The sequence below is a fragment of the Capsicum annuum genome, chromosome 4 (genome assembly GCF_002878395.1).
Source record: "Capsicum annuum cultivar UCD-10X-F1 chromosome 4, UCD10Xv1.1, whole genome shotgun sequence".
NCBI classification, from domain to species: domain Eukaryota; kingdom Viridiplantae; phylum Streptophyta; class Magnoliopsida; order Solanales; family Solanaceae; genus Capsicum; species Capsicum annuum.
The window spans coordinates 13196762-13268850 of NC_061114.1; the positions used below are offsets into that span (position 1 = coordinate 13196762).

General features: G+C 38.2%; 3 protein-coding genes and 1 long non-coding RNA gene across 8 annotated transcripts; 1 reads left to right on the plus strand and 3 right to left on the minus strand.

The window, feature by feature from the left end:
- Nucleotides 1-7062: 7062 nt before the first annotated feature.
- LOC107869100 (LRR receptor-like serine/threonine-protein kinase HSL2) lies at nucleotides 7063-14652 on the minus strand. The gene is made up of 7 exons (XM_047411535.1): nucleotides 14451-14652; nucleotides 10211-10367; nucleotides 9204-9811; nucleotides 8763-9104; nucleotides 8365-8443; nucleotides 7223-7336; nucleotides 7063-7132 (listed from the first exon to the last, which is right to left on the minus strand). Exons 1-7 carry the CDS (start codon nucleotides 14650-14652, stop codon nucleotides 7063-7065), a joined length of 1572 nt encoding a protein of 523 aa, XP_047267491.1.
- A 20581-nt stretch (nucleotides 14653-35233) lies between these two features.
- Nucleotides 35234-36582, plus strand: LOC124897646. The gene is made up of 2 exons (XR_007054423.1): nucleotides 35234-35366; nucleotides 35934-36582. It is a non-coding gene; the product is annotated as an uncharacterized LOC124897646 (long non-coding RNA).
- Nucleotides 36583-39149: 2567 nt separating this feature from the next.
- Nucleotides 39150-43100, minus strand: LOC107868248 (RING-H2 finger protein ATL80). 3 transcript variants are annotated; one of them, XM_016714888.2, is made up of 2 exons: nucleotides 42384-43077; nucleotides 39150-39406 (listed from the first exon to the last, which is right to left on the minus strand). In XM_016714888.2, the coding sequence occupies exon 1, from the start codon at nucleotides 42948-42950 to the stop codon at nucleotides 42396-42398; it is 555 nt and encodes a 184-aa protein (XP_016570374.1). In that variant the 5' UTR covers nucleotides 42951-43077; the 3' UTR covers nucleotides 39150-39406; nucleotides 42384-42395. The 3 variants fall into 3 exon arrangements, with proteins under 3 accessions (XP_016570374.1, XP_016570373.1, XP_016570372.1); XM_016714887.2 differs by lacking the exon at nucleotides 39150-39406 and adding an exon at nucleotides 41568-41921 and having other exon boundaries at nucleotides 42384-43100; XM_016714886.2 differs by lacking the exon at nucleotides 39150-39406 and adding an exon at nucleotides 41568-41935 and having other exon boundaries at nucleotides 42384-43072.
- A 7323-nt stretch (nucleotides 43101-50423) lies between these two features.
- On the minus strand, nucleotides 50424-57845 carry LOC107868247 (ruvB-like 2). 3 transcript variants are annotated; one of them, XM_047410752.1, is made up of 4 exons: nucleotides 57473-57845; nucleotides 54028-54544; nucleotides 52193-52873; nucleotides 50424-50747 (listed from the first exon to the last, which is right to left on the minus strand). In XM_047410752.1, exons 1-3 carry the CDS (start codon nucleotides 57708-57710, stop codon nucleotides 52219-52221), a joined length of 1410 nt encoding a protein of 469 aa, XP_047266708.1. In that variant the 5' UTR covers nucleotides 57711-57845; the 3' UTR covers nucleotides 50424-50747; nucleotides 52193-52218. The 3 variants fall into 3 exon arrangements, with proteins under 3 accessions (XP_047266708.1, XP_016570371.1, XP_047266709.1); XM_016714885.2 differs by lacking the exon at nucleotides 50424-50747 and having other exon boundaries at nucleotides 52024-52873; XM_047410753.1 differs by lacking the exons at nucleotides 50424-50747; nucleotides 57473-57845 and adding an exon at nucleotides 56619-56679 and having other exon boundaries at nucleotides 52024-52873.
- Nucleotides 57846-72089: the final 14244 nt, after the last annotated feature.

Here is a 72089-nt window from a genome sequence, read left to right on the forward strand (position 1 = left end):
CCATGATTGATGCCACAACATCTAGATCCTTCTGTAAGCGATTGCCAGTTGATGTTAGCAAGTTGGCATCTACGACGTCCATTACTGCCTCTAGAAGTGAATAACTCACCCATTGCTTCAAGATAAGATCTCCGTCAAACTCATTAGGCTTTCTCCTAGTAAACGTTTCTAGCAACATGATCCCGTAAATATATTCATCACATTTTATTGAGAACAATCCATCCAGTCTATACTCTACTGTCAAAAATTAATATAAAGATGCAATGTACATTCTAGGTGGGAAAAAAGAGAGAGAAAAAATCAGCAAAACCAAGAGACGTACCCGGTGAAATATACCCCAATGTGGCTAAGGTTTTAGTGTATAAATCAATCTCATCATCACCAAGCAGTTTTGAAATACCAAAGTCGCTTAGGTGAGCAACCATATCCTCATCCAGCAAGACATTACTAGGCTTCAGAACGCACATGCCACATCTATCATAATGCTTAGTCTCTGTGTGATGTCTAAGAAGTAGTTGTGTGAATACAAATACTTCTCAAGACTCCCATTAGGCATATACTCAATCACTAAAGCCATAAAATCAAGATTGGAACAACTAGTAATGACTTTTATGAGATTCCTATGGTGAATGTTCCGCAAAGCTTCACATTCTATATCAAAACTCTTGAATCTCGCATCCAGTTGCAGACTGACACTTTAACTACAATGACAGCTCCACTTCAGAGAACGCCTTTGTAAACAGTGCCAAAACTTCCAGAACCAATCAGATTACTCTCGCTAAGCTCATCAGTTGCTAGGAGCAATTCATAGTATGAAATTCTTTCTCTTGTAATGGTAGACAATGAATCAACTTGTTGAGGAGCTCTTTTACCTTGCCTATACCTTATCCATGCAAACATAAAAGAGATGGGAACAAATAAAAGTGCAAGACCTAGCAGAAGAAATAGAACAAGCAATTTTTTCCTATTTGATCTGTGCTTTGATGAAGTGGGCCATGGCGGGACACTAAATCTAGAAGAACCGCACAATGCTTCATTGTAGATGAAAAACTGACTCAAGTGGTTCTTAAAAGGAACCCCCATGGGTATTTACCCATACAATTTGTTGACAGAAACATTGAAATACTTCAAGTTTTGAAGTTTCTCCAAAGACTTAGGAATGATTCCAGATATATTGTTATGAGAAAGGTCTGGGAATTCCAAACCTACGATGTTGCTCATTGAGTCAGGCCCAATTTCTCTAGGGATTTCATTTGAGAATCCATACATTGATAGATCTATTTGTACCAAAGCCTTTAGATTTCCAATTTTTGGAGGTAAAGAACCAACCATGTTGTTTGACGATAAGTCAACGTCCAGTAGATCTTTAAGATTCCCCAAACATGTTGGTATATTGGAACCCAGACATATCTGCCTAATGAAAGTTATTGTAATACCCCGTATCATTTTGGAATTGATTCCACTCTTAGTTGCATGCATAGGGAATGTAGAGCATGAAAAATTTTGTAAGTGTTGAGAGACTTAGGCATAGTTTGAGCCTCCTAACTTTGAAGATTTTAATTTGATCTTCCCGACCCTGAGACGCTGATTCTTGAGTCAATTCATGTTCAGGGGTGTAAAGGGAATGTCTCGGAGAAGTTTTGGATTTTTCAGATAAGGATTGGGCCGTGCTTGGATCACAAAAATAGTAGATCACCACGAATGTACTGCGTCGCGGTGCCTATAGCGGTGGGGCACCTACCGCATCGCAATGAGCCACCAAAACGCAACTCAGTTGTGGGTTTAAGTGACTGAGGGGCAGTTACGTCTTTTCCCATTAGTTATATTCATCTAATCACGATTAATAATGTAGTCAGGGCATGAAATTCGCCCATTCTCTCCAAATTACTCTCAAACAAAACTCTTCCCTCTTCCCCAATAATCAAGAATTTAATCCTTTTAAGTTCAACATTCTCAAGAAAGTGTCAAGATTAGGGTTTCAATCTTAAAACTAAGGAACCTAAGGTATGTGGGGCTATCCTAAATCTTATGGGGATGTGTTTTTATGATCTTGAACAAGCTTTAAAGTTACATAAGTTTATATAAATGTAATAAGTTTGGAAATTCATTTTAAAAGCATGCATTGTGAAAATAGTTTGATGAAAGTACTTAATGATCATGGAGTTTCTTTTCATCACGTTGGTTTATGATTTCGTGTATATGTGACTTGAACTTGAAGGATGATTGCAAATGTGATTTGTGAACCTTTTTTTATCCCATGATAATATTTATGAACTTTGTATGGCATAAATTGTAAATTGTTGAGAGCATGATTTAATAGCCCTCTTTTGATCATGATAATTATGTTTAACCAATGTTGAGGGTTAGTTTACTAATGATGACAATTCTTTGAGTATTAAAGTTTTAAATAACCATTATACATGTGTTGAATGAATGAAATTCTTTTGACGGTCATATAGATGGTCTGAATGAGAAGGGTTGTGGGAAGATACGATATGAATGACTTGCAAGTCAGGGTTTGACGATACCTCATTGTGAATTGCCCTTATTAGGATAAGAAAATAATGGTTTTGTATGCATAAAGCATGTTTTCTCATAAGAGTTTAAAACTGGGCTTAAAGAGGGTTAGATGGTTACCCGAAGAAAGCACGAGTTGAAAGACTCTATGCTGAAATCGTGATTTGACGACACGGGGTTATAGTACCATACTTTGTGATCTTGTATACCTTGAATTCATGTCATCCTTAATTGGGACTATGGTTAGGAACCCTGCTTTGTGATCTTGTGCCCTACCAAGGCATGTGTTTGATTAGGGATCTTAACACCTTGCTTTGTGATCTTATGTGTTTCCCTCTTTTTGACACTCCAATCCTGGCGGCAAACCTTGATTGGGGGCTTGGCCGCCGAGTCATGGGTGAATTCCATATAGCCCATGGAATTACATATTATAGGGCGTACCATCTAGCTCAGCAGTACAGAAATGAATTGTATCACAATTGAAAGAAATGTTTTGAAGCTCATCAAGTTATACCCATGTGTTTTCAAATGTTTTATACCAATATGTTTTATGAAATGCTCTCACCTATATTGTATAAAGTATATTTTGTTTTTGGGTTGTTCTGCATACCAATACATTTATATTGTTCCCGCTATATCCCGCTAAGCAGTTGATCACTGTCAGATGTTTAGAGTTGGTGAGCCTCCCTTATTTTGGAAGGCCTTGTTTCATGTGATGTTTTCATTTGGTTTATAGTTCATGGTCCGACAGGGGGCCTTGTCCCGGTTTCAGAAAGATGTTGTTTCCAGTATTGATAGATATTTCGCAGACTGGTGTTAGATGTTTTTGAATCTTTATGAACTCATTTCCGTATTAATTAGTTTGAAATAAGAAGATGACCATATTTTCATTTTTTTTACGGCATTTATATAGTGTATGAATTGTGCTTGTGATTGCCAGTTAGAAGGGGTTCTCGGGCCTCTATGGTTCGGGATACCCATTGCGGCCAGGGCACCGTCTCGAATCATGACAGTTATGTTCCCTAAACAATTAGGAAGAGATCCTGAAAGTTGATTATTTATCAACTCTATGACACCCAAGCGCTGCAATTTACATACATTATATCCAATAGTTTCTGTAAGTTTGTTATCGCTCAGGAATAAGCCCTGCAGGATTCTCAAGTTGCCAATTGATATGGGAACTGATCCAACCAAGTTGTTCTCATTAATGTTGAAGTTTATTAAGTTGCTTAAATTCCCAACTTCATATGGAATTCACCCTTTGATTTTGCACCTGTCGGCATAAAACTTTCTAAGAGACGCTGTTTATTTAAAGATTCCCTGTCGATGCTGGAAGCATGCCATTTAGAGGGTTCCGAGATAAAGAAAGAAGTGTCAAATTTCTGCAGTTGGTTAATGATGAGTCACTGGTTAAATTGTTTGCTCCCAAGCTTAGGAACTGTAAATAAGTCGAATATCCAAGAGAATGGGTAATCAATCCACTGAGTTTGTTGCCTGAAAGCTCTAGAATTGTAAGTTTTGAACAATTGGAAATAGAATGAGGAATAGTCGCAACAAGATTGGTCAAGTTCCTCAGATAAAAACCATGAATGTTGGGTAAGATAGAACCTATGTTTAGTGGGAGGCTTCCTGATAGATTGTTGTTTGTAAGTGCAATCTTTCTCAGCTGATATGTTGAAGATCTACATATTAAGCCGACCACTAAAACTATTAGGGAAAAGCAATAGCGGACCCAGGATTTAAGGATAGTGGGTGCTTAAAAAATTTTAAAAAGAAAATCACCTCAATCAGGTTCAAACCGAGGACTTTCTTCCAATAAAGCACCTTAAGATCAACCTAAATGCCAATGCACCCAACTAACTTTTTGTTATAGTGGGTGCTTTTATATATTTTATACCTATTTTAATATATTTTCTATGTAATTATACTTATTCCACATCGAGTTTAGTGGGTGCGAAGGACCCCAAAATACAACGTAGGTCCGCCCCTTGGGAAAAGGCTCAAATATGCCATTGAACTACCAGAAATGGCTCATTTATACCATCAGTTAAAAGTTTGGCTCATTCATACCATCGCCGTTACAAAACCAGCTCATCCATGCCATTACTTTTTAATGGTGGTTTTCGAAAATAGCTTTTCCACGTGGTCTTTTATTAAAGGTCCTTGTCATTATTTAAAATAAGAAAAAAGGCTCAAATATGCCATTGAACTATCAAAAATGGCTCATTTATGTGATCAGTTAAAAGTTTAGCTCATTCGTGCCATCATCATTATAAAACCAACTCATCTATGTGATCACTTTTTAACGGTGGATTTTCAAAAACAGTTTTGTCACGTGGACTTTTATTAGAGGTCCACCTCATTAATTAAAATAAATCTATGTTAATTTCAAAATATCTGAGATTAATTAGTATCAAAATTATTTTTCACACCATTTATACTATATTGATGGAATAATTTATCCCATATAAATGACAGAATAATTGGGATAGCGGATTTCTTTTAAGCCGTTATTTGGAAATAATTTTTCAAAAATGTATGCTCCCCTAATTCGTGATGGAGAATGGAGAAGTTCTATTGGTACGCCTCCTTCTTTTCCTTGCTTGCCCTAATCCTTAATTGCCTTATTTTCTTGCATCTTTGGAGTATAGTAGTCACTAGAATTACAACTAATCAGTTACTGTAGGATAAAAAAAAGTTACAATATTTGAGGCTTTCGTTAAGCATAACATTTATAATGATTCAGAATCAACAAGAAACAGCCAAAGGATATACACTAATCACTATTTTTTATGATTAAAAAAATAGTTGTTGTTGTAGAAAAAAATACTTTAATGGGTGTGGATCGGGTTATGTTAAATGAACCGGTTCTTTTTAATGGATCTAAGATATTTTGAAATTAATATTGATTTATTTTAATTAATAACATGTACCTCTAATAAAAGGCCACGTGGCAAAACTGTTTTTGAAAACCCACCATTAAAAAAGTAATCGCATGGATGAGCTAGTTTTATAACGGCGATGGCACGAATGAGCCGAACTTTTAACTGATGGCATAAATGATCCATTTCTGATTGTTCAATGGCATATTTGAGCATTTTTTCTTTAAAAAATTTTAGCTCATTTAATTAATGACGTGGACGAATCAATATTGTTGACGGCGTGTACAAAATATTTTTGCCAAAAACCACCAAACTAGACTGTTAAAAGTAGCATGAATGAGCCAAAATTTAAATGGATGGCGTAGATGAGCCTTTTATCAAAGTTCAATGGCATATTGGAGCCTTTTCCCAAACTATTATTCTGGAGATTAAGTACCTCCAACTCAACGAGATTGCTTATATCTTTGGGTATTTCACCGTCAACGCATGAAGAAACAAGGAACATTAATGAGTTTAAATATTTTGTTCAATCTAGATACAAGTACGACCACGAAGATGGACGCATGTGAGAATGTAATGAACCCGCGGCTTGGAGTGTGTGAGTGAAGGACTTAAAACACTCCAAACCCACCCTAATCTCACACTTGGAGTGTAAAGAGGAGCCTTGGAACACAAGAAGGCAGCCCCTAAATACACTTGAAGGGAGCCTAGCTCTTAAAAGGGCATTTTGGATATTTTGTATTTTATTTGTAACCTAGTATAAATAGAACATTGTAGGGCTTTTAGACTTGGACTATTCATGATGTTGTAAGTCTTGAAACACAAAGAAACACAATTCCTCTCTCCTTGAGGCACCAAAACTGAAATTAGGCTTATAGAGTGTGGAATCACTCTTGTTGATCTCATGGCTTGGAAACGTGATGCTTGGGAGGTGGATTCCGACCTTGTGTCTTCGTAAGAGATAGGTGAACGTTGTGTGTAGTGTTAAGGGTCCAAGAGTGGAATATTCTCTTGGGTTCTTAAGATTATACCTTCATTAAGTCTATCTAACTATCCTTTTACTTTTATTGTAATCTTGTAGTAGTTTGTGTTCTTGTAACCGTTTCTATCTCTTGTTAGTAAAACCGTGTGTTGTTCCTATCTTGTTATTGTTGTCCATCTCTCCATATTGTTGTTGTTTTGGTGTATTTACACCTTCAATATCTTGTTGTTATTGTATTTTCGTTGTTGTTGAAGTGAATCCGAGAGTGGTCGCCAAAGGGGTCCTCGGTTCTTCAAACTTGTGGACTGTTTTGTTGTTTGTTTAGTGTTCCCGTGGTCATTCTCATATCAAATCTAGCATAAGTTGTATTTTTTGCTACCACTTCTAATGCATACCAGTAAACCTATTTTCGTCAAGATATAAAGATTGCATCTTGGTTAAGTTGCTGATTGCCGACTTCCAATCACTTCTGGGATTTGACCCCCAATGGAATTGAAATTCAGATTCAAAGTCTCAAATGTGGATATATTAGAAAATGAAGAAGGTATGGAACCAATGAAACTATTATTTGTAATTTTAAAAACTTGAAGCCGGTGTAAAAACCCAAACCAAGAAGAAACATCGCCTTTGAAGTTGTTGAAACTTAAGCCGACGCAAGTGTGTCATTTCGTGAGGCAAATTTCAATGGAAATTGTTGCTTCCCAAGTCGAGAGAAACAAGAAATGAGAGGTTTCCAAATTCACGGGGAATCCTGCATGTAAGAGCCATGTTAGAAAGATTCAAGAATTTTACCCTTTGGTGGCAAGAGCCACAAATGACTCCAATCCAATGGCAAACGGACATAGCAGGAGACCAACTTTCATCCACGAAATGAAAGGGATCTGAAACAATTTGGGATTTCAGAGAAAAAAGAGCCAATTGATCAGTGGTAATGTTGGTTTGGATCTTGGCTGAACTAGCCATAAGCAACAAGAGTGTTAAGAGAAAAAATGTGAAGGCTTTCTTCATTATTGCAAAAATTAGTAGCTATGCTCTATAACATGTGGTTTGAGAATTTAAATAGAAATGAGGTCACCCTTTCGTTCATATCAATACTAATACCACTAAATCAACCAAGCCTTTCACATCTCAATCAGAATTACAAATATGGTGGCAAAAAGTCCTCTATTCAGCCAAAGACTTGGCAAGTCAACCAAGCCTTTGCAAATTGCCTTGCTTTCATATTCTGTAGAATTGTGTGGTGAAGAGTAGTGTCATCTCAATATTAATCATGTTAACTCAACCTAACACTAGTGGATTTATCCCAGGCAATTAGAGCCTTCCTAGAGAGAGTCAAATTTTTTCCAATGAATTACTTTCTATAAAGATGAATAATTTCATTCTAAAAAAGATTTTATTAATTATAATGTGCATGAAGAAATGCCCTATTATCACGCACTTAGGCTATGCTAATGATACTATTATTTTTTTTTTCTCAGGTAATAGCAAGTCTCTAGCTCTTATGCTATTTGGTGGCTCCAAAAACTAATGCTGACAGACTTGAGGAATTAAACCAACTCATTAGCGTAACTGGTAAAGGTTCTTCCATATGACCACGAGGTTGCGGGTTCGAGCCGTGGAAACAATATCTTACAGATATGCAAGGTATGGCTATGTACGATAGACCCTTTCCTAGAACTTTGTGCACCAGGCTGCCCTTTTATTGGCTTCAACAACAATTACTTTCCTCATGAATCTATTATAGTTCTATGATTTCATGCCTTTTCCATCATGAATCTGTTATAGTTGTAAACTGTAATGATTTTCTGTTATAATCGCATATTGTATAGTCTCTTCTGCTTAAATTATCCTGAGCTAGACTTGAGCCTCATTTACTTCAAGATAATTATGATGATCAAACTTCCCAAAATTTCACAATTAGTAAGGCAACTCATTTCATAAGAATATTGCTGACACGTAAAAGGTAAGAAAACATAAACTCACTCTGCCTCTGCATCAGTAAAAAGCACCCGGTTTGCTATCGCTGCAAGGCCAGGGTGGCTTATGGAAATACAGGGAAGGACTAAACAAAGGATAGAAGCAGAACAAGAACAACTGCCTTTTTTGCTGAAAAAAAAGAGGTTTTTCTACTAATGGTCTTCTTTGATGTTTGAAAACTTGATGAAGAAAGAGGCACATTGTTTGGATAGTATTGGACCACTTAAATAAGGTACCCAGGATTTAAATTCAGTTAAAAGGCAGTAGTGAGATTCATTGCAATCACCTAGAACTCCTGAAACAGAATTATGCACAAATCAAGTGCTAAAACCATAAAATAAAAAATAAAAATTAGAACCAACAATTTAGCAAAAATTTGCAACAAACAAGTCATTTGGAACTACATGATCCACATTCAAGAAGTTGAATCTTGGTCATCTGTAGCATTCCTACAACATCTTTCATGTTAGTCCTTCTCGCCGGAGATTCAGCACAACAATCAAATGCCACTTTCATAATGGATGCCAAAACATCTAGCTCCTTCCGTAAGCGATTACCAGTCGAAGTTAGCAAGTTGGCATCTACGACATACATTACTGCCTCTGGAAGTGAGTAACTCACCCATTGCTTCAAGTTAACATCTCCCTCAAAATCATTAGGCTTTCTCCTGGTAAACGTTTCCAACAACATGATCCCGTAACTATAGATATCACATTTTGTTGACACCAATCCATCCAGTCCATATTCTACAGTCAAACAATTAATTTAAAGATGTAATATTTCCTTGGTGGAGAAAAAGAGGAGGAAAAATCAATGTAAATAACTAGCAAAACAAAGAGACGTACCCGGTGCAATATATCCCAATGTTGCTAAGGTTTTTGTGTATAAATCACTCTCATCTTCACCAAGAAGTTTTGAGATACCAAAGTCGCTTAGGTGGGAAACCATATCCTCATCCAGCAAGACGTTACTAGGTTTCAGATAACAGTGAATCACTGGCAATGAGCACCCATGGTGGAGATATTCCAATGCACAAGCCACATCTATCATTATGCTTAGTCTCTGCATGATGTCTAAGAAGTAGTTGTGCGAATACAAATACTTCTCAAGACTCCCATTAGGCATATACTCGAGCACTATAGCCTTAGAATCAAGATTGGAACAACTAGTAATGACTTTTACGAGATTCCTATGGCGAAGGCTCCGAAAAACTTCACATTCTGTATCAAAACTCTTAAATCCCGCATCTAGTTGTAGAATGAACACTTTAACTGCAATGACAACTCCACTTCTGAGAATGCCTTTGTAAACAGTGCCAAAACTTCCCGAACCAATCAGATTACTCTCGCTAAGCTCATCAGTTACTTGGAGCAATTCATAGAATGAAATTCTTTCTCTTGTTATGGTAGACACTGAATCAGCTTGTTGAGGAGCTATTTTACCTCGCCTACACCTTATCCATACGAACAAAAAAGAGATGGGAACAAATAGAAGTGCAAGTCCCAGAAAAAGAAATATAACAAGCAATTTTTACCTATTTGATCAGTGCTTTGATGAAGTGGGGCATGGCGGGACACTAAATCTTGAAGAACCGCATAATGCTTCATTGTAGATGAAAAACTAACTCGAGAGGTTCTTAAAGGGAGCCCCCGAGGGTATTTCACCATACAATTTGTTCACAGAAACATTGAAATACTTCAAGTTTTGAAGTTTCTCCAATGACTTAGGAATGATTCCAGATATATTGTTATGAGAAAGGTCTAGGAATTTCAAACCTACGATTGTACTCATTGAGTCAGGTATAGCTCCATGCAACATGTTGTGTCTCAAGGAGAGGTACTCCAAGTTTTACAATCCCCCGATTTCTCTAGGGATTTCATTTGAGAATCCATTCATTGATAGATCTAGTTGTACCAAAACCTTTAGATTTCCAATTTCTGGAGGTAAAGAACCAACCATGTTGTTTGACGATAAGTCAAGGTCCAGTAGATCTTTAAGATTCCCCAGACCTGTAGGTATATTGGAACTGAATTTATTGGAACCCAGATATATCTCCCTAATGAAAGTAATGTTCCCTAAACAATTAGGAAGAGATCCTGAAAGTAGATTATTTATCAACTCTATGACACCCGAGCGCTACAATTTACATAGATTATATCCGATAGTTCCTGTAAGTTTGTTACCGCTTAGGAACAAGCCCTGCAGGATTCTCAGGTTGCCAATTGATGTGGGAATTGATCCAACCAAGTTTTTTTCATGAAGGTCGAAGTCTATTAAGTTGCTTAAGTTCCCAACTTCATATGGAATTCGCCCTTTGATTTTGCACCTGTCAGCGTAAAACTTTCTAAGATACGCTGAAAGATTCCCGACCGATACTGGAAGCATGCCATTTAGAGGGTTCCGAGAAAGAGAAAGAAGTGTTAAATTTCTGCAGTTGGTTAATTTCACCACCCGAACTAGGGCCTGGACGTGACGGACATCCCGAACCATAAAGGCCCGGAACGCCCTTCTCTATCTGGTAATCATGCACAACATTCATCTAATAAAAGAAGATGCGGAAACATAATCTACGGAAACATGGTCAATTCTAAATTCAACATAATTATGGAAACTGCAATTCAACAACATCTAAATAACATCTGACTCAGTCTACGAAATCTCTACTACATGAAAATCTGACAACTATCTGAAACTGGGACAAGACCCCCAGTAGACCAAATCTGAAATAAGTGACATAATCTGAAAATACAGGCCTTCTGGAATAGAGAAGGCTCACTACTGCACAATTTGATCAGATGTCTAAATTATCTACTACTTATCTGGACCCCTAGACTGTGCCTCAGAACCTGAGAGGTTGGAGGGGGAGGGGGTCAATACAGATGTACTAGTACGCAGAGTTAATCCAAAATAGTCATTTATAATCAACATATATAAGAGCAGTTTAAACCAATTCATAACCATATCATACAGTAAGAAATCACATGGGCATTTTTTAAAGACTCTGTAAAATCATCTGAACTCTGTGACTCTTTGTTTTACTTCTGCACTAGGTGGTATACCCTACAACTCTATTATTCCACGGGCTATATGGAATTTGCCATTAACTCGGCAGCCAAGCCCCCAACCCAAGTTTGTCGCAAAGGTCGGAGTCTCTGCTCTGTACGCCACAGGGCACTAGGCCAGCGTAAAAATCCCTCATGGGAAATAATGTACTCGTATCGGCAAAACACGGTTTTAGGCTAAGAGTTACTTGAACTCAAACCTTCTTCGAGTAACTACCTAGCCCTCTTTAAGCCTATTTTTAAATCTTTCAAAACATGCATTCTCTGAAAACGTAGTCTGAAATCATACTCTGAAAACATACTCTGTTATGGCATACATACTTATGGTATCGTCATACCATGGACTTGCAAGTCACATCTCTGAGCCATCTACAGCATATTATCTCTCTTCTTTCAATACATAAATTTTGGACCACCATGTTATTAAGCAATAGTCAAGTAAAATCATACTTCAAAACATAAGTCAAAATATGCAAAGACCCTCTCTCTTTATCATTTCAACAAACATGTGGTGGTCATGTCAAATCCTCAAATCACATGCAATTCTTCCTCCTTAAACAAGAACATAATTATTTCAAGAAACTCTCTCTCATCATTATCAAAATCATGATAAATATTTATTATTGAAAATATCACTTTCAAAACATTACATATGCATCTCAAATCCTTCTCAACAAGTTCACAAACTCTAAATTATCAAAGAGAGGGATTTCAATAATAATGCTCTCAATCAAATCTTCGATATCATACATATACACATAGGTGTAAATCAATTTAAGGAGAAGGCCTAAAGTCCAAAACAATATCATTATCAAAACATCCATAATGCGGAATTTAAAGCATAAGTTCTAAAACCCCTTTAAAAATTCATGCTTGATAATCTTTAAATCATGTTCTAGAGTTTAATAGCCCATGTAGTTTTTTAGGATGAACTCCACGTATCTCTATTTCAGAAAGTAATGGATGATTCTTGAAGCCTACAATGCGAGGATTCCAAATCTCCGATTATCTTCTAAAACACACGGTTGAATCTTGAGTTACGAGGATTTTTAGTTTGAAACCCTAATGGAGTTTCTTAAGAGATTTTGATGAAAATCATCTTACTTTGGCGTTCTTGGGATTAAATCCCGTGTTAGAGATGATAAGAGGTTGGAGAAGTACCATTTTACCCTTAATGAGACAGAGTAAAAATATAATCGGTGCCCGATTTTATGGCCCACCGCAACGCGCCACTGTCACGGTGGCTCACTGGAAATTGACGAATGCGAAATTGGGATCCTCCGCGACACGCCACTATCTTGAGGTCCCACTGAAATTTGACAATTGCTAATTAAACCATCTCCTTGATGCGCTAAACACCAAAATATCGATGTTTTACGACTAGCACATAAAATAGCCATAACTTCTTCACCGAGTGTCCGTTTTGGACGAATCTTATATCGACGGAAAGCTTATTCAGTCATCTACGTAATAAAAGGTTGAAATATATGGAATTCCATAGGTAAAATAAGTGTAAATCATTCTAGATCCAAAGCTTGACACTTTAGGAATAAAATTTAGCTAGGAAAAGTTTAGGGACGTTACAATATCCCCCCTTGGGAACATTTGTCCCCGAATGTTGACGCGAGACACAGACAAGAATAATTTTAAGCATACTAAGGCATAGAAAGAATAAAGCAAGGGTTGTAACCTCCATTTCGTCATTCATTGGATCAAAAAGGTTTGGGTATCCGGCTCTCATGTCAACTACTGATTCCCAAGTCGCTTCTTCAATTTTCTGGTTTCTCCACCATACTTTAATAGATGTTATCTCTTTGTTCCTCAATCTTCTAACTTGGTGATCCAAAATTTCTATAGGATCTTGTTCATAGGATAAAGAGTCTATCACTTTGATTTTTTCGATAGGAAACACTAAAGAATGGTCTCCAATACACTTCTTCAACATAGATATATGAAACACCGGATGTACAGAACCCAAACTAGCTGGCAATTCCAACTCATACGGAACTCCACCTATCTTTTTCACAATCTAATATAGTCCTATATAACGAGGACTCAGCTTACCTTTCTTTCCGAGTTGCATGACTCCCTTCATGGGAGAAACCTTAAGAAACACCTAATCTCCAACCTTAAACTCTAGATCTCTTTTCCTAACATCGGCGTAGGACTTCTGGGGACTTTGAGTTGTCTTAAGTCATTCTCTAATGACTTTCACATCCTCTATTGCCTGATGAACAAGATCAGGCCTAAACATCTACATATCGCCTACTTCATACCATTCTATCGGAGACCTACATCTTCTTCCATACAACGCCTCAAATGGTGCCATCTTAATACTGGAATGAAAACTGTTATTATACGCGAACTCTATTAGGGGCAAGTGCTCCTCCCAACTTTCTTTAAAATCAATCACACAATCCCTCAATATGTCCCCAAGGGTCTGAATGGTGCCCTCAGCCTACCCATCAGTCTGAGGGTGAAAAGCAGTGCTTAGGTTCACTTGGGTACCTAAACCTCTCTGAAAAGATCTCCAAAACTGAGAAGAAAACTATGTACCTTAGTCGGATATGATAGACATAGATGTCCCATGCAAATGAACTATTTTAGCAATGAACAGCTTGGCATAATCCTCTCCCGAGTAGTTAGTCCTGACAGGTAGAAAGTTGGTTATCTTGGTCAGCCTATCTACAATTACCCAAATGGAATCATACTGGTTTTGGGACCTCGGAAGTCCTGTAATGAAGTCCATATTAATCATCTCCCACTTTCACAAGGGTAAAGCTATCTCTTGGGAAGAACCACCTGGACTCAAATGCTCTACTTTAACTTGTTGGCAATTCAAACACTTGGAAACAAAGTCAGCCATATCACGCTTTATATTATTCCATTAATACATAGATTTTAGATCATCGTACATCTTAGTAGAGCCTAGGTAAACAACATACCTCAAAGTGTAAGCTTCATCAAGGATTCTCTGCCTCAGAACATCTACATCTAGCATGCACAACCTACCCTAATATCTCAAAATGCCATCACCACCAATCTCAGACGACATCACCTTTTGGTGACCCACATCACACTTTATCTGGATCAAGATGGGATCTCCGGCCTGCTTTTCTTTAACTTCTCCACAAAGGTATGATTTAGATATATCATGAAGAACCACCCCTCCATCTTCGAAATTTAAGAGTCGCACTCCAAGATTTGCAAGTCGATGAACATCCTTCACCATTTCTCTCTTCCTTCCTCAACATAAGAAAGACTGCCCATAGACAATCTACTGAGGTCGTCGTCTACCATATTTGCCTTACCAGGATGATAGTTTAGGCTCATGTCATAGTCTTTTAAAAGTTCCAACCATCGCCTCTACCTGAGATTCAATTCTTTCTACGAGAAAACATACTGTAAACTCTTGTGGTCGGTAAATATATCAACATGTACCCCATACAAATAGTGCCACCAGATCTTAAGTGCAAAAACCACAGCCGCTAACTCCAAGTCATGAGTAGGGTAGTTTCGCTCATACACCTTTAACTATCTAGATGCTTAAGCCACTACCTTACTGTGCTACATAAGAACACACCCAAGTCCCACTCGAGATGCATCACAGTGTACAACAAAACCTTTTGTACCCTCCAAACGAGTCAAAATAGGAGCAGTAGTCAACTTATCTTTCAACTTCTCAAAACTATTCTCATAAGAGTCAGACCACAAAAACTTCACCTTTTTCTGAGTCAACTTAGTAAGTGGTGCAGCTATGGAAGAAAAACTCTCTACGAATCTTCTATAATAACCCGCCGAACCCAAGAAGCTTCGAATGTCGGTTGGAGTCGTAGGTCTAGGCCATTTTCTCATTGCCTCAATATTTTGGGGATCAACTTTAATCCCCTCACTAGACACAATATGCCCCAAGAACGCAATAGCATTCAACCAGAACTTATACTTGGAAAATTTTGCATACAATTTATGATCTTTGAGAGTCTGAAGTATAGTGAGGAGGTGATTGGCATGATCCTCTTCGCTCTTAAAAATTTCATCAATAAAAACTATGACAAATCGATCTAGAAACTGATGGAAAACCCGATTCATTAGGTCCATAAAATTTGCAGGGGCGTTAGTGAACCCGAAGGACATGACTAAGAATTCATAATGACCATAGAGGGTTTGAAAAGCTGTTTTGGGAATATCTGACTCTCTAACCTTCAACTGATGGTATCCCGAATGAAGGTCTTATCTTTAAAAAACACTTAGCACCCTGAAGCTAGTCAAAAAGATCATCAATCCTAGGAAGGGGATATTTATTTTTAATTGTGACCTTATTCAAATGACGATAATCTATGCACATACGTAGTGACCTTATTCAACTTCACTCGGTTGACCCAAAAAAAAAAGTAAAGTTCTTGTGGTCTGAATCTTGGGAGAAGAGTTTTCAGGAGTTGAAGACTCGACTCACTTCAGCCCCTGTTTTGACTTTGCCTGATGGTTTTGATGGTTTTATGGTGTACTATGATGCTTTAAGAGTTGGGTTGGATTGCGTATTGATGCAGAAGGGTAAGGTGATAACTTTTGCTTCTAGACAATTGAAACCCCATAAGAAAAATTACCCCACCCATGACCTTGAGTTGGCTGCTGTTGTGTTTGCTTTGAAAACCTGGAGACACTAATTGTATAGTGTCCATGTTGATGTTTTCACTGATCATAAGAGTCTGCAGTATATGTTTACCCAGAGAGAATTAAATCTTAGGTAGAGACGATGGTTAGAATTATTAAAGGACTATGATATAAGTGTGTTGGTAAGGTAGCTTATGAGGTCGAGTTGCCTTCCGAGTTGTCCTCTGTTCATCCAATATTCCATGTCTCCATGCTTAGAAAGCATATTAGCGATGTTGTGGTAGTGGATTCCTCTGTGAGTGCTGACATTTAAGAAAATCTTTCTTTTGATGAGATTCCTATTGAGATTCTTGATTTCAGTGTCCAAAGACTAAGGAACAAAGAAGTTCCCTTGGTCACGGTGTTGTGGCGAAATCAATCTGTTGAGAGTGCAGCTTGGAAGCTGAGGCGGATATGCGATCCAAGTACCCGCACCTATTTTCCGCAAACTTCGATCAAGCCGAAGGTACCATTCTTTCCTAAATCATGCACTTTTGATAAAAGTTGCAGCAGTTCAGCTGTCATTTATTATGTGTTCAGTTGTAGTTTCTTGAATTTATGCATTCTATGTTGCATTCGGAGTGAGAAACGATGTGGTGATGAGTCTAACGAATGGTTTCATCTGTATGCTCTATTCCCTATCTAATCTTGTCATGTCTAGCATCATTCGAGGATGAATGTTTCCAAGGGGGGATGATGTAATACCCCAGGAAATTTTTCATTGAAATTTTGTGCGTAAACGTGTTGGGTTCTATCTTCTAGAATGAATTATAAATTTTTCCTGAGAAATGTCTTAGATTATGACACACCATTGCTTAGAGTATTGAATAATCTTTCTAACGATATGTGGATCATCCAAAACGGACACCCGAGCGACGAGTTATAAATATTCCGATGAACTGTGAATAGTAGTGAACAGTAAAAGGTGCAGGAAAAAGTACTGAGGCCTGGCGTATTTTTGCTCCAACTTTAAATGATCATAACTCCTTGTACATAATGATCTATGTGATCTACTATATATCAACGGAAAGCTCTGAGATTCCTCTTTCTAATGAAATTGGTTTCATCCAATTTTTCTATCGGAGTAAAGAGTTATGGTCGATCTACTTCATCCTATCAAAAGTGAATTTTTGGGTCAACTTCAAATGATCATAACTCCTCGTACACAATGACCTGGGTGATATACTATATATCAATGGAAATATATGAGAGTCCTATTTCTAATGAAATTGGTTTCATCCAATTTGAGTATTGGAGTAAAACATTATGGTTGATCTATTTCAGACTATCAAAACAGTCCTCCAAAGGACAGATTCGAGAATTATTTGATTTTTAGGGGCGTTTTGGTCATTCCTCCTCACCCAAAATCCATCCAAACCCAATATTAAAGCCTATTAGAAGCATTATATGTTATATTTCATCAAATTCCCTCAAAAAGAAAATCCTAAGCTCCTACATCCAACTTCAAGAACCTCCAAAGTTCACCATTAATTCTGTAAATTTATTCAAGATTCCAAGTTCCTAGTTCAAGAACTCTAAGAACCATCATTCAAAGGCACGATTAACATCTCAAAAATGAGTATCGATCTAAAGTTCATCATTCAAGGTATGTGGGGTTTTTCAACAAGAACTCTCTTTCGTTCTTGTGCCCAAAAGTAATTTTCTTTATAAAGGCATGATTTTTATTTGATTTTTACGAATTTGAAGCATGAACCCATATCTTATTATGATTATTATTAAATCTTGATGTTTATGATTTTGAAAGATGAATTTACATATGTGGAGATATAAAGCATGAATCTTGAATGATATTTATCATGATTTTTATATTTGGGTTGTGAATCCCCATTGAAAATTGTGTTTATTTGAGAAAGTGTGTGTTATAAGCATGTTGATGTTGAATATTTGAGATATTTTGAATGATTTGACCTTTTGGTCTTAATGGAGTTGTTTTTAACTCGAGTGTGAAAGAAATCCACAATGTGGTTGATTTTGATAGATGGAAAGCATGACTGCTCCCGATGTATATTTATATATTAATGAAATTGTTTTGTTGTGGATTGTCTTTGAAATGATCTGAGCTAAGTCCGAGAGAAATCTTTAGCACCGAGTGGGAGGTATAAAGCGACCTTACTTCCCTAGAACTACGTTCCCCTGTAGGAGTGAGCCTGAGGCTGATTTATATAGTGATCACTAGTTTGTGTGGATTTGATATCGATAGTCCTACTTCGATGGCAAGGATAGGACGGCTCTCCCTAACGTGGGTTGTACATTGGACTCCATGTATCTCACATGGTTTATGTCGGTTATAGGATCTCCCAGTGTGTGTGTCTTTCCTTGTGTCTATGGTGAATGGTGAAGTGATTTGAAAGTGGAATTTTGAAAGTTATTCGTTAGAAAGATTTAAATGATATTTACATTATGAGAATTGATATTCTTGATGAACTGAAAGTGATTGACAAATTATATGATGTCTCACATGTGTTATTGTACTTTTTTCATCCTCTCATGATTATGATGATTTTCTTCGGGCTATGTGAGTATTTCATGTATCCTGCATATTTCTTATAAATATTTATGATGATGATGTTTATACAACTGCATACACCCCCATATACTCAGTTCCTTTCCATGGTACTGACCCACATCTTCAGATGTGGGCTGTATTTTCTCAGAATGTAGGTTCAGGTGCTCAGTTTCAGGTTCGACAGTGATTCTTTGGGCACGCTGTTCTACATCGTATGTTGTGGTAAGTCCTCAGGTTCCAAGGACGTAATGTCTGATTTTGGTTTCACGGAACTGTTTACATTTGATAACTGAGTATGAGTTAGTTGGGGCATGTCTCAATGGCTCGCTAGTTTTATTAATTTTCTTAGAGGCTTGTCAGACTAGTATAGATGTTGGGAGTTGACTAATAAGTCATATTTTGTTATCTTTCTAAAATTCTTTTATTCTTGGATGATGATTACTCTGTTGATATTAGAGGGTTATTTATGGAAACCCCATTGATTTGTGTTGAACTGAATGAAAATGGCTCAAAGGGTTAACTTGGGGCTACTCGTAGCCTCAAGCATCGTGTGACGCTCCGGGACCCGTTTTTCAGGGCGTTACAAACTTGGTATTAGAGCCTAAGGTTTTAAGGTATCCTAGGGAGTCTGACAAGCCGCGTTAAGTAGAGTCTTGATCATCGGTGTGTAACGCGCCACATCTATGAGCAAGAGGCTACAAGACGTTTTAGGAAAAAGTGTGATTCTTTCTTTCAAAAGTCTATCATGCTTAAAGTGTCTCTCTCTACTATTGATTCGTGCTCTCCTCTTTCAAAAATATGCCTCCACATCGAGCGAGGAGAAATAATGATGGTCAACAACCTCAACCCACTGACCCATTGAATGAAAATGTTTCTCATGCTAAATTTCGAGCTGCCTTTCAGGCACTGGCCCAAGCTTTTTATCTTTTACCTCAAAGATAGAAAGCTTATTTCCAAGGGGTGTATTTACAGTTTGGTTAGAGTCAAAGACACTACGTCTGAGACTCTAACTCTCCAGTCTGTTAACATCGTCAATGAGTTTTCTGATGTCTATCCGGATTATCTCCCAGGGATACCTCCTGATAGAGAGATAGAGTTTGGGATTGATTTTTTTTCCGATAGTCAGCCCATTTCTATTCCTTCTTACCGTATGGCCCCTGCAGAACTTAAGGAGTTGAAAGATCAACTCAAAGATCTACTAGATAAGGGTTTCATAAGGCCCAGTGTTTCTCATTGGGGTGCTCCTGTATTGTTTATGAGAAAGAAAGATGGCTCTTTGCGTATATGCATTGATTACTTACAACTGAATAAAGTCACCATCAAAAATAAGTACCCCCTTCTGAGAATAGATGATTTGTTTGACCAATTGCAAGGTGCAAGTTATTTCTCAAAGATAGACCTTCGTTCCGGCTATCATCAACTCAAAGTTAGGGAGTGTGACATCTCAAAAACCATTTTCCGAACTCGTTATGACCATTTTGAGTTTCTTGTTATGTCTTTCGGGTTAACTAACGCCCCAGCAGCTTTCATGGACCTCATGAATCGAGTGTTCAGACCATAGCTGGATATGTTTGTCATAGTGTTCATCAATGATATACTGGTGTACTCCCGTAGTGCGGATAAACATTCTGATTATCTCCGAACTGTCTTGCAAACCCTTAGAGATCAGAAGTTGTTTGCCAAGTTCAGTAAGTGTGAGTTTTGGCTAAGGTCAGTTGCTTTTCTGGGTCATATCATTTCTTCCGAGGGTATTAGAGTTGATCCCCAAAAGACCGAAGCAGTTAGAAATTGGCCGAGACCTATTTCTCCGACTGATATCCGAAGTTTCTTGGGTTTAATTGGAATCAAAGTATCTCCAGACACATTTGATGTTCCTACGAACAAAGGATCACTTAGATCAATTTTTAGCGCCATTTCTAATTTTCAAAAAATTGTTGAGGTAGAGATTGAATTCCACTTGAATATTAGGTGAATTATCCAATGATAACACACCAAATTGTTGGGAACAACTAAAAATAGAGATCGGAACTTTCTCTGCAACAACTCAAATTCTACTAGTAATAGAGATTGGGAATCACCCCACAATAGAGATCTAAACTCTATCAATGTCTCTTCTAAACCTCTGTGATGGAAGGATCTGATACCATGTTAAAATTACTATGATCATCTAATGAGTTAATATGGAATAGGCTAGGGAACAGACTAAATTAAAGAGAGAACAAGTTGTATTGATTTCACTATGTGAAGAAGGAGAAGAAGTTAGTTCCAATGAATATCCAGCTAGATATTTATAGACTATGACCACTTATTATAGAAGCATCAAGAATAGAAGCATCTAGAAGATTCTAACAAACTAGGCAGGTAAAGGAGCGGGAGAGTGTGGGACTATGGGATTGTCGTTGCCATTTGTGAGGTCAAATAGGGAAAACAGTGCGAATGGGCCATTTTTTAGTCAAATCATTGTGCTATAGCTCTTTATCTTTTGGAGAAATCTTGATTTTGATCAAATGGTCAAAACAGCTCGAACGGGCTATTTTGGGCTAAATTATTGTATTATAGCCCAAGGTTTGGGAGGTGGGCCCATGGCCCAATCATGTTTTCTGTCGAATATCGACTTGGGCTCCTAGCAGGCTGAGGAGTGGAGAGTATGGACCTTTGGGATCGGTGTGTCTATTTGGGAGGTTAAATGGTGCAAACTGGCCATTTTAGGGTCAAATTGATGTGTTATAGCCTACGATTGCGAGAGTGGGCTCAGGGTACGGGCGTATTATTTACCTAAAATAAACCGAGGGATACCAGGTAGGCTGAGGAATGGGGAAGTGTGGATATTTAAGGTCAACAGAGCCATTTGGGTGGTCAAATAAGCAAAACGGATCAAACGGGCCATTTTTGGGCCAAACCTATATGTTATAGCCCACGATTTTGGAGTTGGTCCTGGGTCCATGTGGCTTTCAAAAAATGATCAAGGACTCTCATACAGACTGAGAGGTAGGGGAGTGTGTGCCTTTGGAGTCAGATGGGTCATTTGGGTTAACAAATGTGTGAAACGGCATGAATGGGCCATTTTGGGGCCAAATCGGCATACTATAGCCCATGGTTTAGGGATGGGCCTAAGGCTCGGGCATTTTTTTGGTAAAAACTTGATCGAGGGTATCCAAGCAGTCTGAAAAGTGAGAGAGTGTGAGCCATTAGGGTCTAAGGGTCTGTTTAGGTGGTCAAATAAGCAAAATGGCGCAAACGGGTCATGTTTGAGCCAAATTGGTGTGCTATAGCCCACGATTGCGGGGTGGGCCTAGGAATTGGGCGTATTTTTGGTTAAAATAGATCGGGGACTCCCAGGAAGGCTGAGGAGTGGGTGAATATGGGAATTTGTGGTCAACAAGGCAATTTGGGTGGTCAACTGCATGAAACAGCGCAAACGAGCCATTTTCGAGCCATATCAATGCGTTATAGCCTACAGTTGCGGAGGTGGGCCCTGAGACTAGGCAAGTTTTGGGCTAAAAATTTATCGAGGCCTCTAAGGCAGCTAAGGATCAGGAAAGTATAGTACCTTAGGGTCGGTGAGGCCATTTGGGTGGTCAAACGAGCAAAATGGCACAAACGAGTTATTTCGGGCTAAATTAATGTGTTATAGCCCACAATTACAGGGATATTCCCATGTACCAAGCGTGTTTTGGACCAAAAATTTAATAGGTATTCAAGATAGGCTGAGGAGTGAGGGAGTGTAAGCTCTTAGGGTCAGTGAGGCCGTATTGGTGGTCAAAAGGGCAAAATAGCACGAACAGCACTTTTTGGGGTCAAATTGGTATGCTATAGCCCATGATTGCTGGGGTGGGCCTGCGGCCTAGGATTTTTCAAGGCCAAAAATTGATCATGGAATTCGAAACAGGTTAATGAGCAGGAGAGTATGGGCCTTTAGGGTCGTCGAGGTAATTTAGGTGGTCAAACAGGCAAAACGATGCAAATGGCCTATTTTCGGGCCAAATTGGTGTGCTATAGCCTACAGTTGTGGGGGTGGGCCCATGTCCCAGGCATTTTTTGAGCTAAAAAACCATCAGTGTACCTAGGCAGGGTGAAGAGTGATAAAGTGTGGGCCTTTAGGGTCGGCGAGGTCGTTTGTGTGGTCAAATGGGCAAATTGGCTCGAATGGGCTATTTTTTAGCCAAACTGATATGCTATATCTTACGATTGCAGGGTGGGCCTAGGTATCACAAGTATTTTAGTCCAAAAATCAACTGAGGCTCCCAGATAGGCTTAGAAGCGGTGGAGTATGGGGCTTTGGGGTCAGTAGGGTCATTTGGGTGCTTAAAGGTGTAAAACGGCGCGTACTGTCCATTTTTTGGGCTAAATCGGTGTGTTAGAGCCCATTGTTTTAGGGATGGGCCCAGGTCTCAGGTATATTTTGGATTGAAAATCTACTGAGGGCTCCCAAGCAAAGTTAGTAGAAAGGGAGTGTAGGCGTTTGGAGTTAGCGGGGCTATTTGGGTGGTCAAACGAGTGAAATGGTGTGAACAAGAAGTTTTCAGGCTAAATCAGTATGTTATAGCCCACGATTGTGAGGGTGAAACGGGGCTCAAACATGTTTTTAGTCAAAAATTAACTGGGGACTCCCAGGCAGGCTGATAAATGGGAGAGTGTGGTCCTTTAGGGTCAACGAGGCCGTTTGGATGGTCAAACAAGCAAAACTACATGAACGGGCCATTTTTAGGCCAAATTGGTGTACTATAGCCCACAGTTGTCGGGGTGGGCCTGGGGTTCGAGTGTGTTTTAGGCCAAAAATCAACTAGGGGCTCTCAAGCAAGTTGAGAAGTGGGAGTATTTGGGGTCGACGGGGATGTTTGGGTGGTCAAACGGGTGAAAAAGAATGAACGGGTCATTTTTATGCCAAATCGGTGACCTATAACCCATAACTGTGGGGATGGGATCAGAGACCGAGCGTGTTCTGGGTCAAAAATAGATCAGGGACTCCTAGACAAGTTGAGAAGCAGATCAGTGAGGGCCTTTGGGGTCGGCAAGGCTGTTTGGGTTGTCAAACAAGCAAAACAGCGTGAATGGGCTATTTTTTAGCCAAATCGATGTTGTTATAGCCCACTATTGTAGGGGTGGGCTCGAGGTCGAGCATTTTTTTATCAAAATTCAATCGAGGGAATTCAGGCATGCTAAGTAGCGGGAGAGTATAGGCCTTTGGGATCGGAGGAGTGTGGGCCTTTAAGGTCCACAGGGCCATTTGTGTGGTCAAACAAGAAAACAACACGAACGGGTCATTTTTTAGCCAAATTAGTGTGCTATAGCTCGTGATTGCGGGGTTGGATCTGGGGATCGAGCGTATTTTGTATCGAAAATCGGTCGAGGGCTCCCATGCTAGCTGAGAACCAACTGGGGGGAGTATTGCCCTTTGGGGTCGACGGGGCCGTTTGTGTGGTCCAATGGGTGAAACGACATGAACAGGCCATTTTTGGGCCAAATCGATGTGTTATAGCCCATGGTTGCAGGGAAGGGCTTGTGGCCCGAGCGTATTTTGGGCCAAAATTAATCGTGGACTCCCAGGTAGACTGAGGAGTGAGAGAGTGTTGGACTTTATGGTCGATAAGTCTATTTGGGTGGCCAAACATGAAAAATGGCATAAATATTCCTTTTGGGGGATAAAGCTGTGTGTTATAGCTCACGGTTGCGGAGGTGGGCCTAGGGCCCGAGCTTGTTTTGGGTTGAAAATTGATCGGGGGATCCCAAGTATGATGAGGTACAGGAAATATAGGACTTTTGGGTCGGCGAGGTCATTTGGGTGGTCAAACGAGCGAAACGGCATGAACGAGATATTTTCAGACCAAATTAGTGTGCTATAGCCAACGGTTGTAGGGATGGGCCCCGGGTTCGAGAATATTTTAGACCAAAAATTGGTCGGGGGCTCCCAGACAGGCTGAGGAGCAAGGGATTATGGGCATTTGGGTCAGCGGGTATGTTTGGGTGGACAAATGGGTGAAACGACATGAACGGGCTATTTTCAAGCCTAATCGATGTGCTATAACCCATGGTTGTAGAGGTGATCTCGGGAATCGAGCATTTTTTGGGCCGAAAATTGATCGGAGGCTTCCAAACAGGTTGAAAATCAAGAGAGTGTAGTCCTTTAGGGTCTGCGGGGTCGTTTTAGTGTTCAAATGGGAAAAACAGCAAAAATAGGCCATTTTCGGGCGAAATCAGCATGCTGTGGCTCATGATTGTGGGGTTGGGCTCGGGTCCTGAGCATTTTTTGTGTTAAAAATTGATAGGGGGCTCTCAGAATAGCTGAGGACCAAGAAATTATTTGCCTTTGGGGTCGTCAAGACCATTTAGGTGGTACAACGGGCGAAACGACGCGAATGGGCAATTTTTGGGTCAAATCAGTGTGTTATAGCCCATGGTTGTAGGGGTAGGACTAGGGCACAGGGGTGTTTTACACCAAAAATCTATTGGGGACTCCCAGGCAGGCTAAAGAGTGGGTGAGTATTGGCTTTTATGGTCGGAAAGGTCATTTAGCTGGTCAAACACGTGAAACGGTGCAAATAGGTCGCTTTTGGGAAAAATCAGTGTGCTCTAGCCCACGGTTATAGGGGTTCAAGCATGTTTTAGGCCTTAAATAGATTGGGGTATACCAGGAAGGATGAGGAACGGGGAGGTATGGGCCTTTGGGGTCGACTGAGTCATTTAGGTAGTCAAATGAGCAAAATAGTGCAAACTGGCCATTTTCGGGCTAAATCGGTGTGTTATAGCCTGCGATTGCGAGCTGGTACTGGGGACCGGGTATGTTTTGGGTCAAAAATCAATCGGGGGATCCCATGCAAGCTGAGGAATGGGAAAGTGTAGGCCTCTGAGTTAGACGGGGCCATTCGTGTGTTCGCGCAAGCGAAACAATGCAAATGGGCTATTTTTGGGCCAAATTGGTGAGCTATAGCCTACGATTATGGGGGTGGGACCAGGTCCTGAGCGTATTTTAGGCCAAAAATCAACCTGGGGCTCACAGGCAGGCTGAGGAGTTAGGGACTTTAGGCCTTTATTGTAAGAGCGACCGTTTGGGTGATCAAACAGGCAAAACGGCTTGAATAGGCCATTTTTTAGCCAAATCAATATTCTATAAGCCACGATTGCAGGAGTGGGCCTGGGGATCAGGCGTGTTTTAGGCCAAAAATTAACTGGGGGCTCTCAGGCTGGCTGATGAATAGGGGAGTGTGGGCCTTTGGGGTCAGCGGGGACGTTTGGGTTGTCAAACGGGCAAAATAGCCAAATGGGCCATTTTTTAGCCTAATCAATGTTGTATAACCCATGGTTGCGGGGAGTTGGCTCAGAGCTCGGGTGTGTTTTCTTTTAAAAATGTACCAAGGGCTCTCAGGCAGGCGAGGAGGAAAAAAGTATGAGCCTTTGAGATCGGTGAGGCCATTTGTATGGTCAAACAGGTGAAACAACATAAACGAACCATTTCTAGTCTAATCGATGTGTCATAGCCCACGGTTGATGGGGTGGGCTCGGTGCTCAAGCGTGTTTTGGGCCAAAAATTATTGGGGGCTCCCAAGCAGGCTGAGGTGTAGAAGAGTGTGGGACTTTAGAGTCAGTGGGATCGTTAGGTGATCAAATGAGTAAAACTGTATGAACGCGTCATTTTCGGCCCAATTCAGTGTGCTATAGCCCAATGTTGAGGGAATGACCCTAGGTCCCGGGCATATTTTAGGCCAAAAATAGGTCGAGGGCTCCCAGGAAAGTTGAGAAGCATATTATTATGGACCTTTAGGGTCAGTGAGGATACTTGGGTGGTCAAACGGGTAAAACAGCACGAACGGGCCATTTTTGGGCCAAATTAATGTGCTATAACCCACGGTGGCGGGGTGGACCCTGTTATAGAGAGTGTTTTTAGCCTAAAATTAACCGACGGATACCAGGCAAGCTGAGGATTGGGGAAGTATGGGCCTTTGGGGTAGGCTTGGCTATTTGGGTTATCAAACGGGCAAAACAGCTCGAACGGGCTATTTTTTAGCCAAATCGATGTACTATAGCTCATGATTGTAGGGGTGGGCCCAAATCTCAAGCGTGTTTTATGTCAAAAATTGATTGAGGACTCCCATGCTAGCTGAGGACTATGGGGTGTTGGCCTTTGGGGTCGTTTGGGCCATTTGGGTGATCCAACGATCGAAACGGTTCAAATGAGTCATTTTTGTACCAAATCGGTGTGCTATAGCCAATGTTTGTGGGGTAGGCCTAGGGCTCGAGCGTGTTTTGGGCCAAACATCAATGGGGCTCCCTAGCAAGGTGAAGATTGGAGGAGTGTGGGCCTTTATAGTCACAAGGCCGTTTGGGTGGACAAACAGACAAATGGCACAATTGGGCTATTTTAGAGACAAATCATTGTGCCATTGCCCATGGTTGTGGGGGTGGGCCTAGTGTGTTATAGGCCAAAAATTTACTGAGGTCTCCCAGGCAGGCTTAGGTGCAGGAGAGTATGGGACTTTGGGTTTAGCATGGCCATTTGGGTAGTCAAATTGGCGAAACGGCACTAACGGGCCATTTTCAAGCCAAATCAGCTTGTTATAGCCCACGGTTGCGGTGATGCTCCCAGGGCCCGAGAGTGTTTTGGGCTGAAAATCAACTAGAGGCTCCAAACTAGGCTAAGGAGCAAAGGATTATAGGCCTTTGGGGTCAGCTGGGGAGTTTGGGTGGTCAAACGGGAGAAACAGCATGAACAGGCAATTTTTTGGGCCAAATCAGTTTGCTATAGCCCACGGTTGCGGGGATGCGCCAGATCTCGAAAGTGTTTTAAGCTGAAAATTAGTCAGGGGCTTTAAATCAAGATGAGGAGTAGAGAATTATAGGCCTTTGGGGTTAGCGAGGACGTTTGGGAGGTCAAACAAGCGAAATGACACGAATGGGCCATTTAGGGGCCAAATCAATGTGCAATAGCCCACGATTATGGAGGTGGGTCTCGGGGGCCAGCGTATTTTGGGCCAAAAATCAAACAAGGGAATTTAGGCGGGTGAGGATTAGGAGAGTGTGCTCATTTGGGGTCGGTAGGGCCATTTGGGTGGTCAAATGGGAAAAGCAGTACGAACGGGCCATTTTCGGGCTAAATCAGTGTGTTGTAGCTCAAGATTGTGGGGTTGGGACTAGGTACCGGGCGTGTTTTCTGCTGAAAATTGACCAGGGATGTGCAGGCTGGCTGAGGACCAAGGAAATATTGGCATTTATGGTTGATGGGGTCGTTTGGATGGTCCAACGGGCGAAATAGTGCGAACGGGCAATTTTTGGACCAAATCAGTGTGATATAGCCCACGATTGTAGAGGTGGGCCTTGGGCCCAGGCATATTTTGGGACAAAAAACAATTAGGGGCTCCTAAGAAGGCTGAGAAGTGGAAGAGTATGGGTTTTTGTGGTTAGAAAGGTCATTTGGGTGGTCAAACAGGCGAAACGGTACAAATAGATTATTTTTAAACAAATCAGTGTTCTATAGCCTATGGTTGCGGAGGTAGGCTAGGGCTCGAGAGTGTTTTAGGCATAAAATTGGCAGAGAGATCCCAGGCAGGCTGAAAAGTAGGAGAGTATGAGCATTTGGGGTCGGTCAGGATATTTGGAAGGTCAAACAGGTGAAACGGTACGAACGGGCTATTTTGGGGCTAAATTGGTGCGCAATAGCCCCTAATTGCGGGGTTGGGCCCTGGGACCGAGCATGTTTGGGTCAAAATTAACCGAGGTCGCCCATGCTAGCTGAGGAGCATAAGAGTGTGGGCCTTTGGGGTCGACGATGACGTTTGGGTGGTAAAACGAGCAAAATAGCATAAACGACCTATTTTGGGGGCCAGATCAGTGTGTTATAGCCCACGGTTGTGGGGATGGTCCCAGGGCCCCAATGTATTTTGGGCAAAAAATCAACCGGAGGCTCCCAGGTAGGCTGAAAAGTAGGGAAATATGGGCTTTTAGGTTTGGCAGGGTCATTTGGGTGGTCAAACTTGCGAAATAACGCGAACGGGCCAATTTCAGGCTAAATCAGTATGCAATAGGCCATGTTTGCGAGGGTGGGCCCAGGCGTATTTTGGGCACAAAATTTATTGAGGGCTCCCAGGTAGGCTGAGGAGCGGAGAAGTGTTGATCATTAGGGTTTGTGGGGCTGTTTGGGTGTTCAAATGGGTGAAACAGCACAAACGGGCCATTTATAGTCAAATTGGTGGGCAATAGCCCACAGTTATGGAGGATGGGCCTGGGGCTCGGGCATGTTTTGAGTCAAAAATCTACCTGGGGCTCCCAGGTAGGCTGAAGAGTAGGTGAGTATGAGCCATTAGGGTCGATGGGACCATTTGGGTGGTCAAACGGGCAAAACGATATGAATGGGCCAATTTCAGGCCAAATCGGTGTGTTATAGCACGCGGTTGTAGGTGTGGGCTTAGGGCTAAAGCGTGTTTTAGGAAAAAACTAATCGAAGGCTTCCAATCAGGCTGAGGAGCAAGAAAGTATAGGCCTTTGGGGTCGGCAGGGCCGTTTGGATGATCAAACGGGTGAAACGGCACGAACGGGCCATTTTTAGGCTAAATTAATATGATATAGCCCACGGTTGTAGGGATGGTCTCGGGACCTGGGTGTGTTATACGCTAAAAATTAACTAAGGGTTCCTAAGTAGGCTGAGGAGCGAAGGAGTGTGGGCCTTTGTGGTCGACGGGACCATTTGGGTGGTCAAACAGGCGAAACATCATGAACAGGCCATTTTTAGGCAAAATCGATGAGCTATAGCCTACTGTGATAGGAATAGGCTCAGGGTCTGAGTGTTTTTTGGTTCAAAAATTTCTTGGGGATTCCAGGCGGGTCGAAGAGCGGGGAAGTGTGGGCCTTCGGGGTCGACGGGGCCGTTTGGGGGGTCAAAATGCTGGAACAGCCCGAACGATCTATTTTTTAGCCAAATCGATGTGCTATAGGGGGGGCCCATGAACCAAGCCTTTTTTTATGCTAAAAATGATTGAGGACCCAAGGCAGGCTTAGGAGCAGGGAGTTTTGGCCTTTGGGGTCGACGGTTCTTCTTGGATGCTCAAATGGGAAAAATGCCACGAACGATCCATATTCAAGCCACATCGATGTGTTATAGCCCATGGCTTTTCGGTTGGGCCAAGGCCCTGGGCTGGTATTTGGCCAAAAATCAACTGAGGGCTCCTAGGTAGGCTAAAGGGCGAGGAAGTGTGGGCATTTTGGGTCGCGGGGTCATTTGTATTGTCAAATAGGTGAAACAGCACAAACGGGACATTTTTCAGGCAAAATCGGTGTGCTATAGCCCATGGTTTGGGGGATGGGCCTAGAGCCTAGGTGTGTTTTGTGTCAAAAATCAATTGAGGGCTCCCAGGCAGGCTGGAGAGCTAAAAAGTGTGGGCCTTTATGTACATCGGGCCATTTGGGTGGTCAAACGGGTCATTTTCGAGCCAAATGGGTGTGCTATAGCCCATGATTATTGTGGTGGATCTGGGTCCCGGGCGTGTTTTGAATCAAAAATCGATCGGGGGCTCCTAGGTAAGCTTAAGAGTGGGAGAGTGTAAACCTTTGGGGTCGGCGAGGACATTTGGGTAGTCCAAGGAGCAAAACGGTGCAAACATTCCCTTTTTAGGCTAAATCGATAAGCTATAGCGCACGGTTACGAGGTTGGCTCGGACGTGTTTTTGGTCAAAAAATGACAGTGAGCTCCCAGGAAGGATGAGAAGCAGGGAAGTGTCCTCGTTTGGGGTCGATAGGGCCATTTGGGTGGTCAAACGCATGAAATGGCACAAACGGGCCATTTTTTGGCCAAATCGGTGTGTTATAGCCCACGGTTACAGGGACAAGCCCAGGGCCTGGGCTTATTTTGGGATAAAAATTGACTAGGGGCACCCAGTCCGACTAAAGAGCGGGGGAATATGGTCCTTTGGGGTCACAAAGCCATTTTGATGGTTAAACGGGCTATTTTTTGTGTTAAATCGGTGTGCTATAGCCCACAGTGGTGGGGTGGGCTCGGGGACCAAGCGTGTTTTAGGTCAAAAATTGACTAGGGGCTCCCAGACAGGCTAAGGAGCGGGGAAATATGGGTTTTTTGGATTGGCAGGGGCGTTTGGATGGTCAAACAGGCGAAAGGGCATAAGAGGGTCCATTTTGGGCTAAATCTATGTTCTAGAGCCCACGGTAGCAGGGGTGGGCTTGGGGACTGAGCTTGTTTTTGTCCAAAAATAGATCGAGGCTCCTCGGCAAGCCGAGAGCACGGTAATATGGGCCTTTGGGGTTGGTGGGGTCGTTTGGGTGGTCAAACAAGCAAAACAGTGCGAACGGGCCATTTTCGTGCCAAATCGATATTGCTATAGCCTATGGTTGCAGGGGTGGGTCCGGGTCTTAAGCATATTTTTGGCTAAAAATTAATTGGGGTTCTCAAGCAGGCTGAGGAGTGGGAGAGTGTGGGTCTTTAGAGTCAGCGGAAATATTAAGGTGGTCAAACAGGCAAAACGGCTCAAACGGGTCATTTTTGGGCAAAATTGTTGTGCTATAGACTACGATTGCGAGAGTGGGTCAGGGTCTGACTTATTTTTTGGTGAAAATCAACTGGCGGCTCCCAAGCAAACTGAGGAGCAGGGGAGTATGAGCCATTGGGATCGGTGGGGATGTTTGGGTGGTCAAACGTGCAAAATGGTGAGAACGACCCATTTTCAAAAGAAATCAATGTGCAATAGCCTACGGGTGCAGGGGTGAACCTAGGAAACAAGCGTGTCTTGGGCCAAAACTCGATCGGGGTCTCCCAAGCAGGCTGAGGAGCAGGGGAGTGTGGGATTTAGGGTCTGTGGGGTCGTTAGAGTGCTCAAACGGGTGAAACAATGCGAACGGGCCATTTTTTAGACAAATCAGTGTGTTATAGCCCACGGTTGCAAGGGTGGGCCTAGGGATCGGATATGTTTTGGGTCAAAAATCTATCATGGACTCCCAGGCAGGCTGAGGAATGGGTAAGTATGGGCCTTTGGGGTCAGCGGGGCCATTTGTATGGTCAAACAGGCAAAACATTGTGAACGGGCTATTTTTGGGTCAAATTGATGTGCTATTGCCCACGGTTATGAGGGTGGTCCTAGGGATCGAGCATTTTTTGGATTAAAAATTGATTAGGGGCTCTCAGGTAGTTTGAGGAGCGAAGGAGTGAGGGTCTTTGGGTCGGCGAGTCTGTTTGGGTGGTCAAATGGGTGAAACAGCATAAACGGGCTATTTTTGGCCCAAATCAGTGTGTTATAGCCCACGATTCCGGTGATGAGACTAGGGCTCGAGCATGTTTTAGGACAAAAATCGATTGGAGTCTCCCAAGTAGGTTGAAGAGCAGGGGGTGTGGGCCTTTGGGGTCGACGGGACCGTTTAGGTGGTCAAACTAGCCAAACAGCATAAACGGGCTATTTTTGGGCTAAATTGACATCTTATAGCCCACGGTTACGGGGATGAGCCTGAGGGTCGAGCGTGTTTTGGGATAAAACTTGATTGAGGGCTTCTAGACATATCGAGGAGTGGGGGTATGTGGTATGTGGGGTTGGCAGGGCTGTTTGGACGGTCAAACAGGCAAAACAGCACGAACGGGCCATTTTCAGGCTAAATAGGTATGCTATAGCCCACGATTATTGGGGCAGGACTAGGGCCCGGCGTGCTTTATGTCAAAAATGAAATGGGGGATTTCAGGCAGGCTAAGAACAGGGGGAGTGTTGAGCTTTGGGGTCGGTGTGGCCATTTGGGTGGTCAAATGGGTGAAACAGCGCAAATGGGCCATTTTTTAGCCAAATCGTTATGCTATAGCCCACGGTTTTGGGGTTGGGCCTGGGGCCCAGGAAACTTTAGGCCAAAAATTAACCTGGGGATCCCAAGCAGGTTGAGGGGCAGGAGAGTGTGGGCCTTTGGGGTTGACGGGGCCATTTGAGTGGTCAAACAAGCGAAAAGGTGTGAACGGGCTATTTTTTAGCCAAATCGGTGTGCTATAGCACATAGTTTCGGGGATGGGCCTAGGGCTTGGGTGTATTTTAGGTCAAAAATCGACCTGGGGCTCCCAGGAAGGCTGAGGAGCGGAGAAGCGTGGGCCTTTAGGGTCGACGGGGCTGTTTGGGTGGTCAAACAAACGAAACAGCGCAAACAGGCTATTATCAGGCCAAATCGGTGTGCTATATCCCACGGTTGCAAGGGTAGGCCCGAGGCTTGGGCTTGTTTTATGCTAAAAATTAATTGAGGGCTCTCAGGCAGGATGAGGAGCGGGGGAGTGTGGGATTTTATGGTCAGCGAGGCCGTATTAGTGGTCAAACGGGCGAAACGATGCTAATGGACCATTTTTCAAACAAATTGATATGGTATAATTCACGGTTGTGGGGGTGGGCCCGGTGCCCGAGCATGTTTTAGGTTGAAAATTGACTGGGGAGTCCCAGGCAGGCTGAGGAATGGGGGAGTGCGGGCATTGGGGGTCGATCGGGCGATTTCGCTAGTCAAATAGGCGAAATGGCGTGAATGGGCCATTTTCTGGCTAAATCGGTGTGTTATAGCCTACGGTTGCAGGGGTGGGCTCAGGGCTCAGGCATGTTTTGGGCCAAAAATCAACCAGGGGCTCCCATACAGGTTGAGGAGAGATAGAGTATGGACCTTTTGGGGTCGGGGAGGCCATTTGGATGGTCAAATGAACGAAACAGAGCAAACGGGCCATTTGGGCCAAATTGGTGTGATATAGCCAATAGTTGCGGGGGTAGGCCCGGATGTGTTTTAGGCCAAAAATTAAATGGGGGTTCCCAGGTAGGCTATGGAGAGGAGGAGTATGAGCTTTTGGGATCGACGGGGCCCTTTTGGTAGTCAAACGGGTGAAATAGCGCGAATAGGCCATTTTTGGGCCAAATCGGTGTGGTATAGCCTACGATTACGGGGATGGCCCTAGGCCACGAGCGTGTTTTGGGCCAAAAATTGATTGAGGGCTCCCAGGAAAGCTGAGAAGTGAGGGAGTTTGGGACTTTGGGGGTGGCGAGGCCCTTTAGGTGGTCAAACGGCGTGAACGGGCCATTTTTTAGCCAAATTGATGTGTTATAGCCCATGATTGCGGGGGGGAGTAGGGGCCTAGGGCTCGGGCGTGTTTTGGTCCAAAATCTACCAGGACCTCTCAGACAAGTTGAAAAGCAGGAAAGTGTGGGCCTTTGGGGTCAGCGGGGTTGTTTGGTTAGTTAAACGGGCGAAACAGTGGGAACGGGCTATTTTCGTGCCAAATCGATGTGCTAGCCCATGGTTGCAGTGTGGGCCGGAGGCTCGAGCGTGTTTTGGACTGAAAATTGATTAGGGGCTCCCAGGCAGGCTGAGGAGTGGAGGAGTGGGGGCCTTTGGGGTCGTCGGGGCCATTTGGGTGGTCAAACAAGCGAATCGACATGAACGGACCAGTTTAGGGCCAAATAGGTGTGCTATAACCCACATTTGTGGGGGTGATCCAGGATCAATTTTGGCAGAAAATTGTCCAACGACCCCCCGGCGCCCTTTGGAGTAGTTCTAGGTGGTTCAGCGGGGTTGTTAGGGCCATTTCGCAAGTCAAACGGATGAAACGGTACGAATGGCCCATTTTTACAATGTTCAGTGGGTTTTAGCCCATTGTTCGGAGAGTGTGACTGAGGCACAAGCTTGGTTTTAGGCAAAAATTGCTCAACGACCCCCCAACATCCTAGGGAGTTGATCTTGGTGGTTCCGTGGGGTCGTTGGGGCCAATTTGCAAGTCAAATGCGCAAAACAGCGTGAACAATTCACTTTTTGCGACTTTTGATGGGTGTTAACCGACGGTTCGGGAGGTGGTCTCTAATTTTGGACGAAAATCACCCAGCGACCCCCCGATGCTCTATGGAGTGGATTTGGGTGGTTCGGCGGAGCCGTTGGGGCCATTTTACAATTTAAATGGGCGAAACGGCACAAACTGCCTGTTATTTGCAATTTTTGATGGGTGTTAGCCCACGGTTCAGGGGTAGGCCCGGGTTCCGGGCTCGATTCTCCACGGTTTAGGGGTGGGCCCGGGTTCCGGGCTCGATTCTATGTGAAAATCGCCTAACGGCCCCCCGACGCCCTGTGAAGTGGATCTGGGTGGTTCGACGAGGCCATTTTTAAAGTCAAAAACGGAGCAAACTGCCTATTCTTTGCAACTTTTGATGGGTGTTAGCCCACGGTTCAGGGGTGGGCCCGGGTTCCGGGCTCGATTCTATGTGAAAATCACCCAGCGGCCCCCCGACGCCCTGTGAAGTGGATCTGGGTGGTTCGGCGGGGCCATTTTTCAAGTCAAACAGTTGAAACGGCAAAATATATGGCGAAATAAAACGTTACTTGGTTTGGAAATCAATTGATTGAAGTACTTGAATGGAACTATCGAAGTGAAAGGATGAATTTGTGTAGGAAGATATTCTCACAGTTCAAATGAAATGCTCGATTTAACTACGGACCGGATATTCCCATTTCAAATTACATTCCTTTGTCGTGCTTCTTTATGTTCAACATGTAAGAATATTATCTTACTTATGGCCCAAGTTACTCGTGTTCTAAGTTTACTTGTGGTTCAAGTTTACTTATGGCGCAAGTAACATCCATTGTTAATGAATAAATCTTGTACGGATTAAGTCTTAACCTCTATAAGTTGGTCCTCCCTCCGCCCATTAACGTTATCACATATTCTCTACATCTTCTCCATCACTAAAAGTTGTGATAAAGTAAGGTTAGGACAAAGAGGTAGAAACCAAATTCGTATTAACTCTTCCACTTCTCTGTGCGTGCACTAATGTCTTCCACATCAGGTATATTTTTTATAACTTATCTCTATAAGATTATCGTGTACGAGATTCTGATGTGCATTAAGTGTTTAAAGTTTTACACAACGAACACTACCAGTTGGATTTTTGGCTAGCAAGGGAGCCCATACGCAGTTATCAATTGATTCCTTTACAATTTTGTTGTCTTCTTTATGCCCTTGAAAGACTAAGTGATCTGAAGCTGAAAGCTATTCCATTTAAGTGAGGTGGTACTAAGTGTGAGATCAGTATTAGGTGGACTTTTAAATATAAGCATTTGCTGCAATTGAATTTTGATGAATCATATCTAGATTGAATAGTCTCAATTCCTATAGTCTATGTATTTTTCAGTGGCATGATACGTAGAAACTTCCTGATCCTTGCTTGCTCTTGAGTGGGTAATTACTTGCTTAACACAACTCAACGTTTATACAAGTGTTGCCTTGTCGATGATATTAGTCGAACTACTCGGCATTCCTTAAGAAAAAAATTGCCCTTCTGATCTATCACATCCCCCTAAGGAATTTTCTCCCATTATCAGGAAGAGGAGACTGATGACTATGACTCTCGCAGGTCTGCTGCTCGACATCTCTTTGAAGAAGACCTAGAAATGGTAGAGAAGCGAATCACTAATACGAAAAAGGTGTAGTAAGTGAAGTAAAATGAAGATTCTCCCTTTTGTCAGAGAGATACTCCTAGACAAACATCATTGCCTGCTTCAAAGCGTTCTAGACGCCCTGTTAACTTTGATGACGGTGAGAAAGAGTCTTCTGAGTATGAAACTGAAGAGGAAGAAGAGAGGCCTCCACCGTGTAGAAAGTCTATTCAGGAGGAGGAGCCAGAATATGAAGAAGAGCAAGAGCGTGGTCGGGGTGAGGAAGAAGAGGCATATGAAGAGTCAGAAGAGGGAGGTTGAGGTAGGAAACTGTTCTTCAGTGTCCAGTATTATCCAATCTGAACCTTCTTGATCATGGAGTTGTTGAGTAAGACCTTAACGATTGCTAGATATGCTTGCGACATTTGCAAGACCTTAATGAGGATAATTTTCTTGTGTTCTGGCTTCTGGCTGTGTAATAATCTGGAGTTAAGATTGTTGCCTAAGTTGCGCGGACTCTCCTCTTTTGATGCCGCACCCGTGTCGGATTCTCCAAAAATACACTACTTTGGGCGAATCCGACACTCAACGGCCGACATTTTTAAAGAGTTTGTTGCACGTGTGAAACCTGTTTTGTCATAGTAAATTAAATTTCTATGAGCGGAACCAAAAAAAGCTACAATTGTTTGATATTTAATATTTTGAAAAAGCAACATTTGTAGGTAGAGGTTTTGGAAGAAATTCTCACTGTGAATTCGAGCTTTTGTTCCTAAAACTTGCGTAATATTTCAGATGAACAACTTGCCTCGCTAATTTAACCTGTGGAATTTCTGGTTGAACTTTGAAGTTCATTTTTCTAATGAACAATAAAAGCACATTAGAGAATGATTTTACTAACTCCAAGTTGATGTGATGGAGATAGAATTGTTGGATGTGGAGGAACAACCTTGGAACCGAAGTTCGAATCCCTAGAAAGATGATTATAGGGTAATCTTTCCATCTTCCTTAGCCTCAGTGAGTGAGTAGAGTAATTCAATCAGAGAGGAGGTAGCTGGTAATAGGTGAATTAGTCGAGGCATGCACAAGTTGGCTCGGGCGTTACTCTTGCATATTAAAAAGAAACTAGCCGTATCAAACTTTTAAGTGTTTGTATTCACTATATTTGTAATTGGTCGATTAGGTATTTATCGTCACTGGACCCTTTAAGTTACAAAATGAGTTATATATATGGACAAATTTTGCAAATGTGAGCTTTGCAAAGTTTTGCTGGTCCCAAGCTCAAATAAAGATGATTTTGGTCTGTGGACTACTACAACAACAAAAATAAACCTAGTGTGATTCCATTAGGGAGGGCCCCTACCTTTGTGGAGTATAGAGGTCATTTGCAATAGATCCTCGATGGAATGTGAAAAACTAGTTTAGAAAAAGAAAAACTTTTGACTATTATGAATCCTCTTAATAGGACCTGAATGAACGAGATTGATATGAAGCCAATATATGCATGTCATCAGGGGAGCTACCCTTTAGTGAGGGAACCCCTTCGGTGAAAAATTATACTCCCTCCGTTTCATAATAAGTGAATTGTTGAAGCAATTTTAGTGTTTCAAAATAAGTGAATGGTTCACAATTCAAGGTAACTGTTGGAAATTTTTTCCAAATTTACCCTCCATTAAATGTGCATTGGGAGTAATGTATCATGTGTCTTTGCTTTTTGAAGAAGGTAAAAATGGAAAAACATGATAAATTTATGTATTTGCTTTTTTTTCTTAACATGTGTGCCAAAATCCAACAATTAACTTATTGTGGAACGGAGGGAGTATTATTTATACATGATTAAAATTATTCTTTATGTGTATATAGTAGATGTTGAACCCCCTTCTATTTGTTCGTATGTTATTTCTAAACCCCTTAGTGAATATCCTGGCTCCGCCACTGCATGTCATGTGTTTGAATATAGAGTTCATTTTACTTAACCATACTTAATTAACATGTATTTCACAAAGATCCCTGCAGCAACTTCTACAGTTACTGCAGCAACTTTGATAATTGTTGTAACACAGCAACTAATAGTAGTTGATGCAGCAATTACCGTAGCTGCTGCAGCAATTATCGTAGTTACTGAACCAACTCTCGTAGTTGCTGAATTTGCTAAATTATTTGTTCATTGATTTTTGAAAGAAATCAAAAAATTTCTTCTCGAACTTTTCAATTTTTTTTTTATAAAACTAGTCCATAAAAATTTAAAAAGGAAGAACGTAATGAAAAGAGAATAAGAAGAAGAGAAGATGGGAGAAGAGAAAAATCTATAGAGAGAGAGAAAAATAAGAAGAAGAAGAAGAAGAAGATGGGGGAGAAAAAGAAGAAGAAAGATTGAAAGATAAGAAAGGGGGAAACTCTAAAATTTGAAATTTAGAGTCGAGGACTTTTTAAAAAATTAAAAAAAAAAAGTTACACTTTACACCCCAATTAATTTAATTTAAATGAAGCTTTGACCTTAGCTGGTCAAAATTATCATCATTTTTTATTTAAAAACTTTTTTAACATCTCCCACTTAATTTTCTCAACTTAGTACAATTTGCTATTGTCTTTTCTTTACATGTTCATCAGTTCTGGTCTAATCATATATTCATGTACCGTTGAGCCATTTTGTGATTATTCGAGTTGTTAGTAAAGTGACTGTCTTAAGAAAAATAACTGAAGGAGCAACTATAGGAATCTTTTGAGTAAGGGGTTTATCGCCTAGTGTTTCTCCACAAGGTGTTCCTGTTTATTCGTGAAAAAGAAAATTAGTTTCTTACATAAGTGAATTGACTATTGACAACTGAATAAGGTGAAAAATAAGAATAAGTATTTGATGCTACGTATTGATGGTTTTTTTGACCGGCTTCATGTTGCAGCAGTTTTTCTAAGGTAGACTTGAGATCAAGCTACCATAAGTTAAAACTCAGGGCAACAAATGTTTCTAAGTCCACCCTGAGAATTCATTATGGCAACTACGAGTTCTTGATTATGTCCTTTGATTTGATCAGTGTTTGGCAGTATTTATGGAGATGATAAATGTCATGTTCAGGCCTTATATGGGCTCATTTTTGTAGTGTTCATCAAAAACATCTTAGTCTACTTGAGGAGTAGGGAGGAGCATAAGCAACACTCTAGAATTGTGCTCCAAATTTTTAGGGATCAATGCTCCAAACTATTTGCAAACTATACTTGAGATTTTTCAGAAAGAAGAAGAGTTTTTTACTTCAAAATTTTCTACCTATATATGACGAAAAAATTAGATATTTATAATCAAAGATATTGCTTGAGAAAGGAAGCAATGACTCATAAAGTTTTGGTCGGCTCACATGCGTCCTCACATGGTCCAAATGTGGCTGCATGTTGGCAATGTTTTGGTCGATCCGTGTTGCGATGTGCGTTGGAATGTGCGTCCACACATGGCCAAATGCACCTTCAAATTTTAAATGAACTTTATCAAAAAATAGTCTTCTCGATTGATCGTTTGACAAATTTAAATTCGAAGTCAAAGTCGAGTCGAGCAAGCAATGGCAAAGATGGTGGGAGGCTTGCTTTCTTCTATAATTAAGCACAAGAATGTTTCTTTCTCTCATATTTGTGGAAGAAACACTCTTTTATAAAGTGAAAGCACAATTTGCTCTTTTTTTCTCCTTTTTTCTTTCACATTTTACTAGAACTAGAATCGAACAGACCATATCCCTACCTCAAAAATAGAAAGATTGTTTTCGATAGACCTCAACTCAAAAAAAAACTAATCTAAAAATGGATAAAAAAATTATTTTCGATAAATCCTTTACTCAAAAAATATCCAACTCTATACATGCATCAAACTATCATTGTCTTATATGATTTTAGACTATACTCAACATATTAACTAACATTTATTTTGTACAGTCCAACTACTCCATTTGCACACTACCTACATATTTATATGACATTTCAACCTCCTCTTTGAAATTGAAAACCTTAACCGCTCAATCATTACATTTTAATAACCTTTTACTAATATAGTACTTATGTTAAATTAATAATCTATACAACAAAATGTTTATATTAAGCTTAAAACTGCTAGAATGTTTCATATTGTGTTAAAAGAAAATTCTTAATATTTATGGGAGGGAGGAGGGAATGCAATAAAATTCTTGTAATACATTTTAATCATCACTAATATAGTACTTATGTTAAATTAATTATCTATACAAGCAATAATAATATATTTTAGTGTAGTTTCATGAATTGGGTCGGAAAGAAGTAGAATGTATTCATATCTTATTTCCTTTTTCGTACAGTAAAGAGATTACAACACCAACATATTTGATGTAGTCCCTCAACGTGAATAAAATTTGAACTCTTCACCTAAGTTTTAAATTAACCCTAAACCTAAAATATCTCATATTGATTCATGAAATGAATGTGTTGTCTCCTCCCATATTACACTGAACAATACTTATGCCATCAACTAATTTCCAGCATTAAGTTTAGCCTCAGATTCACTTTCTTTGCATGATATTAATGCCACAGTCACTCATATGTTTGGACTTTTGTCTACTCCATACTTGGCTCTTGCTTTAACCTTAATTATAACAATAACATATTCAATATAATTTCGCAAGTTAAGTTTGAAAAAAATAATGTCCTTACACTTCTCTTATATCTTTGTGAGGTAAGAAATTACAACAACATATTTAGTATAGTTTTATTATGTGGTATTTGAGGAAGGTCGAGTGTACTCAAGCCTTATTCATATTTCAGAGGTAAGGCTATTTACAATAGACCCTCGGCTCAACGATTGACTCTCTCTTCTTTGCCAATTTCTTAAATGTTGTCAACTCAGTGATGGGGTATATGAAAAGAAAAAATAAAAATCTCATACAGAGACAACATGAAATGAAAAAACAAAAAATCTCATATAGAAGACGAACTCAAGTTTAAATCACAATATATAGGGGCAGCGGCGAAGTCAAGATTTACGTTGAGGTTTAAAAGTGCACACATGAACTAATTGAAGAAAATTCGATGCCTTTTATATATATATATATATATATAATTAATTTTTCATCGAAGAAAATTTAAATGAACTCCCGAGTATATGCTAGCTTCACTCCTGAATAGGAGCATATATATTAATCAAATATATAGCGTGATTTTTCATCGAAGAAAATTTAAATAAACTCCGTGACTATATATGCTAGCTCCGCCCTAATAGGGGCACCACCAACTCTCATAAAGAACCACAGGAACACAACCACCATAGATATGATTAAGGAGTCCTCCTATATGCACATATTAGTCAAACAAAAGCAAAAAAGCAATTGTGAAAGAATGAATTGCCTTAAAAAGAGGCAAGTGTTATTCGGTGATACAATGATATAAGAACACATGTAAATTGAAAATGTGATCAACTCAATGTGTTATATCAAGAAAATGAAAGTAGCAATTAAATTTTATATACTTTCTCCGTTCACTATTATTTATCATATTTCGCTTTCTAAAAATTAAACATCATATAATTTTTAAATATTTAAAAATTAAATTAATTTTATTCCAAAGACTAATCAAAATTGACTAATAAATCAAAATATAACAAGTAAAAATGAACAAAAATTATTTATATAAATTGAAATTGTTAGCATTCGAACTTTAAGAATGAAAATGCTCAGGGTATTAAAAATTTTAATTTTTTTTATCATCATATACCCTACGCTAATTCAAATTATTAAATTTTAGATAATATAAAATACCATTAGAAAAAACTCTTTAACTTTTTCGTTCCCTCCAAATAGCTATAATTTCATTTTTGTCACTTTCTATGCACTCCCATCATAATCATAATCACAAGAAAAGCATCTTCATCCTTATCTCCTCTACCTCATTGGTGGGCCCCACTTACAGTTCCGACGATTCTCCGGCTACTTTTTCTGTTCCGATGATGCTCCGGCAACTCTTTCCTATTATTTGTATACTACATTAAAAATAAATGATCAATAATATTGGCTCACTGTAAAAAATTAATAAATAATTTATTATTTTATATTCATTTTATCCATGTTACTAACATTGACGGACTTGGAATTTAGTCTGTATAGAGTTTAACGAATGTCGATGCATCATCCATTTAAACCTAAATCTAGTTACTAATAATTTCTCCAACTCAATTTAAGTAACATATTTTAGAAATTAAAATTTAAACAAATTTATATTTGATTATTATTTTCTCATATATTATTTAAATATTTTAAAATGTCAAGTATAATAATTTTTTATTTAAAAAAAGCTTAAAAGTTGAATTTAAATTATTCATACTAACGAAAAATAAATGCCACATAAATTAAATGGAAATGCTTTAAAGTGTTCTCTCTATTAGTTCGTAAAGTATATGCAAGTAAATATGTTTAACTCCATTTGCTTACCGGAAATTAAGACTACGCCGGCGGTGTAACCGGACATCCGCCAGAAGACTCGCCGGAGATTGCCGGAACTTCGCCGCACTTCCGGCACCGAGCACGAGCAACGACGAGTGTCCGTCGACACGACGGACATGACGAGTTCGATAAAAGCCACGTGTCGACACACAATACGTGGAACCGATGGCCACAATTTGGCAACACTCGAATTTCATCTCCTTCAACATATTCCACAAGACAAATTGCACACTCGCCGTCCCCGTCACCGTCGCCGTCGGTACCACCGGTGCCGGGAGAGTAATTGAATTTTGGTAAAGTCTTCAAAGCCTTCTTCTTTAAGCCTTTGATTTTTACCGGCGGCTGTGCATTTTCCGGCGAGTCTCGCCGGAGCCAAGTACACCGAGCTACAACGATGAGACCTGAGACGCAGATTACTGCACAGAGTAACGCCGCGAGAATGACGACGAAGTCGGATTCTGCTGCCGCGACTGACGGTGGCTCCGCCGTTGCCATCGACGGCGGCGAAGTAGTGGAGGAATTAGTGGTTAGTAGAAACCTAAGTGGACGAGTCATAATTTAAAATTTAGAGTTTAGGGTTTTTGATTTTAAAAAAATGGAGGTTGAAATGTTGTTATATAAAATATGTAGGTGAGTGAGTGTGTAGATGGAGCAGTTGGACTATTGAAACTAAAAGTTAGTTGATATAGGTGGCGTATTGTTAAAGATCACATAAGAAGACGACAGTTATACAATAATTTAATGCATCAAATTTTGATATTTTAACCTGAAAATTTATCGAAAATAAATTTTCTATTTTATAAAACTAAGTGTTTTCTCGTATATTTCATTCTTCTTAAATTTTCTTTGTCGAGCTACATCAAGTATGTAATTAATAAGAAGACGATAATTAAACGATAATTTAATTCATGAACGGAGTTGGATAATTTTTGGGTTGAAAATCTATCGAAAATAACTTTTCTACTTTATTAAAATTAAAGTTTTGTATCGTATATTTCATTCTTTCCAAATTTCACTTTTAGGGCTACATCTATGTAATTAAGATCATATAAGAAAAAGATAGTTGAACGATAATTTAATGTGTGAATAGAGTTGAATATATTTAAGTTGAGAATCTATCAGAAATAAGTTTTCTACATTGCAAAGCTAAGAATTTTCTCGTATATTTCATTTTTTCTAATTTTACTTATCGAGCTACATCAAGTATGTAATTATATTGTAACTAAAGTAAAATAGGAGCCAAGTATGAAGTAGATAAAAAATGTAGATTTATTTGACTTTAATATTGTGTGAAGAAAGTGAATATTATGTCAAACTCGATACACATATAGAGTTGGATATGTTTTGGTCCAGGATTTATCAAAAACAATTTTGTTACTTCATTTTTGGATTGTTTTGAATTATTTTTTCTTCAGCTGAGGGTCTATAAAAAATAATCTTTATACCTTTGAGGTAAGAATAAGATGCCCTTCTCAAATCTCATATTGTGAAACTATATTAGCTATGTTGTTGTTGTTATAATTTTTTTATCCCGCGAAGATAAAAATGAAGTGGATGAATATACTAATTTTTTTTCAAATTTATCTTGAAAAATTATACAAAATATATTATTAATATTATCATTATAATTAATGTAAAATAGGAGCCCAGTATGGAATAGACAAAACATATGGGTGTAACTTTAATATCATGCAAAGAAAGTGAACATTAGGCCAAATTCAATGCTGAAAATTAGTTAATGAGTCAAGTATTGTCCAAAATGTAGTGTGAGGAGCCTAACACATTCATTTCATGAATCAATACAAGATATTTAAGGTTGATGGTTAATTTAAAATTTAGGTAAAAGAGTTGAAATTTCATCCACGTTAAGGAACTATACTAATTATGTTATTGTTGTTGTAATCTCTTTACGCCATAAAGAAAGGAATAAGATATTAGTATTCAGTATAGTCCACTTTTTTCACACTCAATTTGTGAAATTATACTAAATATATTGTTATTGTAATTAATGTAAATTAAGAGTCAAATAGAATGGGTCTTATTTTAATATCATGTAAAGAAAGTGAATATTAGGCTAAACTCAATGCTGAAAATTAATTCATGACGTAAGTATTGTCCAAATGTAATGTGAGGAGAAAACATATTCATTTCATAACAACAATATGAGATACATAAGGATTCGTTTAGTGTGAAGTATAAGGTATAATAGTATCGAAATAAAATATGAAATTATTTTATTTCGTGTTTGGTTGGAGGTATAACTTAGTCGTGGGATTATTTATCCCACCATTTATACCACAGTGATGGAATAAATTATTTCATATATTTGGTGGAATAACTAATCCCGAGTTTAATTATCTCATAATAACTCTTTCTCAACCAAACGACCCTTTAAGGATAGGGTTAATTCAAAATTGAGGTAGAGAGTTCAAATCCTCCCTCCCATATATTTAAGATTTTTTTTGTTTAGATAATATGAAAAATTCTAACACTTTTAAGCTTACTATAACATTTTGTTGTATAAATTATTTATTTAACATAAGTACTATATAGTAGTGATGATTAAAAGGTATTAAAATGTAATAATTGAGTGGTTAGGGTTTTCAATTTCACAGAGGAGGTTGAAATGTCATTATAGAAATATGTAGTGTGTATAGATGGAGTAGTTGGTACTGTTGAAATTAAAAGTTAGTTAATGGGGTTGGTTTGGTTTGGCTTTGGGTGAGGGTGGGGGAGTATTGTCCAAAATCATAAATAAAGACGACAGCTCAATGCACATATAGAGTCGATATTTCTGAATCGGTGATTTATCGAAAACAATCTCTTTACCTTATTTTTGGATTATTTTTTTCTTAAATCGAGAATCTATCGAAATAACCATTCTAATTCTGAGATAGAGATAATATCTTTATACATTTTATCCTTTTCAGATTTCAAGAAGTGCACTGAATGTATTACTATAGTTGTTATAGTTTAGTTACCTCACAAAGATAGATATAAGATGTGTATATCTACTCACTTAACTTGTAAAACTATACAAAATATATTGTTATTATAGTTAGTGTAAAATAAGAGCCAAGTATGAAGTATTTAAAAATAAAATGTTGATAAATTTGATTTTAATATCAGGTAAAGAAAGTGAATATTATGCCAAACTCAATGCTGAAAACTAGTTCATGAGTTAAGCATTGTCCAATGTAATGTGAGGAGGCAACATATAAATTTCATGAATCAATATGAGATGAGTAATCTAAGTGGTTGAGAATTAATGTGAGGGCAAGTGATTTTTTTTGGTTTTCTTTTTTTGGTTTTCTATTTGGTGCTCGATTCCTTTATCTTGAGCCGAGGGTCTATCGGAAACAGCCTCTCTACTTCTTCAAAGTTAGCGGTATGGACTGCATACATCTTACCCTCCCCAGACCCCACGCTGTGGGAATACACCGTGTTTGTTGTTGTGTGTTTGTTGTATTCGGTGTCTGGTACCCACATTAGAGCCCGACTAATCCGAATTCGTGTCGGGTAGGACCCCATTCGAGGAGTAGCGCTCCCTACCAAGGGTTTTTCCATACCCAAAGCTCGAACCCGAAACCTCTAATTATGAAGGAGTAGCCCATCCACTGCTCCACATCCTTTGGTGGTAGGGCAAGTGATCTTATTACCTCGATATACAAGACTAAGAATTAATTCAAAATTGAGGAGTATGGTTATGAGAACATCAAATCTTTTGATAAGTGAATTGATCTGTTTTGACATGGCACAAAATTTTAAAAAAAATTCTTGTGGTTTAAATTAAAAATGTATTAAAATGTTTTTTAATTTTATGATCTTAAATATATCATATAAAAAGTTAAAATTAAAGAATTGCTAAAAAGGAGTGAATTATTTTAAAAAAAAATAGAAAAACAAATTGAAATCGAGGAGTAATATTATTTCCCCAAATTAGGAAATGGGGCCAAGCATTGGCCAAAAATATTCATAACAAAAGAATGGGGGGTTCACTTGTTACTTCACAAAATCACAAGTGGATTTGTGGTTTTCACTTGCTTGCTTTGAAATATAATAGCATTTTAAGAAAATTAAAATGATATTCTTGTAGTTTTTTATTTTGGTTTATGTTAATATTTTTTATTTTGTGTAGTTCGATTTAGTATCATTTATTATTATTATCTATGATCTTTTGTATTTTTATTACGGCTTTTTCTAATATATACTATTGTCTTGAGTTACGGGTTTTTCAGAAACAGTCTATCTACCTCATATCTTGGTTAGAAGTAAGATCTGTGTACAAATTTTCCTCCTCAGATCTCACTTTATGGAACTACATTGGGTATAATTAATCAGGATAGATTTAAATTTTTTTTAAAAAAAGAGAGAAATATTTCATTAAATATCAAGAAGAATTGAACTTCAAAATTATCTTTTTTCTGATTTTGTATTATAGCAAACAAGTAGGACCAATTGATCCACTTGTCTACCAACTAGTAACAAAAAGAGATTCAACATAAATTATGTACTAATTTTTTTTATCAAATAACATATTTGTGTTAAAAGGGAATTATTAAATATATTGAAATGTTAAATTTAGAATGTAAAAAGCATCACATCAATTCTTTAAGAAATGGGTGTGTCTCTTTAGTATGGTTTGAGCAATTTTCACTCTTAAACTAATTTTTGAGGTTGAATTAAGCTCCAGCATAACAGACTCACGTGGAAGAATGACTTGTACGTGGACCTATTAATTTTGAATATAGGGCATTGATTGAAATCATTGCATAGCACCTCCGCTTGGCTTGATGGACTTGGCCATACTTTATAACGAATGTGTCCAGCCTTTGGTGGTGCCTCCGTCGCCTTTAAAATCCTTGATCCATCTTTGATTCGAGATCAATTTCTTTACATGGTATCTGAATAAGATCGATTTCAGTCCTTGTTTTTCATTATTGGCCCTCATATTAAATTGAGCATACTCTAGATGTCCAATCCTGAGCATGAGGTTGGGGTGAAGAAGTGTCACATCATGCATGGTTAATGGAATGAGTAATCTCCTTATATGATCTTGGACAGTCCTTCCCTCAAGGGCTAACTTTTGGCCAGGGTTGAGTTAGGTACAAGATTCGTTTTTTATATGGTATTCGATTTTTGAGTAAAGATCCAAAAAAGCTAACCTTTCAGGTTAAGTAAAGTTTAAGATTCATTTCTTTACATGATATTAGAGCAGGATCAACTCGATTCTTATTTCAATATTCAGCCTATGCTAAATTGCACACACACCAAATGTTCAACATGGACATGAGGGAGAACGTGTTGCGAGAAAAGTCTCACACCAAACCCTTTAAGGGATGAGCGGGCTCCTTAATATGGGTTGATCAATCTTCGAACTAGTTTTTTAGGTTAAGTTAAATCTAAAATACATTTTTTTACATAAAACACAGTTATTATCACTTATAGTCCTAATTCTAAAATTTCAAAATCCATAAAATTGAAATCCCAACTTATAAAATTTCTCATAATTTAACTGTTACAATAGACTATAATATAGAATTATTTTAGTGTACCTATATAAGTGGTAATAATGTGAATAGAAAATGGAACTTTATCAATAGTCTATAGCCTATGTGGGACTAAAATCTTTACCCTTTTGCCTCTTATCATTATATCTTCTTATCTTTGCTTAAAAGGGAAAAAGCTGATATATTATATCAAATCAAGTAAATTAATTTTAGTGATTAAAAATCATTATTTAAAAAAAAAAAAAAACAGCTAAATCCGATCTGAAAAAATAGATCTACAAAATAGGTTGGAAAAACCGATCTCATGAGGTCAGTTTTTTCAAAAGAAAAAAAAAAAGGCCTCTTGATGTCGATTTTTTCCAAAAAAAAATAAAATTAAAAGTTAGATATTTAAAAATTATATGAAAAGTATTGTAAGTTATAATTCTACTAATACGATATAGTGGAAGCACACATCTTAAAATACCTTGTCATTTTGTCAGTAAATTCATGAAGTTTAACCCCGCAAAACAAAATATGATAAGTATTTTGAGACGAAAGAGTATATGTATACAGCGACAGAGTTAGAATTTTTACTGAGGAAGGTCAAGATATGTAGAAGTAAATAGATAAGCTAAATGAATGGGGTTCAACACCGTCTATTATATGTACATAAAATTAATTTTAACTATATATAGACAGTGCAATTTTCTCATCAAAAGAGATTCGAATAAACCCCAGCGAACAAACCAGCTCCGCACCCATGTGTACATATAAGTAGATATCCCTACCCTTTACTTCTTCAATAGGTTATGTGAGAATATAATCATTATATTTTATCTTTTCACTCTTATCACAATATCTTATCTTTGCACAAATGGGAAAAAAGTTTGATATATCATATCATATCATATGATAGAGAAAAATAAAGCTAAGATTTTGGGCTTAGATTTTCTTTTTTATTAAAGCATGAGAATTGACACAACCAATTGATTTCATTGCTTTAAATTGGATTTACTTAAACCATACCTTCAAAATGGGACAAATTTGTTGGGACCTTAGCCGCCTTTCTTTTGTCGTTTTAAATCGCCACTATTAGTGTATATTCAGTATATAATATGTGTATTATAAATGTATAATCGATATATAATATATACTAAATATATACTAATAACTATAAAGTGATTACGCCCGCAACAACATGATTGAGTGATTGGGGGTGTATTTTTTTCATGTGGGAGATCAGGAATCGAATTTAGTCTACGTTTGCCGCTCAATCATGAGCTCGTTGTATGAGCGAGCTATTGCACGGTGAGTAGGTTACCATAAATTGCTCGCTCGAAGGGCAAAGGTTTTGAATTTTCGTGATTATTTTTTAAAAAAAAGTGATTATACTTGTTGAGATTTACCAAAAATAGCACGCCAAATAAAATTTGCAAAGCAAAAAATATTCACCAAAAGAAAAAAAAATAGGAATAGGTTATGTTCCATAAGACATAAAGTCAATTTTACAACATTATATCTTAATTAGTTCATACACTAAATTTTAGCTTAGGCATAAGTTCAGTAGTATGAACTTTTTAAGACATAAATCTTCAAAGTTGAACTTACGCATTCTAAGACATAACTTGTGCTAGAAACATAAATTTGATTTTAGAATATTATGGCTTTGAAGGGAGTCTTGGAGTAACTAGTAAAGTTGCTGCCATGTGTCCAAGGTCACGAGGGTTTAAGCCTTGAAAAAAGTCTCTGGCAGAAATGCAAGGTAAGGCTGCGTACAATACAACCTTGTGATAGGGCCCTTCCCCGAACACCGTGCATAGCGATAGCTTTAGTACACCGAACTGCCTTTTTTTTTAATATGGAATTCATACATTGAACTTATGCCTTAAGCATAACTTGTGCGTTGACATGAGTTTAGTAGTATGAACGTGCGCCTTGCGAGGCATAACCTGCATGGCTATGGCTTGCAATACAAAATGTAATTTGACAAAAGTGTTGCTATTTTTTGTAATTTAATACTTAAATATGTTACTTTATGTATTTGTATTTTTGTTGCAACGGTTTGCAAAAATACAAAATACATATCGATCATAAAGGCAGTAAAAATCATATGTATTGGTATTTTTGTCGCAACAGTTTGCAAAAATACAAAATACAACTTGCTATATTATGTAATTATGAAACTGCTACTATAAAACTCATAATTAAGGGAATAAGTATATTGTTTTTGAATTTTGCCCTTTTTTTAATACTCCCTCCATCTCAATTTATGTGTTACTTTTTGAACTTCAAAATTCAAACAAGTTTATTTTTTACCGCAATTTTTCATGTATAGTGTAAATATTTTGAACTGCCAGCAATTGTGACTTATAATTCCTTTTACGTAGTTTTCAAATATATAAATTTTATTTTAAAAATTCAAAAATTTCATGTCCAAATTTACTCGAAAAACAAAAGTAACAAATGGATACAGGGGTAGTAGTAATGATAAAGGTTACCTTGCAAATTCGATAGCACTAAAAGAGCAGATATTCTCTAAAAAGATTTGCCAAGCGAAATTAAGTCATAGTTGTCCCACCAAAAATTTGATCTTGCAGTGCTAGCGCTTCGCATTCTTTCTATTGCATCCGGTTCCGTTCCAAAAAAAAGGCGGCTAAACTAAAATAATAAGTGAACTAGTCGTCATCTTGGCTCAGCACTCTTAGTTACGCTGCGCCTCGACCACAGTCGCCAAGTCGTAAATTTAAAAGATGCCACGTTGAAGATAATTTGTCCTAAATACTGCAGGGTATGTCGGATCCTCCAAAATCATGCATTTTTTAATGATCCGATAGATTTTTGGAAAGTCTGAGCAACATACCTAAGAAATCACAGTAAATAAGGATTTGAGACACAGATTAAAATCAGATATTCTCACAGTAGAAGAAGACTTATCAAAGAGGTCTCTGGGCCTTTAATTAGAACTATTAAAAAATATAATTGTACATGAGCCTTCACTTAATTTAGTTATATCTACTTGAGCATAAAAAGATGAAAAGTTCATCGCTAGATTAAAATTTCAACCCCTTGCGTTCAACTAGACTAACCCATTGGTATGCAGAATTCACTGCTCACAATAGTGCCTCAAGTTGAACAAACACATAGGCACCTCACAACATTAATTTTACATCCCTAAAGTATAGTTCAGATCAGGAGCCAATGTTACTTGCAGGAACTAACGTCAGAATTCTGAACCCATATACAAGATTTCCAGCACACATTACAACTCATTTTCAACGAGAACCTCGGGCACCATGTTTCATTCAAGAAATAGCAAATGTGTTTCTAGTACCCAAGGTTTAGTATGTCCTTCAAAGGCAAAACGGAATTACATCTTTTCATTCTTATTTGATGCCTAAAAACTACTCTTTCCGTCTGCAGATAGTAAGAAGCAACCAACCTTTCAGAAAGGCGAGTGATGGAAACTAGATAGATAAAGAGAAACAAGCTTAAAGAAGGGAAAACTGAAAAAGTATCTCTTTATAACTTTATTCACCCCACTCTACACGTCTCCGGCCTGTTTTTATCAGAGCTTAGAGTACCCTCCCCAGCCATCCACCTCCCATCTGAACCTCTTCTCTCTTTCACCCTCTTAGTTGCCACTTTAAAATCATCAAACCATCCCCACGAGAGTTCATGATAAGCATACACTCATGTGTCTCTTGTTTATCGTCTCAGCATGTCGCTATAAAGTCAAAATCCAGTCCCCGGGACTTGCATTTGAAATGCACTCTCTCCTCATCCATTTTTGCAAGACTATCTCACCCACACCTGGACTTACTGAGTCCTTAAAAATTTATCATATCTTGTTTGCCTTTCTCCCTCCAATCCTTTCCCATCTGAAAACATTAGGGGACCTAGTTGAACAAATTCCTTTGATAGGCTGCCTCATTATCCTATAATCTATATCTTTCCCCTCCATCCCGCCTCTTCCTCTCCATCCTAACCCTCATACCTCATCTCGTATCCAAATAGAAATTCAATCACCAAATTTGCCCCAGAAATCCCAAAGCTCGCCTAATGGTGTATCATCTATACATCTAATATACTAGCTCACATAACCAGCATACTCCTTCAAGAAAAGGTACACAGAAAAATAGAAACTGGTGCATTTTCTTTTTTTACTTATAAGTAAACTAGAAAAAGAAAGGGGAGGAGCGTGACTATGTTCAAGTAATACAAAGCTCAGAAAACATAAATGAAAGAGAAGAAAATCATCAAATAATAACCAGGTAGCTAAATACTTGGCCAAAGCTAAGTTGCAACCTCCTGAATCCCAAGTCGAGAAGCTTTCAGGACACCATTGCAGTAGTTTCATCTTCTTCGGCCTCTCCTGCTGACATTTCGTTAAACATGTACTGGCTCTGATACTCCATCAAGTACTGTGTGGATCTCTTCACATCATAAAACAGATTATAGACTCGAGTAATATCTTCCACTTCCACAATCTTCCCTTTCCGTTTTTGGCAAGCCAATGCTGCAGAAGTGATAAGGTGGATGGCGTATCTCAAAGAGGTATTCACCCCGATCTTGGTCAATAGAACTCTTGCATCCTCAGACATTTCTACATCCTCCTCTTGGCATCTGATGTCCAGGATTTTGCGAATTTCTTCCTCTTTGTAAGGTTGTGTAGAGATGATGAGCAGGCGATCAAGAAAGTCAATTGGAATCCCATGTGGGGATCTGTAGTTTGTTCCCCGGATTGTAGTAATGCCTCTATTGGTCGCAACAACCAATATAGGTGCCATGTCATTCTCCAGAGCTCGGTTTAGGAAAGAGAAACACTCAATGTCAAGCATATGTACTTCGTCAATGAAGAGGACACCAGGCACAATTTCTGCCTTTCCTTCCTCCCTCCACTCTGCAACCTTGGTGTCTATTTGTTCTCTCACTTCAGCACGAATCTCACCAGTATCACCCGTAAACAGTGCTAAAAATCCCTGTGTTCTGAAATTGAGATGAGCTGATCAACATTTTAATGCAGTGAAGTTGGAAACAGGACATTCTTTTAAGATGTCAGATGTTTCCAGCGGCAACTCTAAAACTCAAAGTGTGAAACTGATAAGTTCTGCAAATACAGTAAACAGGAAAGACATGGAGCTGCAGAAGCAAGTAGCATCTCTAATAGAATTGAAGCAGAGAAAAGGCCAAGGAAAAGGGAGGATACAAAATCTAAGACTAATGATAAACATAAATAATTGTTAAAAGTAGTCTATCAATCTTAGTACACAGAATGATCAGTCTGCTATTCAAATGTTATAGTCCAAACCTTGTGAGGCCCAAAACCTACAACAAATGCCCAAATCCAACCAAACATAATACAATAAAGAGACGTAAAAACACAGTTCACCAAGAGTGAAGGGATTAGCAAGAGAGAAATAGTCATCTCAGTTCCTAGCCACACCTCATTCAGTCTTTTGGCAAAATTTTACTACAAACGTGAATGTTGTTTTGAAGCCAATCCAAATAAATGATTACCAAGGAAAGCTATTACATGAATACTCATTGTAGCCCCGTGCATTACCAGCAGAGTATTGTATGATAACATAAGTAGCTAACTTAGCAAAAAGATATATTATACGTAAAAGAGATGAACGCGACAATACTATTTGGGCTATAACGCGGAGCTTAACTTCTAAAACCTGGTGACACAACGCTTATGACTCTTATTCTTATTCCTAATAGATGAGTTGAAAAGAGAATCAACTCCTTAAAGAACAATTTCCTATGGGAGGATAACGCATAAAGGAACAATTAAGCAAGCAACCATAGATAAATCAAATTGTTTCTTTCCAACAACGACATACCCAGAGTAGAGTCATAGACCCACAATGTGAGGTTTGGCGTAGGTACAGCATGCGGAGGTACAAGAATCAATAGATAATAACAGAACAACAGATAGCAGCTAAACAAAAACTACAACAAGACAAAACGTAATCAAGGTACAAGAATCAACTATAATAACAAAACATCAGATAATAATAAGACATCAGATAGTAGCTAAAAAAATACAACAAAACAATACAATAATCGAGGTACAACGAATCAAAAAAATCACATTTTTCCATGAACAAATAAAATTAGTACTAGCAAATTAGTACCTGCTATTTATGACATCGATTTCATGAAGCGTAACGCAATGCACAATCTCCTTCCTCTTCTGCAGCTCCCCTTCCGGACACTGCACAAACTTAGTCTGCGGCCCCATAGCATCATAATCCCTCGACCTAGAAAATGACCTCCCTAATTTCGTAATCTTCCCAGACGCCTTATCAATCGCAATAACATCCCCACTTTGAACCTTCTCCTTCCCTAACGCCTCAATCATCTTCGCCCCCAAATCATACACCGTCTCCATATCAGTCGTTTTCAACGTCAATTTCCCCGTCTTCGATGCAGCTCCTGATACCGTAGGCCTATCAAATTGCACCTCCACAACTTCACCTTCAATAACCTCAGCCTCTTCCTTAATTCTAACCCCAATAGCCTTCCTAAAGGCCTGCATTAACGCCTCAGTTTTCGACATATCTAATGAGTAAAGCTCACTACCAGCTAACATCGCAAATGGTGTTTCAATCCCTAACGATTTAGCCATTCCCATTGCTATTGCTGTTTTACCTGTTCAGGTTGAACAAAGATTAAAGAGATGTTTAAGAAATTAAATAAAGGGTATGATGGTAAAAATACTCCCTTCGTTCAGATTTACTTGTCCCTATTTTCCTAATTTCATTTTCATTTTACTTGTCATTTTTGACAAATCAAGAAAAGACAATTTTTTTCATGTTTTACCCTTAACATTAATTACTAGTTGTTCTCCAAATACATTTTCCAATACCTATTACTAAACATCAATTAATAGGGGTAATATGTTTAAGTAACTATACCAATTCATTGTTTTCTTAATAGATGTGTCAAGTCAAAAAGTGACAAGTAAATCCAAATGGAAGGAGTACATAGTTTCTTAAGGGGCGTGTAAACAAACAAAAATTGCGACAAGTTTTTTTGTTTTTTTTTTTTTTTGAAAACCATGGTGTTCGGGCCAGCTTGCGTGCACCTTGACTAATTCCACGAGATACCCAAGGTGTCAAACTTCTGTCTACCAAGGCTATAACAAAGGAGAAGAAATCACCTAGTCTTTGTCTCTATTGAGAAAATTGAACCTGAGAGCTCATGGTACTCAACCCAACTTCATTGAACCACTAGACCACACCCTTGGGTGCTAAATGCAACAAGTATTTAGAGACGAGGGAGTATAAGATCTTGATTAAAGAAATTAAACAAGGGTATAATGGTAAAAATAAATAGTTTCTTAATAGGACATGCAAACAAACAAACAAATGCTACAAGTATTTAGGAATGGGGGGAGGGAGGGAACATAAGATATCTCTTCCTACAACTGTTAACCTGTTTCAGATTTACCCACTAATATAACAGCCAAAAACACCACAAACATTACACTATCCAAGACACGTGCATAAAACTACGACTACAGGCACAACTACAAACAAACGCACTCATTCCTTCCTTTTCTCCTACTAAATAAGGGTATGATGGTAAAAATACTGAGTTTCTTAAGGGGGCGCACAAACAAAAATGTGTATTTACATGTTCCAGGTTGACCCATTAATAGAATGGCCAAAAACACCACGAACAAAAAACTACATGACACATGCATAACAATACGACTACAGGCATATCTACAAACAAACGCACTCTTTCCTTCCTTCCTACTAAATAAGGATATGGTGGTAAAAACGCATTGTTTCTTAAGAAGGACGTGCAAACAAACAAAAAAATGCTACAAGTATTTAGGAACATAAGGCGGGAGTATAAGATATCTCTCCCTATAATTATTTATCTGTTTCGGGTTGACCGGCTGATAGAACAGCCAATAACACCACGAACAAGAAACTACAAGACTCATGCATAACACTAAGACTATAGACATAGCTACAAACAAACGCACTCCTTCCTTCCTTCCAACTAAGGGTATGACAGTAAAAAGACATAGTTTCTTACGAAGGCGCGCAAACAAAAAAGAAATTAAGTTTTATGCACCGTCAATGTCCAGATATTATATTATACACTATCATTATTCTATACTATCAGGTAAACTTGACTTGCTAATAGAACAGTCAAAAATACCACGAACAAGAAACTACAAGACAGATACAATGCATAATACTATAATAGTACGACTACAAACACAGCTACAAACAAAGCACTCCTTCCTTCCAACTAAATAAGGAATAAGGGAGCATGACAGTAAAAATACATAGTTTCTTAAGAAGGCATGCAAACAAACAAAAAGGAATTTTAAGTTTTGTTCAATGTGAACAATGTACTGCATACATTGTACTGCGCGTACAATGTACGGAAACAGCCTCTCTAAAGAAGTAGTGATATGGACTGCGTACACTCTACCCTCCCCAGACCCCACGATGTGGGAATATACTGGGTTTGTTGTTGTTGTTGTTGTTCAATGTGACCAATGTACAAAATATTCTACATTATCCAGTAAACTTGAACTTGACCTCCTATTGCAAGTTACCCAATTTTTTCTCTTTCAATTTTTATATAAAAAAATTAGGTAAGTCAAGTTTACCTGAAAGTGTAGAATACTTTGTACACTGACAGTAAACCAAAAAATGCGACAAGTATTTAGAAACATAGGGAAGGAGTCTAATATTACCTGTTCCGAGTTGACTACAGGCACAGCTACAAACAAACGCACTCATCCTTGCTTCTTTCCTACTAAATAAGGGTATGATGGTAAAAATACATAGTTTCTCAAGGGGCGCACAAGCAAAAAATGTGTATTTACCTGTTCTATACAACCAATATTCTATGCTATCTAGTAAACTTGACTTGCTAATAACCAGTCAAAAACACCACGAACAAGAAACTAAATGACACATGCAATGCATAACACTACGACTACATGCACAAGCTACAAACAAAGCACTCCTTCCTTTCTTCCCACTAAACAAGGGTATGACAGTAAAAAATACATACAATAGTTTCTTAAGAAAGCCATACAAACGAACAAAAAAAATTAATCTTCATGCACTATCAGTATAAAATATTACACACTATCACGTAAACTTCACCTCCTATTGCAAGTTACCCAGTTTTTTCTTTTTCAATTTTTGCTTAAAAGATTGGGCAATTACGTCAAGTTTACTTAATAGTGCACAATATTAAGTCAAGGGCACGATAGTAAAAACACATAGTTTCTTAAGGCGTGCAAATAAACAAAAAAGAACATAAGTTTTGTGCACTATCAAGTACAAAATATTCCACACTATCATGTAAACTTCACCTTTCTATTATAAGTTACCCAATTTTTACGCAAAATATCGGGTACAATGCAGGTCAAATTTATCTGACAGTGTAGAATATTTTGTAAATTACCCAATTTTTACGCAAAATATCGGGTACATTGCAGGTCAAATTTACCTGACAATATAGAATATTTTGTAGACTTTCAGTAAACACTAAAAAATGGGACAAGTATTTAGGAAAGGAGAGGGAGTATAATATTACCTGTTCCGGGTTGACCCGCTAATAGAACAGCCCGACCGGCAATTTTACCTTGTTGAACCATTCTGACAATTACGCCCGCAGCTTTACGTGCGGAGGTTTGTCCTACCATACCTTCAGATGACAAACGAGGTTCCAGATTGTTGTCGAGACCGAGGCCGCGAATGTGTGAGTGTGCTCCTATTCGTTCAATTCGGGTTAAGTCACGCATTTCTGAGATTTTTACCTCACCCATTGCCATTGATACAGTGGAAGAACTAGGGAAAGTACAGAGGCTATGGAGCAAGAAGGGAGGATTTAGGGTTTTGTTGAACTTTGTTGTTGGGAGAAAATTAGGGGCTTATATACTCTTGAATTAAAATAAAAAAAAAAAATTGGGACAAACATATAAGGCCCCGGTCATGAAAATTAATAGTAATTTTATTTTTTTTTGGAATTGGAGTTATTTTTGACATGAATATAAGTAGCCGTTTGGTCATAGAAATTTTTTTTCTTTATTTTCAAAAAATTATTTTAATTTAGTGAAAAAAAGTGAAAATACACATCATTTGGCCATTAATTTTTTAACTTCAACTCCAAAAAATTATTTGAAAAAGTGAAAATAAGTTTTATTTGTTTTCACTTTTTTTCACTCGCTAGATTAGGTGAAAAAATTTATTTAAATAATAAAGATGAATACAATCTTGAGTCAGGAGTCTATCGGAAACAGTCTCTCTACCTCGTTAGGGGTAGTGGTATGGACTGTATATAATCTAATATATTGGGTTTGTTGTTGTTGTTGTTGTAAAGATGAATACATATCTTTTGAATATGTAAAGATGGAGAATTTATTTAATTAAATATAACATTTACCGAAAATGATTCTCAAAGATGATCGACATTCATCTACCACCTGTAAACTGCAATAAAATAATATGATAATAGAGACATCAAATGATACATGTCACACCCCTTTTTTAATTCCAAAATGATTTGATTTTAAGTTTCGAAAGGGTTTTTATTATCAAAGTGACAAGAGATTGAAAGTTTGTTTCAAAAAAGGATTATTTACATTTTTACTCAGAGTCGCCACTTGACATGATCTGGTATGCCAAGTCACGTTTGAAAAATCCTTTTCAAAACTGTTTTTGACTCTTTTAAACTGATCCGTGAACAGAGATTCCGGCTAAGGAATTCTGCTGATCGAGGGGAAGGTGTTAGGCACCCCTCGGTCCCGTGGTTTGACCACGGTCGCTCGGTGAAGCATATCGGCTAATTTTGACACTGCGAATGTATAAACCACACAAAACAAGCAAAACAATCAAGCAAGCAAACAAGACGAAACAATCTAAAATTTAGTGTCCAGTCCAATTATACAGTCCCGAAAAATGAAAACTACAAAAATGTAAACCTATTTTATTCTAAACTAATCCTAAATTACTCCTAGACTAAACTCCACCCGACGTTCCGGGCCTCGACCATGCGTCGTCTTCAAGTACATGATACTTCGGGGCATTCCCCGGTGAATAAATACAATTCCTTCGGGGCATTTCCCGGCAAATGAATACAATTTCAATTTCATAAGATAAACTAGAAAAGCATTCAACACATTTAACATTCCACGCATTCAGTCAAACAACGAAAAACACTTATTCCTAAATTGATGCCTACCCGAACTTATATTTGCCTATCTATTTCAACATGTCATAATTCTATCACATTCCCACGATATTCATGCTATTTTCCGGATTAAACAAACAATAATGAACCCAAGTTAATCTTAATCCTATTTTTATAACTCCTCGATTCCACCCCAAATTCCTTTATGCCAAAACAAATTCAAATCATCTTCGACCGAACCATTAATCAATTTCCATATAAAGTAAATGAATCCAACCACACCAATTACGAGGATTCACGTACATTCAAAACACCATGAAATCACATCGTCAACTACGAAAAACATAAGAAAGGGATAGAGTTAAGAATAGGACCTCAAGAGATTCGGATTCTGATTGATAATAACGAATGAAAAAAGCAGCAACCCAAACTCTCGAACAAAGAATAAACCTCAACAATGGCTGAACCAACTCGGAGTTAAACACCCACAACCCGGACCAATCCGAATCCCAAACCAGTCATAAACGAATAGAATATCCGAAATAGAAATTGCAATGAAAACCTAGATCTAAACGCGAGACTCTCGAAATCCAAACCAAATAGGAAATCCGTTGAGAAGAGGGACCAACAAGACCCAAATTGCTAAGAAAACATGAAAGAGCAAACCTATAACTGGAGCTCCGGCGACGGAAGACGACGACACAAGTCCAATTCAGCTGACTTTACTATTTCGCTTCAAAAAAATCAAGTGAACAAAGAAATTGGGAAGGGGTTTGAAGCTGCGTTGTGTGCATTAAAAAGGGTAAGGAAAGTGCGAACGATGGTCTTCAATGGACAGTGTGTGAGCTGTGTGTTTCAATTTTGTGAGAGGCTCTGTGTGCGTGCTTCTCTATTTTTGAAAAGAAGAAAAATCAAGCCCTGCATCAGAATCTATTGTGTGGGTTTTTGTTTTACTGTATCTTTAATGGAAAAAAAATTGAGTTTCGTGTATGGCAGTGGTGTGTGTATATGGTCTATGATGATGAAGATGAAATGGGTACCCCTCTCTTTTTGATAGCTCCCTTCTCTGTATTTTATTTTTGTAAAGATCCCTGTGCGTAGAGTGTGTGCGTATGGTTCTAGAATGGAGGAGGATCTGTGGTTCTCTTTGTGAGGTATTGGTTATGTGTCCTTTTAATGGTGGGTCCCCACTCTCCTCTTTTCTATATGTTGTTGCATATATATATATTGTATTCTGTGGGTCCCTTTGAGAGTGTATTGTGAAGGTTCTTTTCGTTTCTTTGTGGACAATAAATAAAAGGAGGGTCACGTGGGTGGGGTGGGGTGGGGGTATAGAGGGGTGACTGGGGGGTGGGGGTAGGGGTAGGTTGTTAGGATGAGGTGTAAAGGGGGTTAGGATATGATAGAATTTGTTAGGGAGTTTGTAATTTTGTCTTTTAATGGGGGAATTAGAATATGGTGAGGGTGCGTGGTAGGGTAAGGTAAATAGGCGACAAATAATCTTTCGGAGGGACAAAATTACGTGTCTACATCATGCCCTCTTTGAATGTAAACACAAAGTGTTTTCAAACAAAGAAGTAGACAACGAGACGGAATTTTGACCCGACCATCATTCAATGGAAGAAACAGAAGGAGGAAGGACAACCGAGTCTTGACTTAGAACATCCTACCTACCCCAGTTATGAAGGAATCAATTGATAGGTATCTCAAAAGATATGGAAGAAGAAGGACTATACCGAGTTGGAGAGTCGAGTGAGGTCCCGTCGAGGTTCCGGTCCGCGGCTCTATTATTACATCATAAATGAAAAATTACAAGCTAAAAATAAATAAAGTTGCAAAAATCCTATCTATGCAGCTTCTTTTGGACTCCTGACTTAAGCTTCATCACCCTGTTCTTCAGGTGGGCTCCTGATTTGCCATTTCTTCAGCTTGTTGCTTGGCTTTAAATTGCTTCACCTTGTTGCTTGACTTTCATTTATTTGTCCTGCTCTTTAGGCGGGATCCTGACTTTCGATTTCATCAATTTTCGATTTCATCACCCTGTTCTGCAGGCTGGCTCCTGAAATCAAAATAAAAACTAGAATGAGAATTATCCCAAACAAAGATTATGATAAAGAAAGATTTCATTTTTGAAAGTAATGTCCCATTTTCCAAGAGGATCCTGAAAAGAAAGTAAAATCCCATTTTTCAGGGGGGTCCTGAACAGAAAGTAAAGTCTCATTTTTCAAGAAGGTCCTGAATAGAAAGTAAAGTCCCATTTTTCAAGAGGTTCCTAAACAGAAAGTAAATCTCATTTTTCAGGAGGGTCCTGAACAAAAAGTAAGATTCTATTTTTCAGAAGGGTCCTGAACAGAAAGTAAAGTCCTATTTTTCAGGAGGGTCCTGAACAGAAAGTAAAGTCCCATTTTCCAAGAGGGTCCTGAACAGAAAGTAAAGTCCCATTTTCTAGGAGGGTCCTGAATAGAAAGTAAATTCCCATTTTTCAGGAGGGTCCTGAACAGAAAGTAAATTTTCATTTTTCAGGAAGGTCCTGAATAGAAAGTAAAATCCCATTTTTCAGGAAGGTTCTGAACAGAAAGTAAAATCTCATATTTCAGGAAGGGCCTGAACAGAAAGTAAAGTCTCATTTTTCAGGAGGGTCCTGAACAGAAAGTAAAATCCCATTTTCCAAGAGGGTCCTAAACAGAAAGTAAAATCTCATTTTTCAGGAGGGTCCTGAACAGAAAGTAAAATCCTATTTTTTAGGAGGATCCTGAACAGAAAGTAAAGTCCTATTTTTCAGAAAGGTCCTGAACAGAAAGTAAAATTCCATTTTCCAAGAGGGTCCTGAATAGAAAGTAAAATCTCATTTTTCAGGACGGTCCTGAACAGAAAGTAAAGTCCCATTTTTCAGGAGGGTCCTGAACAGAAAGTAAAATCTCATTTTCCAGGAGGATCCTGAACAGAAAGTAAAATCCCATTTTTCAGGAGGGTCCTAAACAACAAGTAAAATCCCATTTTTCAAGAGGGTCCTGAACAAAAGTAAATTCCCACGGATGCTTTTCCAATGGTAATTGGATTAAGTGAAGCGTATTTGCCCCTTTTTCAACAAAGAAAATTTGTTATTTGAAAACATAGTGGTGACTTGCAGCACTTGGCTGTCCCGACACCTGCTCCAGTGTATATTCCCTTTATTTTGTTTCGAATTGTTGGCACTTGCCCCCTGCTTTGTCGCGTTATTAACCTAAACTCAGATTATTAAGAGTGACTTTGAAATAAATATAGTATCTCTGTTTTTCATGCTTCTCAGATAAACCCTTTAAACCTTGGTATTTCCATGAGTTTCCAGATTTGCCTGTTGACAAAGCTTTCTGCATGCCCACTTTTTTTCAGCTCACAATCATGTCTTTTTCATGTGCTGGTCTTCCTGTCTTGCTTTGTGCAATTGAAGAAGTTGGTAGCCAATTTTGAAATCGTTTCTCACTTGTTTGGACATGGACTAACTCAAAGACAAGAGAAAAATGACAATAATTTTTTTTTGGATAACTGACTTAAGAAAATACAAATATAACTAAAGAGAAGAAAAAAAAACAACAATGAATGTCCCCATTGAAAAAGATAAAAGAAAAGTTCATCTGAAAATGACAGTCAACTCTAATGATTATGACATGCATATTGGATTAAACTGCCTGATCTTTCCATCCAAAATTTTCTACCAATTGTTGTTGAGTTAATGACCTCGAAATTGAGTTGCTTCCTTAGGTCAATTGCATTTAATACCTCATTCGGCTAGTGACGCCTTGAAGGGTTTTTGCCAACAAGCCTTTCTCATTTTCTTTTCCTAGCTCACCATTGCCTTACGGCATCCGTAAGGGGTTTTCACCAATGAGACTCTCTTATTTTCATTAGTCTAAACTCACCGTCGACTTACAGTGCCCGTGAGGGTTTTCACTGACAAGACTTTCTCATTGTTATCTCTCTCAGCTTACCATCGTCTGATGGTGCCCGTGAGGATTTTCTTCGATAAGACTCTCTTATTTTCATTTCTCTCCTGATTCCTTATACCAAGGAAGACAAGTAGTTCCCAAAATACATCATCACATCCATTGCATGCTTAGCCTTAACATTCTCAAAGATTGATCTGAAGGTCTTTGTTTGATTGTAACTTGGCTTTTGGATAGGGTTAGAAAGAAAGGATGGCGTAGGGCCCAAACGATACTTGAAGTGGGGTGGGACTTACAACTTTTGGAATAAACTCAAACAATGAGGATTACCTCATGCCCCGTTTTTTTTTACTGTGTGACTCTAAATTATTCATTTGGTTGGACCGAGCCCCGGGTAGGGCAGCCTACGTATCTCACTCCTGAAAGAGGAGAATCAGGTCACGCGTAGTTTTGGTAGCTTATTTTGCATGATTTAGACTTTTGATTCTTTTTCTTTTATTGACACTCTTTTCTCTTTGGATTTTTCTGACTCTATTTGTCTTGACACTTTTCTTTTCTTTTTTTCTTTTTGGACATATTTTTTTCTTCTCCTCTTTTTTGAACTTTTCTGACTCTATTGTTTTGCTCGACACTTTTCTTTTGAGCTTTGCTGACTCTATCTTGATTCCCAAATAGGGGTATGGAAGAAAATAGGACTAAAGCTCAAATGGGGTAAACAAAGGATGACACGATGTTTGGATAGCAGAATGAAATGCCTTCATCATATCAATCCATGAAAATGCATGTACATATCATGCAATATGAAAGTGAGAGATGAAGATCATTTGTGACATTTTTTAAGCAATAACTTTAACTGAGTCTGTGTGTCACTCTCTTGCATTTTGTTCAACATATCACTCCACTTTTGTTGTACATTCCTCACATCGAATGACTCATGCTTTTGTAGAGTTGGTTTTTCTGTCCCTCGGCGTCACACATCCGCTATTTGACCTAATTAAGCAATGTTTTTCAATTGATGACCAATTTATTCATGTGATTCTCAAAATAATTGCCTTCATTTTCAAAGAAGACTTAAACTTGATCACCAAATGCCTCAGCACTCTACCTATTTTCTCAAATGCTCTCTTTTCCTAACTTTAAATCTCTGATTCAATGTTCATGCTTAAACTGGATTTTAAGATCTGACTGAAAATTCCATTAGCATGTCATATCACTAAAGTCAACATAAAATGTACTGTGAAAAGAAAACAAAGAAACACATATTTAAAACGCAAAGGAAAAAAGGGACACTCTATTTAATTAAAATGAAAGATAGAAGGGTTTGAACATAACGACAAAATGGACAAAACAAGATAGATTTTGAACTACAACTCTAAAATAATTTGGATAAACAAAACAAACTACCAGATTTCTTTCTAAGAGGGAGAGGGGTGACTTCTCAATTGCTCAGCCTGACATCTTAGCTACTGGTTTGCATATCAGCGTGACTAGAGCTTTCTTCATTATTAACATTCTGCACCATAATTGATTTATCTTGAATCATTTTTTCAATTTCTCTTTTCAAATCCCGACAATCTTCAATACTGTGACCCTAAACATCAGAATGATATACACATCGTACACTAGGGTCAAAACTTCTTGAATGTGGGTCAGGAGTATATCCAAGGAGAGGAGTGATCATACCCTGCTATACCAATTTCTAAAATAAGCTGGCATACGACTCTCCAATTGGTGTAAAGTTATCCCTCGATTTTTTCCTCATTTCATTGTTTGGATTGGATCCAAAATCGAGCCTAGAAAGGCTCTGATAGATTTATGAAGTCGGAGAATGACTTTGAGAAGTTGGTGCGCGCCATTGTGGATAAGAAGAGAGTTGAACATATGGTTGTGCGCAATATACTAGATATAGAAGTGGGGAAATAGAGTATAATGGATTTTGGGAGTGATTATGGAGAGCTTGGGTATGAACTTGGGCTTGAGACTGACGGCAACGACAACGACAACGTCGTCTTCTTGGATGTGCCCGTCCTCCAACTACAATAGCAGTGTCATCTTTCTCATTATTTTTCCCTCTAGGTTCTCTTAATTGATTGCAATACTGTCCCAAATGTTTTATGGATTCCTCATGCTCATCTTGCTCCTCAAATTTTGACATCTCAAAGATTGGAGGAAGGTTAGCACTTGAAGGCATGCCCCAGTCTTTGTATGAAACATCTTCTTTACCCGCAAGTCCTAGAGAATTTTTCATAGCATTTTCTGCACTCTTTATTTTTCCAACCATTTTTTCCGACTCTTCTAGCACACTGGACTTCTTGTTAAGAAATTTTGGTGGTCCAGTTAACTTAAAAGCAGACTCATGAGTATAACAATGATCACCAAGAGTATTGAATATAGGTTCACTAGCAACATGGGGACGCACAACCATTGGATGATCCAGTGTGGAAGTCCCAGTAGAGAATTAAGCAACAAGATCACAGACGACATGTGGTGTTGTGAATGTAGCAGGATTATGCTGAGGAGCTAGAGGAAAAGTGGTGGAAGTATTGAGATGCTTTTGGCTTAGAATGAATTCTAAGTCATGTTGGGGTGCATCAACAATAGTAGAAAACTAACTTTGAGATTTTGGTGGAAAACTCGAGGTGTTTGTAGGATTAATAAAGGAAAATGGGGGAGGAGGCAACCCATTGGCCCAAGCTTGATGCATTTCTGTCATTTGTTGTCTTAGCCTCCTAAACTCTTGCTTCAAACTCTCATTTTCCTGATTCTTCATTTGATCCATGTTGTCGCTCTCTATATCTTTGTTAGACACAACTAACCCTTTGGATTTGATGTGATGTGAAGGACCAGCCAGAATACTACAAACCAACCACCTTAAACTGACTCAACAAAAAATAACAAATGTGTTAGAATTTTAACACTTTTTTCAAAACCTATTTTTCCTTCTCTTTTTTTTTTTAAAAAAAAATCACCGAATCCAAGAAGGGCGCCTACGTATCTCACTCCCGAGAGAGGAGAATCAGGTGTATGTAGTTCGTGAAGTCTTGCCAAAATGATCGATCATTCTTTTCTTTTTCTTTTTCTTGAAACTTTACGAAGAAAAGAAAATAACAAATTGTCAAAAGAATTGACGAAAATCTTTTTGAATTTTCAGCTATAAAATTTCTATACAAAATGAAACCTACGATTATCAAAAAAAAATCTTTTTGGATTTTCAATTTTGCATTCATACGTAAATAAAACTTGAAAATATTAAAGGAAAATCTTTTTGTAGTTTTGTTCTAGAGATGTCTATGACATCTACTCTAAATGAAGAGTGAAGATCTTTTTTTTTTTTTTGCATTTTTCAGATTTCTATACAGAATAAAACCTATAATTACCAAAGAAAAATCTTTTGGGATTTTCAATTTTGAATTTCATATGAAAATGAAACTTGAAACTATTAAAGGAAAATCTTGTTGTAATTTTCTCTTGAAGATGTATATGAAACACCTACTCTAAATGAAGAGTGAATAAAATATTTTTTGAATTTTTGAAATAAGATCTCCGAACCCACAATAGGCTGCCTACGTATTTCACTCCCGAGAGAGGAGAATCAGGGGTGCGTAGTTTGTCCAGATTGGACAATTAAGGATTATAGAACAAACAAAACCTTGACTTGAGAGACACAACTACACGATAAAAATAATTTTTTTTTGGGTTTTTAATTTGACACTTTCTACAAAAATGACACCAACAACTATGAAAGAATTTGTTTTTTTTGAAATTTTTGAATTATGAATGCATGGTAGAGGAATAAAAAGGAAAATCTTTTGATGTTTTTGATAAAATGAGTGCGAAAGATAAAAAAAATCTTTTTGAATATTTGGATTGGGGGGGGGGAAATGAAAAGCCATAAAGAACCCTAAAAACTTACGAAACACTCTTTTTTTCTATTTTTTTTTCAACATTTCTTGTCTACGCACCTTACTTCTAACACATGTTTTTCCCAAATCAGTCTGTCAAATGACCACGTTACCCTCAAAGATGCAACATTTAGCATATAGGGATGCTTTAGAGGTGAGTCTCCTACAAAGGGACACGTGGGTCCCGCTAGGTCTCTATAGATGCACATAAGCATGACCTAAAGGTTGAACTACGTTGGGGTTCACTAACAAGGCTGTTCGAGGAAGAGTATAGTCGATAGTGGTTGTTTTGCTTTCGACCTACTCCATAACACTGACGGGTGCCCCCCTAAAATGAGGGTGACTCAATTAGAGGTCATGTACAACACGTGTCCTACGAACTTATTGCAGAAAGAATGACTCGGGTTATGCACATGATGCCAGATATAAAGTGATAACACATAAGATAAAAACTGTAAACAAAGAGCGGGTAGGCACTCAACAATGATATAACAAACACAAACGATAACACAAACAATGTTTATACACCTATAGTGTCAAACTAAGCTGATACAACTCCAAAATAAGCTCGAATTCTGAAATAGTCCCCTGCAGAGTCGCCAGAGCTGTCACACCCCTTTTTTAATTCCAAAATGATTCAATTTTAAGTTTTGAAAGGGTTTTTATTATCAAAGTGACAAAAGATTGAAAATTTATTTTTAAAAAGGATTATTTCATTTTTATTCAGAGTCGCCACTTGACATGATTTGGTGTGCCAAGTCACCTTTGAAAAATCCTTTTTAAAATTGTTTTTGACTCTTCAAAACTGATCCGCGAACAGAGATTCTAGCTAAGGAATTCTGTTGACCGAGGGGATGGTGTTAGGCACCCCTCGGTCCCATGGTTTGACCACGGTCGCTCGGTGAAGCATATCGGCTAATTTTGACACTGCAAATGTATAAACCACACAAAACAAGTAAAATAATCAATCAAGCAAACAAGACGAAACAATCCAAAATTTAGTGTCCAATCCAATTATACAGTCCCGAAAAATGAAAAATGCAAAAATGTAAACCTATTTTATTCTAAACTAATCCTAAATTACTCTTGGACTAAACTCCACCCGACGTTCTGGGCCTCGACTATACGCCGTCTTCAAGTACATGATACTTCGGGGCATTCCCCGGTGAATAAATACAATTCCTTCGGGGCATTCCCCGGCAAATGAATACAATTTCAATTTCATGAGATAAACTAGGAAAGCATTCAACACATTTAACATTCCACGTATTCAGTCAACCAACAAAAAACACTTATTCCTAAATTTATACCTACCCGAACCTATATTTGTCTATCCATTTCAACATGTCATAATTCTATCGCATTCCCACAATATTCATGCTTATTCCAAATTAAACAAACAATAATGAACCCAAGTTAATCTTAATCATATTTTTATAACTCCTCGATTCCACCCCAAATTCCTTTATGCCAAAACAAATTCAAATCATCTTCGACCAAACCATTAATCAATTTCAATATAAAGTCAATGAATCAAACCACACCAATTACAAGGATTTACGTACATTTAAAACATCATGAAATCACATCGTCAACTACGGAAAACAAAAGAAAAGGATAGAGTTAAGAATGGGACCTCAAGAGATTCTGATTCTGATTGATAATAACGAATGAAAGAAGCAGCAACCCAAAATCTCGGACGAAGAATAAACCTCAACAACGAATGAACCAACTCGGAGTTAAACATCTGCAACCCAGACCGATCCAAATTCCAAACCAGTCAGAAACGAACAGAATATCCAAAATAGAAATTGCAATGAAAACCTAGATCTAAACGTGAGACTCTCGAAATCCAAATCGAATAGGAAATCCGTTGAGAAGAGCGGACCAACAAGACCTAAATTTCTAAGAAAACATGAAAGAGCAAACCTACGACTAGAGCTCCGGCGACGGAAGACGACGACACAAGTCTGATTCAGCTGACTTTACTGTTTCGCTTTAAAAAAATCAAGTGAACAAAAAAATTGGGAAATGGTTTGAAGCTGCATTGTGTGCATAAAAAAGGGTGAGGAGAGTGTGGACGATGGTCTTCAATGGAGTGTGTGTGATCTGTGTGTTTCAATTTTGTGAGAGGCTCTGTGTGCGTGCTTCTTTTTTTTGTGAAAAGAAGAAAAATCGAGCCCTGCATCAGAATCTATTGTGTGGCTTTTTGTTTTACTGTATCTTTAATGAAAAAAATCGAGTCTCATGTATGGCAGTGGTGTATGTATATGGCATGTGATGATGAAGATGAAATGGGTACCCCTTTTTTGATAGCTCCCTTCTCTGTATTTTATTTTTGTAAAGATCTATGTGTGTAGAGTGTGTGCGTATGGTTCTAGAATGGTGGAGGATCCGTGGTTCCCTTTGTGAGGTATTGGTTATGTGTCCTTTTAATGGTGGGCCTCCGCTCCCCTCTTTTCTCTCTCTCTCTCTCTCTCTCTCTCTCTCTCTCTCTCTATATATATATATATATATATATATATATATATATATTGTATTCTGTGGGTCCCCTTGAGAGTGTATTATGAAGGTCCTTTTCTATTCTTTGTAGACAATAAATAAAATGAGGGTCACGTGGGTGGGGGGTAGGGGTTTGGGAGGGTGACTAGGGGGTGGGGGTAAGGGTAGGTTGTTAGAATGAGGTGTAAAGGGGGTTAGGATAAGATAGAATTTGTTAGGGAGTTTGTTATTTTGTCTTTTAATAGGGGAATTAGAATGTGGTGAGGGTGTGTGGTAGGGTAAGGTAAATAGGCGACAGATAATCTTTTGGAGGGACAAAATTACGTGTCTACAATACAATTAAATCTAACTTTTACACTAAAATTTTGTCAAAGCGTCTGACACTCATCTACCACCTGTTAACTATAACAAAATAATACGATAATAGAGATATCAAAATAATATAACTATACCTAATCTTTACACAAAAAAATATTCAATTCGGAGATATCAAAGCAATACAATTAAACTTAACTCTTACCTAAAAAAATTCTTCAAAGTCGACCGATATTTATCTACCATCTGTAAACTACAACAAAATAATACGATAAAAAAGATATCAAAATAATACAATTAAACTTAAACTTTACACACAAAAATTCCTCAAACCCGATCGATATTCGTCTACAAACTATAAACTATCACAAAATAATAAACTAATAGAGATATTAAGACAATATAATTATTATACAAACTAATAATAAAAACATTTATTGAATTTATTATACAAAGTCTGATGGCTTGTATGTATTCCATACATTGATCGAAAAAACTGAGAAGGTAATACTTTACAAAATTTAAAACCAACTACCTAAAATCTAAGAAATACAAGTGAATCAATAGCTAACTTAAAAGACAAAGGAAGAAGAAGAAGAGAGAATAAAAAACAATTAAAGAAAAACGTAAAAAATGGGCATGCATATATGTTATTGAAAGACCTAAGCATATTGTGTGCATAAATTAGTATAAATAATTATTCTCTAGATCTCAATATTTATAGAATAATTTTCTTAATAAAATTTTATTTTAGGAATATTTTTCTAGCTGACCACTACAAATGAAAATATTAATTGATTATCCTTCCATATATTTTAGAGTCCCATATATTTTAGGAGTTTAGTATAATAAAAATAGTAAAATAATAAATTGAATAAAATAGTGAAAAGACAGTTTTATCAAAAGGAGAGTCTTTTAATGAGGGACAAAAAGTTCAAATCACTTTTCTAAGGGGCTTCACACTTTTAATATATTATAGATTATAGATACTTCTCTCACAAAATTTCAAAAACAACTTTAATTTATATTCATGACCAAATACAACTCCAACTCCAAAAAGAGTAACTTTTATGGCCAAACGGAGCCTAAATTAAACTTATTTTTAAAATTTTATGAGAGAAGTATGAGTGAAAAAAGTGAATTTGTAAATATAATTTCAAAATTATATTTGGAATTTTCATGGTTAAACACATCTTGTTTTCACTTTTTTCACTAAAGGTGTGTTTGGTATGAAGGAAAATGCTTTCCATGGAAAATGTTTTCTTGGAAAACAAGTTGATTTCTTACTTGTTTTCCTATATTTGATTGGTGGATGGAAAATATTTTTCAAAAAATATTTTATAGTGTTTGGTTGGTGAATGAAAAAATATTTTTCAAAAAATACATTCTAGTGTTTAATTAAGCGTAAAAATACATTTTAGAAAAATAATTTTTTTAGAGTGTGTTCGATATGAAGGAGGAAAAATATTTTCTAGAAAAATAAGTTATTTCTTACTTATATTCGTGTGATCGTTATGCAAATTGGATAAGTATATGCTTTCTAAAAGTATTTGTATATATTTAACAAAAATAATGAAAACGAATAGGATAAAAGGGGTTGGGATAAGAAAAAAAATTAAATTTAAGAAAATTAAAAATATTATTTTTTTTTGGAGAGGGGATTGTCAAAATAGGTAATAAGGGCGGGGTAAGAAAATAATTTTGATTTAAAAAAAAATGGGGGGGAGGGGGGGTTGAGGGGCTAGTAGGGGTTGGGGTTGGGGAGAAAGAGTGGGTGAGAAAGAAATTAAAATATATTTTTTTGAATGGAGAGTATTAGGGGTTGGGGGTTGGGGTAGGAGAGTGAGGGTGGGGTAAGGAAACAATTGAAATTTTTCAAAATATTTTTTTTAGGGGAGGGGGGGGGGGGGGGGGGGGAGGAGGTTGGTAGGGGGTCGAGTAAAGGAGGTAAGAAAAAGTTTGGATTTTTGTAAAAAAATTTAATCTTTTTTCTTTTTGGAAAGGAGTAGGGGTTTGAGTTTTGGATAAAGGGATGAGGTAAGAAAAAAAAATTAAATATTTTTTTTAATAGGGATGGTAGGGGGAGGGGTGGAGATAGAGTAGGGGATTGAGGGTCGAAGTAGAGATGGATGATTTTGAGAGTTGTATGAATATTTCAACTTAAGTGTGAGGTTGAAAGAAAGTTTTGAAAAATGTTTTCCTTACTTTATGAAGGGAAGTCATTTTCCTTAGAATTGAGGAAAATAAGTTGATTTAGAAAACATTTTTCAAAATTTTTAAGCCAGTCAAACATAAGAAAATTGAAAACATTTTCTGGAAAATATTTTCCTTCATACCTAACACACCCTAAAGTGAAATAATTTTTCAGAAAAGAGGAAA

Coding starts and splice junctions, on each gene's coding strand:
- LOC107869100 (XM_047411535.1), bottom strand. CDS start 14,652: ATGGTGAAGGATGTTCATCGACTTGCAAATCTTGGAGTGCGACTCTTA. Junction 9,105..9,203: donor ATTGGGATATATTGCACCGG/GTACGTCTCTTT, acceptor GTTTGACTGTAG/AATATGGACTGGATGGATTG. Junction 7,133..7,222: donor GAAAGTTGGTCTCCTGCTAT/GTCCGTTTGCCA, acceptor TCTTACATGCAG/GATTCCCCGTGAATTTGGAA.
- LOC107868248 (XM_016714888.2), bottom strand. CDS start 42,950: ATGACTCGTCCACTTAGGTTTCTACTAACCACTAATTCCTCCACTACT.
- LOC107868247 (XM_047410752.1), bottom strand. CDS start 57,710: ATGGCAATGGGTGAGGTAAAAATCTCAGAAATGCGTGACTTAACCCGA. Junction 54,545..57,472: donor AGCGGGTCAACCCGGAACAG/GTAATATTATAC, acceptor CAACCTGAACAG/GTAAAACAGCAATAGCAATG. Junction 52,874..54,027: donor ATCGATGTCATAAATAGCAG/GTACTAATTTGC, acceptor TCTCAATTTCAG/AACACAGGGATTTTTAGCAC.